General features: G+C 48.8%; 3 protein-coding genes across 4 annotated transcripts; 2 read left to right on the top strand and 1 right to left on the bottom strand.

Annotated features, from left to right (window-relative positions):
• The first annotated feature begins 50,826 nt into the window (after positions 1-50,826).
• Positions 50,827-55,304, top strand: LOC120658286 (putative E3 ubiquitin-protein ligase RF298). Of its 2 annotated transcripts, none has more exons than XM_039936530.1 (3): positions 50,827-51,070; positions 51,145-53,310; positions 54,562-55,304. In XM_039936530.1, exons 2-3 carry the CDS (start codon positions 51,283-51,285, stop codon positions 55,084-55,086), a joined length of 2,553 nt encoding a protein of 850 aa, XP_039792464.1. In that variant the 5' UTR covers positions 50,827-51,070; positions 51,145-51,282; the 3' UTR covers positions 55,087-55,304. The 2 variants fall into 2 exon arrangements, with proteins under 2 accessions (XP_039792464.1, XP_039792465.1); XM_039936531.1 differs by having other exon boundaries at positions 50,838-50,979; positions 54,562-55,286.
• A 2,358-nt stretch (positions 55,305-57,662) lies between these two features.
• Positions 57,663-58,541, top strand: LOC120658433 (protein COFACTOR ASSEMBLY OF COMPLEX C SUBUNIT B CCB3, chloroplastic-like). Its single transcript, XM_039936712.1, has 2 exons — positions 57,663-57,851; positions 57,983-58,541. Exons 1-2 carry the CDS (start codon positions 57,741-57,743, stop codon positions 58,418-58,420), a joined length of 549 nt encoding a protein of 182 aa, XP_039792646.1. The 5' UTR covers positions 57,663-57,740; the 3' UTR covers positions 58,421-58,541.
• Positions 58,446-70,789, bottom strand: LOC120658266 (ABC transporter D family member 1-like). Its single transcript, XM_039936501.1, has 26 exons — positions 70,640-70,789; positions 69,570-69,732; positions 69,183-69,459; positions 68,528-68,752; positions 67,800-67,997; positions 67,165-67,619; positions 65,474-65,612; positions 65,327-65,405; positions 63,988-64,226; positions 63,547-63,851; positions 63,347-63,458; positions 63,100-63,264; positions 62,784-62,883; positions 62,588-62,696; positions 62,320-62,410; positions 61,673-61,797; positions 61,443-61,592; positions 61,278-61,350; positions 60,606-60,786; positions 60,330-60,488; positions 60,014-60,160; positions 59,727-59,930; positions 59,488-59,642; positions 59,350-59,402; positions 59,190-59,268; positions 58,446-59,070 (listed from the first exon to the last, which is right to left on the bottom strand). Exons 2-26 carry the CDS (start codon positions 69,629-69,631, stop codon positions 58,984-58,986), a joined length of 3,969 nt encoding a protein of 1,322 aa, XP_039792435.1. The 5' UTR covers positions 69,632-69,732; positions 70,640-70,789; the 3' UTR covers positions 58,446-58,983.
• Positions 70,790-71,102: the final 313 nt, after the last annotated feature.

Here is a 71,102-nt window from a genome sequence, read left to right as displayed (position 1 = left end):
AACGATATATTTCTATAAATAAGGTTCATTTCTCTCTAAAGTCATGTAAAAACACCACACCTGTGCCTGTAAGTTTAGTACAAAAGAATTATAATTATGTGTCTAAACAAACTATTTGCATCTATTACTTTGAATGAAAAATCATAAATATTGAAAACAAGAATTAGGTACCCGCGCTATTTGCGCGGGGCACTTGCTAGTTGTGTAAACAATGGAAGGAATAGTATGCAGAAAATGCATACGTATGCATGGTCTGGAAGGTATATAGCTTTGTTTAGTGATAATCTCTTTTCTCTTTGATTTGTTTACCTTTTTCGCTCCTGATGATTAGGATTTCTACTGTTCCATAGAAACGAAACTCACTCCATTCGGAATATTGGACATACTGACGTACTACGCATGAAAGCTAGACTTTTGATAATAATCTATTTCTTATAAATTATTCTCTCCATCAGAAAGGAATGCAATTCTAGTTTTGTCCTAAGGTAAAGTTGTATAAATTTGATCAAATATGTAGAGAAGAGTGTCAACATATATGGCACCAAATAAGTACCATTGGATTCACCATGAACTATATTTTAGTGTATATGACTTCTATTTTTGTCGGTACCCTGTAGCAGGGATACCCACTCTTACTGCAGCAAGGCAGGACCCGCGTAGTTGTCCATAGCTGCGCGGGAAAGGCGGAGTAGCCAGGCCCCACAGGTCAGGCTCTTCCCTCACTAGGCCAACGGCCCCGGACCCGCTCCCCGCCTGGGGAAGGGTCCGAAGACGCCACGTATCCCTAAAGAAGGGAAGCTCCGTGCTGACCGCCGAGGCCCGGACCCCCATAGGGGTCCGGGACCTCCTGCGCCCGTCCGGACTACCCTCACCATGTAGGGGTCCGGAACCGCCACGTGTCCCGAGGACGCGGGATCGTGCGCGAGTCTTCCGCAGGGGGACTCGCCCACCCACCGCATTTAATGTGGTGGACAAGGCGTGCTCTGTCGCCGCGGTACGTGAGACAGCCTTTGTCAGGCCTCGCTGAGCACCGCGTATTACCAAGAAGCACAGTGCAGCCGCCTGTGCCGCACCCGCGCAGAGCCCGCCTGCAGCATTAAATGGATACGACAGCACGGCACTTTTCCATCATGCCGCCTACGCCGCAAGCTACACCACCCGCTTAAGCAATGTGACGGGCGGTGCCACTAGCTACGACAGGCCCGACCTGACAAGACGACGCTAGGACATGATGGACGAAGGGCTCCGGGAGCAGGCAAGGGAATCCAAGAGAGAGATCTCCTTTGCCTGCGACGCCATAATGTATGAACAGTACGTTAGTTTATACTGCATCGTTGGACCCACCTGTCGGGGATCCAACGGCTGTGTACGCGCCCCCTTGAGATATAAAAGGGAGGCGCTCGTCAGACAGATCCAGACGGACTCAAGCTCTCGCACCTTCTCACTCTCGTGGGAAGGCAATACAACACACAGTGGACGTAGGGTATTACGCTCCGGCGGCCCGAACCACTCTAAATCCTGCTGTGTTCCTCGTGTTCTTGAGTGAGATCGATCTAAGACTAGCTACCCCCTGAGTACACACCCTCTGGGCTAGGGCGGGTGCCTTCCGCCACCCGGCCGTGGTTTGCAGCACCACGACATTTGGCGCGCCAGGTAGGGGAACTAGCTGGTCGCATTTCATCATCTTCTTCGTCCCCATGGTTCGCGTGGACGACGTGGAGATGACGGAGGGGGTGGCGTCCTCCACGCCACATGCCTCTTGCGTTCCTGCCCCAGGGGCAACTGTGCCTGTGGAGCAGCCACCGTTGGCGGCGGCGCGCGCCGCCCGCCGGCAAGAGTCAGGGCGCCCATCAAGGGCCCCCTCACAGGCTGCGAGTGGCGGAGCGCTGGCAGTGGCTAGGGAGTTGCTTCGCAACCCCCCGACTGAGGCAGCCTCGCCAGATGCCCTGAGGCAGTGGCGGGACGACGTCGATCGTCTCCTCCATCTGGCTCAGGCCTCCCCCAGTTCTGCAAAGACTGGGCAACGACCTCCGCCTGGCAACGCGGTGGTACCTTACCACCAGCGTCAGGGCGGTGCGTCGGCATCTGTGTGCTCCCCTACCGTGAGGGGTGCACGAACAGAAGACTTGCGGGCGGAGCTCAACCGCCGGCGCGCGGGGGAGGATGCCCGCATCGCTGTCGAGAGGGCGCGAGAGCGCCGTCTCAACATTGAGGGACGCAACCTCAATGTCGATCTGGACGCGGCGGCACCCAGGCCTCCGGTGAACGCCCGGATTCAGTCAGGTGCACCGGTGGCCGGGGTGGGCTGTGCTGCGCTTGCGGAGCACCTCCGCGCCGTGGCGTGGCCACCCAAGTTCCGCCCCCACCTGCCGGAAAAGTACGACAGTACTACTAACCCGTCGGAATTCCTGCAGGTGTACGTTACCGCCATCACAGCGGCTGGTGGCAACGGCGCCGTCATGGCAAGCTACTTTCATGTAGCCTTGTCTGGGCCAGCCCGGACCTGGCTCATGAACCTCACACCTGGGACAATCCAGTCCTGGGAAGAGCTCTGTGCGAGGTTCACAGCGAACTTCGCCAGCGCCTACCAGCAGCATGGTGTGGAGGCACACCTTCACGCCGTGAGGCAAAAACCCGGGGAAACGCTTCGGGCCTTCATCTCGCGCTTCACCAAGGTACGGGGTACCATTCCTCGTATCTCAGATGCATCTATTATTACTGCTTTCCGCCAGGGGGTGCGCGATGAGAAGATGCTCGAGAAGTTGGCGACGCACGAGGTGGAAAGCGTCACTACGCTTTTCTCCCTGGCAGACAAGTGTGCCAGGGCCGCTGAGGGCCGTGCATGGCACTCAGCCCCCCAAGACGGAGACACCAAGGCTGGTGGCTCCAGTGCTACCGCTCTGGGCGGTGGCAAGAAGAAGAAGAAGAACCGGGGTCGCGGGGAGCCGCATTCTGGCGGACCAGTCGTTGCAGCAGCAGCGCCAGCAGCGGCGCCGGCTGCGGCTGCAGCGGCGCCGGCTGCGGCTGCAGCGGCTGGGGGCCAGAATACACACGGCAAACGCCCTCGCCCGCAAAGTGGAAACGGAGGTTCATGCCCAGTGCATCCCACCGCTCGCCACAGCGCCGCCGACTGCCGCGAGATCCAAAAGCTCGCGAAACGGGTCAGTGGGCGGCGTGAGCAGTCCTCTAAGGATGGCTCACCCCCTCCTCGCCAGCGGGCCGGCAAGGAGAAGGCCTCTGACAGTGGGGCCGCGGCCGGGGAGAAGGAGCTGGGGTACCAATCCCCCGCTCGAGAGCTGAAGGGCGTCTATCACGGCGACGACTCCGATTCCGACAACGGCGACCGCCGCAAGAAGCTGTACGTAATGTATGGCGGGAGCTGGGAGCTTGTCTCCCGGCGGGACGTGAAGACCCTTCGCCGGGAGGTCCTTTCGGTGAAGCCGGGGGTCCCGAGGGCGGCGCCGCACCAGAGGTGGATGAACACCACCATCTCTTTCGGGCCATCCGACTGCCCGGAGAATATGGCCGGAGCTTGTGTGCTACCTTTAGTCACCGCCCCTGTCATATCCAACGTGAGGCTCTACCATGTGCTGCTTGACGGTGGGGCTGGCCTCAACGTCATCAGTTATGCAGCATTTAAGCAGCTGCAGATCCCAGAGTCCAAGCTGACTCCCTCTCGCCCATTCTCCGGAGTGGGCCCACACCCGGTGTTCCCCCTGGGGAGCATCACATTGCCGGTCACGTTCGGGTCCGAGGAGAACTTCCGCACAGAGAGCGTCATGTTCGATGTTGCGGAGGTGAACCTCCCGTTCAACGCCATCATTGGCCGACCGGCTCTCTACCGCTTCATGGCCATTGCCCACTATGGGTATTTGGTCTTGAAGATGCCTTCCCCTGCCGGAGTCCTCACCGTGCAGGGCGACCGCACCGCTGCCGTCGCTGCAGTTGAGAGACTGCATACTCTTGCGGCAGAGGCTGCATGCTCCGAGGAGGATCCGTCCACCTCGCAACCCAGGGCGCCTGCAAAGGCTCCCAAGGTCCAACCATCTGACCCGGACCAAGTTCCCGTGAAGTCGGTACAGATTGGAACAGACTCCACCAGAACCACCCGCATCGCGGGGAACCTGGAGGAGAAATAGGAAGACGCGCTCATCGCTTTCCTCCGAGCAAATGTCGACGTGTTCGCCTGGGAACCGTCACAGATGCCCGGGATCCCCAGGGAAGTGATCGAGCACAATCTGAGGATCTACCCCGACGCCACGCCGGTGCGCCAGAAGCCTCGGAAGCAGTCCGTGGAGCGGCAGAACTTCATCCGCGAAGAAGTCCACAAGCTCCTACACACCGGCTTCATCGAGGAGGTCCACCATCCCGAGTGGTTGGCCAATCCGGTCGTCGTCCCAAAGGCCAACGGGAAGCTCCGGATGTGCATCGACTACACCAGCCTCAACAAGGCATGTCCAAGAGACCCCTATCCTCTTCCGCGTATCGATCAGATCGTGGACTCCACCTCCGGGTGTGATCTTTTGTCTTTCCTAGATGCATACTCTGGTTTCCACCAGATTCAGATGTCTAGAGAGGATAGGAAGCATACTGCCTTTGTAACAGTAGATGGGCTTTATTGCTACATTGTCATGCCGTATGGTCTAAGGAATGCCTTACCCACGTTTGTACGAGCTATGAACAAAACCTTCTGTAATCTAATTAGAGATATTGTTGAGGTTTATGTCGACGACATTGTGGTCAAGACTAAGGTAGGGTCAACACTAGTGGAGGACCTGTCCCTCGTCTTCGACCGTCTTCGCGCCACGCGCACGAAGCTGAACCCAGAGAAGTGCATCTTCGGCGTCTCAGCAGGGAAGCTGCTGGGTTTCCTGGTCTCGCATCGAGGCATCGAGGCAAACCCAGCCAAGATCAAGGCGATCGAAGCAATGAGGCCTCCTGGCCGCATCAAGGACGTCCAGAAGCTTACTGGATCTCTCGCTGCTCTTAGCTGCTTCATATCGAGGCTGGCTGAGAGGGCCCTTCCCTTCTTCAAGCTGTTGAGGAGGTCCGGTCCATTTTCATGGACCGAAGAGGCTGAACAAGCCTTCCAGGAGCTGAAGCAGCACCTCACCTCGCTGCCAGTATTGGTGGCTCCAGAACCCGGTGAGCCGTTGTTTCTGTATCTTGCTGCATCTGCGGAGGCGGTCAGCATGGTGCTGGTCGCCGAAAGGATGGAGCAAACTTGCCAGGGGAGCACCAAGGTCCTCTTGGCCAAGGATGGTGAGCCGGACCCCGGACACGGGGGCCCGTCAGCCTCACCCCAGCTTGAAGGTCCGGATCCTGCACAGGCAGGCCCGGAGGAGCCTCATCCCAGTGGGAACCCAGAACCACTGGGGGCCCCAGGGACAGATGTGGTGGACAAGGGCGAGCCGGACCCAGGAACTAGGGTCCGGACCGTCCAAAAGCCAGTCTACTACGTCAGTGAAGTCCTCCACGAGGCAAAGGCCAGGTATCTTGAGACGCATAAGCTTATCTATGCAATACTTATTGCGTCCAGGAAACTGCGCCACTACTTTCAAGCACACCGAGTTGTTGTAGTGACCTCTTACCCATTAAGAGCGATCCTACACAACTCCAACGCCACAGGCAATATCGCCAAGTGGGCAGCAGAGCTGGCAGAGTTCCAACTAGATTTCCAGCCACGCCATGCGGTCAAGAGCCAGATCTTGGCTGATTTCATAGCGGAGTGGACTCCTTCCCCAAGCAACCCTGGGGGTCCGGTCATAAATGTTGCACCCCCGGAGCCGGAAATCAGGACACCAGTCTTCACCGAGCCTCACTGGACACTCTTCTTTGATGGGTCCGCCCGCGAGAAGTGGGCCGGGGCTGGTGTGGTCCTCATCGACCCAAACGGAGATCAGCTGAAGTACATGGTGCACCTTGAGTTCAAGGCCACCAACAACATGGCGGAATACGAGGCTCTGATCTTCGGCCTGACGCAAGCCCTCTCATTGGGGGTCCGGCAGCTTCTGGTGAAGGGGGACTCCCAGCTAATCATCAAGCAAGTCCGAGGGGATTGCAACTGCAACAATCCCCAGCTCGCGGCATACCTCATACACGTGAGGAAGCTCGAGAAGGACTTCGACGCCTTGGAACTGCAACACGTTCCCCGCGAGCACAACTCAGCAGCAGATGATCTCTCTGCGAGAGCATCTACCTGGGCATCTGTGCCTGAGGGTGTCTTTGAAAGACGGCTGCTGAAACCTACCGCCCAGCCTCCCAAGCCGGGTGAGGGGGATCAAGCTGGCACCTCGAAGCTAGCGGTCCCGGCAGCATTCCACCTATGGTGCCTAACCGGGGCTGTGTGTTCTGTTGAGGAACCTGGTGTCCTCACAGAGCCACCCCCACCTGCTTTGGGAGCTCCCGATGCATGGATCTCCGAGATCCGGGACTACCTGAAGGATAACATCCTCCCTGATGACGATGTGTCCGCTGAGCGCATAGTCCGATTGGCTAAACGCTACGCGGTGGTAGAAGGGGATCTCTACCGCCGTGGTGCCAACGGAATCCTCATGCGATGCATTTCCCAGGGAGAGGGCCGCAAACTGCTCGCGGAGATCCATGGAGGCGAGTGCGGAAGTCATTCCTCCTCTCGCACGCTTGTTGGCAAGGCCTTTCGGCATGGCTTCTACTGGCCAACAGCACTCCAGGATGCGGCTGAGCTGGTAAGGTCCTGCAAAGCATGCCAGTTCCATGCAAAACAAATACACACCCCAGCTCAAGCTCTGCAGATGATTCCACCCTCATGGCCATTCGCTGTGTGGGGTGTGGATATCCTGGGGCCTTTCCCCCGGGCTGTCGGCGGATACCGGTTCCTCTATGTCGCCATCGACAAGTTCACCAAGTGGCCGGAAGTTACTCCTGTGGTGAATATTACTAAGAAATCAGCAGTCGCATTCCTCAGGTCCATTGTGTGCAGATTTGGCGTCCCAAACCGCATCATCGCGGACAACGGGACCCAATTCAAAAGCAGACTCTTCCAAGAGTACTGTGAGGACATCGGCATCCAGCTATGCTTTGCGTCCGTGGCACATCCCCGCAGCAAAGGACAGGTTGAGAGAGCGAATGCAGAGATCCTCAGGGGACTCAAGACCCGCACCTACAACTGCTTGAAAAAGCATGGTGCCAAATGGGTTGACGAGCTTCCGTGTGTACTATGGGGCAACCGGACCACACCCAGCCGAGCTACCGGGGAGACTCCGTTCTTCCTGGTCTACGGGGCTGAAGCATGCCTTCCCCCAGAAATTCACCAGGGCTCACCACGGGTCCGGGCCTTTGACGAATCCATGCAGGAGCAGCTGCGGTGCGACGACGTGGACTTCGTTGACGAGCGAAGGTGGCGAGCAGCAATCCGAAATGCATGCTACAACCAGGCGCTCCGGCGCTATCATCAACAGTTCGTGCACAGTAGCGAGCTCCGGGCTGGCGACCTCGTCCTTAGACGGATCCTGAACCGAGCGGGGCTCCACAAACTCTCCCCCAGCTGGGAGGGGCCTTTCAAGGTTACAGAGGTATGCCGGCCCGGATGCGTTCGCCTCGCCACAGAAGACGGAGTGCCGCTGCCCAACCCGTGGAACATAGAGCATCTGCGTAAGTTTTACACCTAGGCAGAGCAGGGAAATAACTTTTCCTTTGTAATAAGATAGAGTTAGCGTGCGGCCGGAGCGGTTGAGGGCCACCCTCGTAAACCCGACCTCTGGCATCCATCGCACTAGCGGCTAACGTGCGGCTCAGAGCGGTAGAGGTCCGACCTCATAAACCCGGCCTCTGGCATCCATCGCGCAAGCCATGTACATCGAGATTGCAAAGGAAAGATTTTCTCCTAGTTCTGTCTTTGTGTCAAAGTTAAATTACGCATTTCGATTCTCGGGATTTTCGCTTTTTTCTAACCCCCGCGGGACCTCTGCCCTTGTTGCTGCAACTAAGATCTGCATTGAGCTGCTGGACTACCGTACAGGTCCGGACCCTCTTGCTGCTGGAGAGGGGTCCGGACCCCTAGGAACCTACTCTGGGGAGCGGGTACTTGTTTCCTGGGGTGGTTCGGAGCCCAGTGTAGCCGCTTAGCTGGTTCCGCACCCAAAAGCCTGCACTCTCCACCACCCTGTAACGAGTGCTCTAGTACCTAGAGCCGGGTAATTGGGGGCCCGGACCTCGTCCCAGCTCAAGAGCTGGCTTCCTAAGTCCAACACGGCGTGTCCAGCACTATATCTCAAAGGATCGAGCACAGCAAAGTGACCTCACCCACTGCTGCGAAGGGTCTGGGACGATGAAGCCAGGTCCGGAAAGGTCGTGCTGTTTCCTGGAGTGGTCCGGAGCCCTGCGTAGCGCCTTAGCCTGGTTCCGACCCTAAGCCTACGCACTCCCCCACTCTGTAACAAGCACAGAGCTACCTGGGCCTGCGCATCTAGAGTCCTGGACTTGGTACCATCCTGGGATTGGTCAGGAATGAGCCCCGCGGGTCTGCTACTAAGCTATAACTTTGAAGTGGTACACAGGTTAAAACCTGGCCAGTGGTAGACAGACTCAAACCATTGAGCCTACCTACCAGGGGGTCCGAGTATCTGCTTCAAAGCTTTCATGCAGGATAAGAGCCAATCTCGATGGTAGACAGACTCATAGCAACTGAGTCTCTCTCCCAGGGGGCCCGGGGCATCCGCTTTGTCCCAGACATCATGGATGAATTCTGCATGCGTCAAATAGCTAAGATGCAGTATCGTTGCTACTATATAAGCGAACTTGATTTTTCTATCTATACTCCTGTATCCTACGCAGGGAACAAGGCGCTTGCTCGTCTAGCAGGCTATGCAGCCCTATGCCAAGAAGGTCCGCAGTATCTTCTACGGCTCAGATGGCAGACAGGTCCAAGCAACTGAACCTGTCTGCCAGAGGGCCAGGGCGCCGGGGTGCTGCATATTGCAAATCAACAACTGACAAACAGCTAAGTTGAAGTTTTTCTGCTTCAAAAATTTCAGCTAGTACAAGTTTGTTACATAATGCAAAAGGAAAAAGATACGATGCCTAGCTCAAGAGTCTGCAGGTTCTCACTTGAAGTAGGCGGCGACGAAGTCAACGACCTCCTGCACGCTGTCCCGAGCGGCGGCCTCCGTCTCCGCTACAGGGCCATCGATCACGGGCGCCAGCGAGATGATCGGGTCGTAGCTCCGGAGGCAGGTCAGGATGTGCTCCGCCACCAGCCGGATCAGCTCGCGGCCCTCGGACTCAAGCTGTCTAGCAAGGACTGGCCCCAGGCGCTGGAGCCTATCCGAAGCAGAACTCAGCACCGGGAGGGCGTCAGCTACCGAAGGTGGCGGCACCGCCACCTGGATCGGGCTCAGACCAAGTGGCACCAGCGCCAGGCTTGCTTCGCTTGCCCAGTCAGCGATCCACTGGGCCTCGACGCGCTGGTCTTCCTGATGCTTCCGGACCGCCTCCCGGACAGCCTCCTGCACCCGGGTGTCCAAGGCCGCCTTGGCCACCTCCACCTCGCGGGACCTCTCCTCGAGCTCGCGGGATCTCTCCTCGAGTTCGTGGGACCGCTCCTCCAGCTTGGCCTCCTTCTGCTCCGCATATACCTTCCGCTTCTTGAGCGACTCTCGCTGGCGCCCAAGCTCTTTCTCTATGCCGGTGGCGTGAGCCTCCCGCTTGGCGAGAGATTTCCGGTCCTCCTCCAAATCCGCCTCGTCGGCAGTCAGCTGGCAGGCTCTTTCCTGCAGTTGTTCACGCCATCCCTGCAGAGTCGTAGAGAAGACATCGAGCTCCTGCCTCCGGACCTCGAGGTCCTCGCTGCGAGTCTCCAGCTCTGACTGCTGGGCTGCGAGGTGGGCCTCGAGGTCGGACCGTTGAGCAGCGAAGCCAACAACCTCCAGGGTGAAGTCCTGCTCCCGCTGCGCCAAGGATTTCTCTCGGTTTGACACTGCGAGGTCTCGGTCAAACACCTTCTTAAGGTTGACTCGGTAGGCCTCTTGGTCCGCCTTGAGCTTTGACCGAGTTTCCGCGGCGTGGGAGGCTTCAGCCTTCGTGTGCGCCTCCAGGCAGGTGTGCCAGTTGGAGAGGCGCTGACGCTCGCTCTCCCGCGCAGACCACTCCCGCCGGAAGGCCACCTCGGCGGAGGAGGTTGCCTCCTCGATCGAACGCCGAACTCGCAACAGCACTTGAGGAAGCGGAGTCGCATCCTCCTCCGGGGATTGGAGCTGCAGGAGCCGCCTGCCAAAGACCACCTCCAACTCTTCCTCCGCAACAGGACCGGAGCTGGAGGTAGGGGCTTCCGCTGCGGCACTTGTCCCCGGCGCCTCCGCTGCCGCCGAGTCGGGCGTGGCCGGGCCCAGCTCCGGCGCCCCCGCTGCTGCCGAGTCGGGCGCGGCCGGGCCCAGCTCCGGCGCCCCCGCTGCTGCCGAGTCGGGCGCGGCCGGGCTCAGCTCTGGCGCCCCCGCTGCCGCCGAGTCGAGCGCGGCCGAGCCCAACTCCGGCGCCCCCGCTGCTGCCAAGTCGGGCGCGGCCGGGCCCAGCTCCGACGCCCCCGCTGCTGCCGAGTCGGGCGCGGCCGGGCCCAGCTCCGGCGCCCCGCTGCCGCCGAGTCGGGAGCGGCCGGGCCCAGCTCCGGCGCCCCGCTGCCGCCGAGTCGGGAGCGGCCGGGCCCAGCTCCGGCGCCCCCGCTGCCGCCGAGTCGGGAGCGACCGGGCCCAGCTCCGACGCCCCCGCTGCCGCCGAGTCGGGAGCGGCCGAGCCTAACTCCGGCGCTCCCGCTGCCGCCGTGGCGGACGCGGCCGCATCGGGTGCCCCCGCCACCGATACGTCAGGAGCGGCTGCGCCCTGCACTGGCACCTCCACCACCGTGTCGGGTGCGGCTGCACCCAGCACCGGCGCCACCGCCGCCGCCGCTGCTGCACTGAGCACTGCGGAGTCTGGAAATGGCATGACAGTCAGCATCGCGTCATGTGCCATGGAGTAAGCAGCAGGACGCCGTACCTGAGGGTCCCGCACCTGCTGCCACCGTCGCTGTCGATGCCGAGGTCGCCGCCGCCCGGGCACCTGCTGATGTGCCAACGGTGGTAAAAGAACCGCTGGGGTGGGAAGCCCTGATAGCAAAGCAGAAAAGCCATCAACAACAAAAAAAACGAACAAACAGAACACCGGCGCAAGGGAGGAGAGCAGGATGACACTAACCCAGCAGTACCGGGTACCCAGCGTCCCCGGAGCCCGGGCCTCTTCTCTTGCGGCTGCTGCTGTTGCTGTTGCTGTTGTTGCCCCTGCAGCTGCGATGTAGGCGCAACCCGGGCCTGCACCCGTTGCTGCTGTTCCTGCGGCTGTGGCATGGGCGCAACCCGGGGTCGCACCTGTTGCTGCTGTTCCTGCGGCTGCGGCATGGGCGCAACCCGGGGTCGCACCTGTTGCTGCTGCTGCCGTCCGCGTGCCTCCTGCCGCTGCTCTTGCGGCTGCTCCTGCTGCTGCTGCTCTTGCTGCCGGCGGGGTGAATTCCTCGGCGGCGATGGTGGTGGTCCAGTTGCGTCAGAGGACCCGTGGGGGCCGGCAGCCCGGGAGCTACCCTGGCCTGCGCCCTCAGAAGACCTCTGGCGCTTCGCGGCGGGCTCCGAGACCAGGGTCCCGTCGCCCCGGAGTAGCCTTCGCCGGCCTACGTCCCCCGACGACGCACCGGAGCTGCTCTGAGCCCGGCTGGAGCCGGCCGCGGCCGCGCTGCTAGCCGCGGCCTGTTTCCCCTTCGTAGTGGCGCCGGACCCCGCAGCGCTCAGCGTAGCCTGATCCCCGGACGTGCCAGGGATCCGGAGCCCACGGTTCGGGTCACCCCCGGTCTGCCGTGGGGCCAGTCCCCCGTCGTCCAGGGTTGGCAGGGTGGCCAGCACCGCCACCCTCGCCGGGTCCTCACAGAGGGGGACTATGCTCTGCGGGAGGATCAGGTTCTCTGGGATGAAGGTGTCTCCCGTCACGTTCCGCACCAGGACCTCCAAGGCCTCCTGGGTCAGATCGCTTCCCTCCCCGCGGTGGGTCCTGCTGCAATCGTTGAGGCCGGTGAAGCTCCACGCCGGTCGCGGCCGCTGCTTTAGGGGGGCGATCCGGCGCTTCACGAAGTCGCCGAGCACGTGCCATGAGGTGAGGCCGCTCCCTGCCAGCGACCTGATCTTATCCAGCACGGAGTCGAACTCCGGCTGCAGCGATGGCTTGGCCCTCCAGGATGCTTTATCGGAGGCGGGCCCCGCGGTCGGCAGGACAATACGCTCGTTGGCTTCGGTGGTGGCGATCACCCAATCCCTGCGCCACTCCTCCCACCTTCCGCCAGCAAGGCCCGGAATGTAAGGAGTCGGCAGGTCACTCCTTATCTGGAAGTAGTACCCTCCCACTTCGTCCCTGCTCCTTCCGGATCTCACCAGGATGAAGAAGTAGTGGAAGAGGATGACGCAGGGACGCACTCCCACGAACATCTCGCATAGATGCACAAAGATGGACGCCAGGAGGAGGGAGTGGGGCGTCAGATGCTGAAGCTGGAGGCCGAAGTCTTCCAGCAGCAGCAGCAAGAATGAAGAAATCGGCAGTCCCACACCGGCGGAGACGTGCGAGGTGAATAGCACGAACTCCCCGGTGCGGAGGTTGCCAAGGGGAACCGAGCCTGCTCGCACCCCCCAGCCGGTCTCCTGAGCGCTCCACCCAAGCAGGCGGCGCACTGTGTTCAGCTCTCCCTCGGTCTGAAAGCGACGGGGATGAACAAGGGATGCCATCTCTTGGTGGGTGAGGAAGGAGCCTGTGTAGGGGGGAGAGAAGGGCGAGGGAAGCTCGGAGGCAAAGGGGCGCAAAGGCTGGAGGAAGAAGACGAATGCGGGAAAGCAACCGTGGAATGCGGTATGCCCCGTTATAAAGCCTGACTCAACCGGCGCGCCCCGGAACCGTCGCCGGAACTCAAGCGACGCCCGCACCCGGAGTTAGCCGCCCAGTCCATGACGTGGGGGCCCAGGCCCACCTGTCAGGGAGGGTGGGTAATCAACGAGGGTGCGAAAAGGCGGGATCCGAACCGTCGCCCGCACGCGTGAAGCAAGGCGGAAGCTGAGCTGACGTGCACGCATTAATCGCAGGCGTGGCCGAGCTTTTCGGGAGCTGCGCCGGTGGTAAATGATCCGTTTACTCCGGCCGCAACAATGCCGAACGTCGCGCGTGTGACTAGGTGAACCACTGATCATGGGGCCCATAGTCAGTAATCCGTTGCGACGTGATGAGGCAGCAACCAACCCGACGGGTGGTCAAAGCCGGTCGAGACCTCTGCAGAAAGGAACTTCAAGCCATACAGAGCCAAATCGCAGAAGTGGCCCCACCTGTGGGTTCGTACCTTCCCCAAGGTGGGCCCGGGGGCCACTGTCGGTACCCTGTAGCAGGGATACCCACTCTTACTGCAGCAAGGCAGGACCCGCGTAGTTGTCCATAGCTGCGCGGGAAAGGCGGAGTAGCCAGGCCCCACAGATCAGGCTCTTCCCTCACTAGGCCAACGGCCCCGGACCCGCTCCCCGCCTGGGGAAGGGTCCGAAGACGCCACGTATCCCTAAAGAAGGGAAGCTCCGTGCTGACCGCCGAGGCCCGGACCCCCATAGGGGTCCGGGACCTCCTGCGCCCGTCCGGACTACCCTCACCATGTAGGGGTCCGGAACCGCCACGTGTCCCGAGGACGCGGGATCGTGCGCGAGTCTTCCGCAGGGGGACTCGCCCACCCACCGCATTTAATGTGGTGGACAAGGCGTGCTCTGTCGCCGCGGTACGTGAGACAGCCTTTGTCAGGCCTCGCTGAGCACCGCGTATTACCAAGAAGCACAGTGCAGCCGCCTGTGCCGCACCCGCGTAGAGCCCGCCTGCAGCATTAAATGGATACGACAGCACGGCACTTTTCCATCATGCCGCCTACGCCGCAAGCTACACCACCCGCTTAAGCAATGTGACGGGCGGTTGCCACTAGCTACGACAGGCCCGACCTGACAAGACGACGCTAGGACATGATGGACGAAGGGCTCCGGGAGCAGGCAAGGGAATCCAAGAGAGAGATCTCCTTTGCCTGCGACGCCATAATGTATGAACAGTACGTTAGTTTATACTGCATCGTTGGACCCACCTGTCGGGGATCCAACGGCTGTGTACGCGCCCCCTTGAGATATAAAAGGGAGGCGCTCGTCAGACAGATCCAGACGGACTCAAGCTCTCGCACCTTCTCACTCTCGTGGGAAGGCAATACAACACACAGTGGACGTAGGGTATTACGCTCCGGCGGCCCGAACCACTCTAAATCCTGCTGTGTTCCTCGTGTTCTTGAGTGAGATCGATCTAAGACTAGCTACCCCCTGAGTACACACCCTCTGGGCTAGGGCGGGTGCCTTCCGCCACCCGGCCGTGGTTTGCAGCACCACGACAATTTTGAACAAATAAAACGATTATTGTTGGATACATAACAACTTTACAATATCCCCTATCTATACTCTATACCATCTCATATTGATTATTACTTGTTAATGGTTGATTGAGCTCAATCAATTTGAATATTTCAGGCATCGTCATGCATGTTCCCTAAATTCCCATTCATTCCCTTTCAACTTTTCTCAAAGGCTTCTAACTTTGTAAAAAAAAATCAGCATGAGTAGTTGACAAGCAATGTACCCAATGCAAGTAAGCCTAGGAAGGGCCATGAGAAAGGTGGGTATGATGAACTACCGTTTTCGTGGTGGCTTGCGTCATAGAACAGAGGGTTTGGTTAACTTTAACCTTTTCTGACCAGAACGCTCTGTTGGAGAAAGGGTTATTAGTGCAGGTCCCTGTGACCGGCACTAAATGGCCGGCACTAACCTGACAACACGTTAGTGCCGGCTACTCTGACCGGCACCAATGTGCGCGGCCACGCGGGATCCCAGGCATCCTCTTTAGTGCCGCTTGGTATCACTGGCCGGCACTAAATGTTTTTCTTTTTTTTTCTTTTTGATTTTATACATATTGCTATGCGTATTTGTGTCGTATTAGAACCATATTGCAAACTAATATTAGGACCGTATTAGTACCGTATTGCACACTAATATTAGAACCGTATTAGTAACGTATTGCACACTAATATTAGGATCGCATCACACTAATATAATATTTCATATATATATATATAATATGTACATACATATAGAGTTCATATACGGAACTCTTAGGAGTTCAAAAGTACTTGAGATATTACAAATTATTAAGCATCAACTATAGTAAAGTATCGGCTTCCTCGTCGTCGGATCTTCTTTGGCGACGCTTGTACGCAGATCGCCATGAAATTTGCCCTTAGGATTTATGACTTCATCAAGCAGGAAGCCGCACATAGCTTCTTGAATCGCCCTGACCCGAGCCATTTGAATGAGTTCTTCTTTTATCCTCCAACGTTGTCACATTTTCAGATAAAAATTTGAGAATAAAAAATAATAAATTAAAATAATGAGCAGATATGATTGTGGTCACGTACATTGAATGCCTCCTGTGTCATTTGCCTTTTTCAATTGCATAATTATTGATCCACTCGCATACGTAGTATCCACATAAGTTGTTTTCTTCCTCCTGTCTCCAACACTATGGGCAAATATGGGTTACGATATAGAATTTTTCTGATGTTTATTACGAATGACACTATGAGAATATATTCATACCGGAAATTCAGTCAGCCAACGAAGAGGCTCGATTTCACCTTTCAAGCCTATGTGTTTGCGGAGGTAGCGACTCCATACAATATTTATCAGGTCAATGAGGTCTTGGTACTTTGATTTATCTTGCCTTAACAAGTCGTACACCCAGACCTTGTGCTCCTCAATCCGAATACAAAGCAATATCCAATAGAAGTTGTGCATATACATATTGATTATAATAGTTATTAATTAGTATTATTAATATGAAGGGATTGAAAAAGAGGCTAACGAAGGACGACTTACTGATGATTGTATGGCAAGAGAATGAAGGAACACATGCTATTCTTACGCAATCCCCTGTACATAACATCGACTACATCTTCAGGCTGGCACGCTACTGATTCCTCGTGTATAACATCGGGGTCCAAGAAGCCGACGTTATGGAAGTTCTTCTTTCGGCAAATTTGAATTTTTGACCTACGGTACACAACAAAAGCGGGGATCAGTCAACACACAAGGCTAAAATAATGAAACGAGAGAAAATACTTACATGCACCATACACTCATGAGGCACTTATGAAGGGCATCTTGATGGTATAAATCGTAAAGTGCCGCAAACTCAACATATACATCATCTACCCTCCGCCAGAAATGCTCATCTTTAATCCGAGCTAGGAACATCTCTAATCCCTTAGCTTTAGATTGCACGACATACCATTTGTGAAACTCGGCCATTCTCGTTGGTAGGAAACTTAGCAACTTTGGCCATATCAAAGGTTCACCAAGTACAAACTTTTTCCTGCCGCAGGCATTCTGTAGGGCCTGCCCAAACAATTGAGCTCTTGATAGATCAGTTTGCAATATCATCCCAGCCATGGTCTCCGGATCTCTTGATTCATCGAGACATTCTTCACGCGGCACTATCAAGGGAGGGATCGATTGTTTGGACTGCTCTCCGAGCTGGGGGAATGGTCTTTGCATTAATCAGCCGATTCTTGGGGTTGTTGTAGCACTTTCTAATTTGCCGATCATAATTCGATTCCTTTTCTTTCTCCTACGGTTTGGTGGTATCTTTAATGAAGTGTGCCATAAAGTGTGCCTTCCCAACCGGATCTATTTCTGGCTTCTTCTTCGCAGCCTCCCTCTTTAGCTTTTGTTTCAGCAAGAAGGTGTTAAACGATTCTTCTGGCGCTACCTCTTCTGGAGCCTTCGCTTTCTTCTTTCTCTGCTGCTTATGAGATGGCTGGACTGAAAGTACCGTGTATGCCCTCTGTCGCTTACTCTGAGTCTGTTGTGCGGCTGGTGATGCCGGATTGGGCTCGCTTTGTGCGGCTGGTGATGGCGGATCCATGCTGGGGTCCCGTGTAGGCGGTGGAGAAGGTGGACCAACACTAGGATTCCTGTCTACTGGCGTTGGTGATCTTTGCCTTGAGCACCGAGCGGAATCTGTGGCTGCTTGCACCAATCTTATGTCTCGCTTTGGCCAAGCGATCCATGTGTGTACGGCATGTTGTAGTTCTGTGTCTTCAGGACCTATAGGGATCGGGAGGCCCAGGTCTTCCCAGCGTTCTCCAGTAAATTGGTCAACAAAGACTCTAGCATATCCTTCAGGAATCGGCTGGCAATGTATTGTCCCGCCTTCTTCTTGGACTTCCGCATAACCCTCAGCACAAACTTTGAGCTTTTTCCCATAAAGAACCAGAAGCTCACATTGGGTCCTAACGGTGATGTCGTCAATGGGGTCCCTCGGGTTGTCGGCACCCAAACTAGGGTGCTCCGTGGAAGCAACACTGCTACGACGCTGAGAGGGGGGGTTGATCTCCACATTGGCAGCTGGTTGTTCCGAGCGTTGCCTAATTGTTGCCTCAAGTGACATTTTCCGGTCTTCTAGGGTACGGATCTTCTCTGCCACTACTGCCTTGCTTCTGCATCGGCTTCGGTAGGTTTCGAGATCTCCGGCAAAGCCATGTTTCCATGGAACTACGCCCACGCCTCGGGTCCGTCTAGAGTGTTCCGCATTCCCAAGAGCGTAAGTCAGCTCGTCATTCTCTCTGTTGTGCTCGAAGGTTCCTTCTTCCGTATGCCTCATTACATCGTCGAGTCTTTGGGTAGCCTCACTTAGTACGTCGCTAGTCACAAACATTCCAGTGTCAGGGTCTAGTGTGCCTCCATGAGCATAGAAGTAATACCTTGCTCGTTTAGGCCAACTCAAGGTCTGTGGTACGATTCCTTTTGCAATTAAATCATTTTCCATCTTTTCCCATTTCGGAACAGCAACCTTATAACCTTCAGGCCCAATGTAACACCCGGTTTACAAAAGAACATAAACCGAGCAATCATATACGTGCCAGGATCAAGTCTCACGTATATACAACAGAATGAACAGTATATCATAGCACATATCACGTAAAAAGATATAATAAAGCGAATACGAATGTTATTTATTACAATAAGGACAAAATGTCTGATACAGCGGAAGCGAAGTACAAAATACGAATAAAGCTCTCCGAAGCTGAAGTAGGGCGCCACAGGGACGTCGACTGGGAGACGAACACCTAGAAGTCCTCGTAGTCCTGGTAGCGCTGAGCGAACTCCCTCGCGTCGGCAGGAACTGAGCAGCAGTAGCGTAGCCAAGAGGAAAAAGTAGAGAAGAGGCAAGAGTGAGTACACAACTTGTACTCAACAAGTATAACACAAACTATGAGGCTCTAGGCTGGCTGACTCAACTGCATTAGCTTTTAAGTGTTGGCAAGATTTTATTAAAACTATTTACTACGAGTTGATGAATTACCATTAACCCAGTTACATAGTAATTAATCAAGTTTAAATTATACTACTACTGAGAACCAAACCACGACCAAGCCACCAAGGTAACCCCGAGAAGCACCTCCCTCGTCGGAAGGAGATAACTCCACTAATCAAAAGGAGGATCTGGGCCGCTCATAACCGTGAGCACGGCTAGTATACCAGTTTTACACTCTGCAGAGGTTGCACATCTTTACCCACAAGTCGTGAGCTACGCCAGATGTTCATCACACTTCCTTAGGTGAGATGACTAGCGGCTCACTACGAGGCCGTTACAAAGGACACATTGGCAAGGTGTAACCGCTAAGGAATCAGGCTCCGCAACGATGGTAACCACCTCGAGGGGGTACAAGACACACAGACCAGCCTCGTAGCCTGGCCACCATTGAAGCTCACCACCCCCCATGCCCCGTCGGTAAGTTACTCCCGAACCAAAATGGCCTAATTAGTAAGCCAAGACCGTCCCATTCCAGTCTTGTGGTAGCGCTGTTGTCCCAGGTTGTCGCTCTATGAACCGGTCCTTATGGAGAGTGGCCAACCAAGCACTAAGCACCGTGCTGGCCCCCTAAACCATGTTTCTAACAAAAGCCAATTTTAACGAGACGTGAGCCACTTAAGCCACACAGAGTGCCACTCTCAGAATTAAGTTCAAGTAAACCATTAGTCAAATTAATTAAAAAGGACCAGAGTGTGTTATAGCGCAGCAACCTAGCACAATTAACCAAAATGCAACCCAAGGGTATATTTAAAGGATATAAACTGGCTAGGAAATCCTTAACGGCATACAGTATTAAAATGCAGTATGAAATTGTAATTAAAAGTGATAGGTTGTTCATGTTATACTTGCCTTCCTCGTACTGCTCCTGCTGCTGCTCAAACTGATCCGAAGACGGCTGCTCCGGGTACTGGTACTGAGGCTCCTCAGACGGATCAACGTCTACTCACGAACACATGGCCAAAACAATGCACAACAATAAGCATACAAGCAAACTCTAACAAAAAGCTAAAGAACAGTACATCAATACATAACAACAGCAAGAAAAACTAAGCTAAAACTATTCTACTCGTTACAACGATCGCGTGGACATAAAGAACGCTAAAAACGGAGCTAAAACGCATTTTCTGGGCTAAAAACAAGGTTCAGGGGCTTATTTGTAAGAAAACTGAAGTTCCAGGGGCTTTTCTACAAAAACCAGGGACTGAAACGTAAATAAACATTAAATCTAAGGGCTGACGTGCAAAAACACAAGGCCTGGACTGCGGGTGCTAATTCTAGGAAGATCAGGGGTGTTCTTGCAAAGTTTTGGGCCGATCCGTAATTACTTTTCAAAAGGAAAGGACCGCGGGTTGATATCTAAGAAAGGGAGGGGCTCTTTAACAAAAACACTGACCGAACCGGTACGCACGCACCACGGCCGTCAGATCTGGATCTAAGGGCTCAGGGTGGCTCAGTCCTAGATCTAATCTAGGACGTCCATTCAAGATCGGGCGGCTGGAAGGGTTTGGGCGCGTGGGGGCGGCGGCGGGTCACCGCCGGCGACCCTGCTCGTGGCGGCGGGGCGCTAGGCTCGCCGGACTTGGCCAAACCTGGCCGTCCGGGGGTCAAATCGACCCGAGCTTGGGTCGGTTGGCATCCACGTGGCATGCGCAATCCACTGGAGGCGAAAGCATGGCTCGGCCGGGCTTGGGAGGGGCTCGCCACGGCGAGGGGCGGAAGGCGCGGCGGCTCGTCGCCGGAGTGCGGCGTATCCGCCACGGGAGTGGCCTATTTGCCCTACTAACTAACGCAGCGGGGATAGGAGATCATTGCGGTGCTCACCAAGGCTCAAGAACGAGCAAAGACGATGTGTAGGGCGGTCGGCGACGAGGACCCGCGGCGGAGGTGGGGCGGAGCTCGAGGCGCGGGTGATGGAGAACGTCTCCAGCTCCTGGATTCCGAGGATCGACGCGGAGCGAACCTGTGGGAGTGCTGCGGGGGTCAGGAAGGGCTGGAAAAGCACCGGTGGCGAGGAATTGAGATGGCGGCACTTCTCACCCGAGTTGAGGTCCGGCGTGATTCCGGCACTGCAGGGATCAAGGCCGAGCGTGGAGGCTCTGGGGAGCTTCACGGCGTCGAGGCAAAGGCTCTGTGCGGCCCCGGTGGGGTTGGGGTGCAGCGGAGTGGTGTGGCGTCGGCGACGCAGACCTCTGCTCCGGCGTCGAGGTTGCGGGGTGGCTGCAGCTCGGCTTGGGGCTGCGAGGGGTGGCGTGTGCGGCGCAAGAGGAAGGCCGGGGCGTTTAAAGGAGAGGTTCCGCGGATCTCGGAGAGGGTTATGGCAGGGAGTCGCCAGAGATCACGGCTATGATCTCGGCGCGGTCGTTGCAGGCGTGCTGAAGGAGGAAGGAAGCCCTGACGTGTGGGGTCGGCTGCGCAGCGACAGTAAGGCGCCCACAGGTGAGTGCGCGGCGTTTAAGCGGGGGAGGAACGGGCTGACGCACGGGCCCGGGTGAGTGCGGGGTGAGGTGGACTCCGGCGCGCGCGTTTGGGCCGGAGCGAGCGCGGGGCAGGCCGGGGAAGCGGGCTGGGCAGGTGGCGCGCGAGCGCGGGTTGAGGAAAGAAGGGAGCTGGGCCTCGCGGGAAAGAGCTGGGCCGCAGAGGGGAGGGGGTGAAGTGGGCCGGGCGCAAGTGAAGGAGGGGAGTGGGCCGCGGAAAGAGAATGGTCGGGCTGGGTTTGGGCTGGGTTAAGGGTTTGGGTTTTCCTTTGGGTTTTTCCTTTTCTATTTCTATTTACTCTCTCATTTCAAATCTAAGTCAAACAAAGTTTGAATTCAAGTAATAATTTGAATTCAAACCACACTCAATCAATTAAAAGCTATGCACCAGCATGAATGCAACACAAAATTTAAACCTATGGTAAAATTTTAATACTTATAGAACTAAATTTAGATTAAATGCAAGTCTAACACAATAAACCTTAGAAAATTAAATAAAGCCAATTAAATTATTAGTAAATTCTGAAATTTAAAAATTAGGGTGTTACATACCCTACCCCCTTAAAGAAATCTCGTCCCGAGATTTAGCTGGGCTGGCTAGCAAAGAGATCTGGATATGTCTTCTTCAACTCATCTTCTCGCTCCCATGTAGCCTCAGCTTCACTGTGGTGACTCCACTGAACTCTGCACATCTTGATGCGCTTGTTCCGAGTAACCCTCTCTGATGTCTCCAGAATCTTCACCGGATGCTCAGTATAAGTCAGATCCTCCTGGACATCGACTCCATCCAGGGGTGCCTGCTCCTCGGGTACTCGCAAACACCTCTTCAGCTGAGATATATGGAAGACATCATGAACCCCTGAGAGGCTGAGAGGTAATTCCAGGCGATAAGCAACTTCGCCTTTCCGTTCTAGCACCTTGAATGGCCCCACATAACGAGGTGCTAACTTCCCTTTGACATTAAATCTGCGGATTCCTCTCATCGGAGACACCTTCAGGTACACATAATCACCGACACTGAAAGTCAGGTCTCTCCGTTTGCCATCAGCATAGCTCTTCTGTCTGCTCTGTGCAATCCTCAGATTTTCTCGCACAGCCTGAACCATCTGCTCTGCATCATCTATGATCTCAGGGCCAAAGAGCTGCTTTTCACCAATCTGATCCCAATAGAGAGGAATCCTGCATTTTCTGCCATACAATGCCTCGAAGGGAGACTTCTTCAGACTGGCCTGATAGCTGTTGTTATATGAGAACTCAGCAAATGACAGGCACTTATCCCAACTAGTACCATACTGAATAGCACAAGCTCTCAGCATATCCTCCAACACTTGGTTGGTTCTCTCTGTCTGCCCATCTGTCTGAGGGTGATAAGCCGTACTGAAACGCAGCTTCGTATCCAACGAATCATGGAGCTGCTCCCAGAAACGAGAAGTGAACTGAGACCCTCTGTCAGATATAATCTTCTTCGGCACACCATGCAAGCAGACAATCCGAGAGATGTACAACTCTGCAAGTCTAGCACCGGAGTAAGTAGTGTTCACTGGAATGAAGTGAGCAACCTTCGTCAATCGATCCACTACTACCCAAATGGAGTTGTACCCTTTCTGAGTACGAGGCAATCCAACAATGAAGTCCATAGTGATTTCCTCCCATTTCCACTCTGGAATCTTCAAAGGCTGCAATAGACCTGCTGGCCTCTGATGCTCAGCCTTGACACGCTGACAGGTGTCACAAATAGCCACGTACTCTGCCACTGAACGCTTCATCCCATACCACCAGAAACGTTCCTTCAGATCATAATACATCTTCGTGCTGCCCGGATGAATAGAGTATGCTGTATCATGGGCCTCACTCAGAATCAACTTCCGGAGATCATGCACATCTGGCACACAGATCCGGTTCTTGTACCACAGGGTACCCTGATCATCCTCTCTGAAATGAGGAGCCTTGCCCTTCTTGAGCAACTCACGAATCTCCTGCAGCTTCTCATCATCTTTCTGATGCTGCCTGATCTCTGACTCTAGAGTCGGTACTGCCTCAAATGCTGCACTGGAAGTATGATGCAAGAAGCCCAGACTCAGCTGCTCGAACTCCTCGCATAACTCTGGAGGCATCTGGAAAGCAACGGCCATGTTGACATAACTCCTTCTGCTCAAAGCATCTGCTACAACATTGGCCTTGCCCGGATGATAGTGAATCTCCAGATCATAGTCCTTGACCAACTCTAGCCATCTTCTCTGCCGCATGTTCAGCTCATTCTGCGTGAAAATATACTTGAGGCTCTTGTGATCAGTGTAGATATCACACCGCTGCCCATACAAGTAATGCCTCCAAATCTTCAGAGCATGCACAACTGCGGCTAACTCAAGATCATGAGTGGGATAATTCAGCTCATGCCGGCGTAGCTGCCGTGAAGCATAAGCTATCACTCTGCCCTCCTGCATCAGAACACACCCAAGACCATCCTTCGAAGCATCACAATATACCGTGAACCTCTTCGTCTGGTCTGGCAGAGTCAGGACTGGCGCCGTAGTCAACCTTTTCTTCAGCTCATCAAAGGCCATCTGACGCTCATCAGTCCATATGAATGCCACATTCTTCTCTAGCAAAGAAGTCAAAGGCTTCGCGATCTTGGAGAAATTCTCAATGAACCTCCGGTAATATCCTGCTAAGCCCAAGAAAGATCTGACTTCCTTTACTGTCTGCGGTGTCTCCCACTCGAGCACATCCTTCACCTTGCTCGGATCAACAGCAATGCCTCCCTGAGAGATAACATGACCGAGGAATGGCACCTCGTCAATCCAGAACTCGCACTTGCTGAACTTGGCATACAACTGATGCTCTCTCAATCTCTGCAACACGAGCCTCAAATGCTCCTCATGCTCTTCTTCTGTCTTGGAGAAGATCAGAATATCATCAATGAAAATCACCACGAAGACATCCAGATAATCCATGAAGACCATGTTCATCAGATGCATGAAGAAAGCCGGGGCATTAGTCAAGCCGAAGGACATGACTGTATACTCATATAGCCCGTACTTGCAGGTGAATGCCGTCTTCGGAATATCCCCAGGACGGATCCTCAGCTGAAAATATCCCGAACGAAGATCAATCTTCGAGAATATACGAGCACCTCGAAGCAGATCGAAGAGATCCTCAATACGGGGCAGTGGATGCTTGTTCTTGATAGTGACTGCATTCAGCTCACGATAATCCACACACATCCTCTTCGAGCCATCCTTCTTATCTACTAGCAGCAATGGAAAAGCCCAAGGAGAGAAGCTGCGACGGATATAGCCCTTGGCTAGCAACTCATCAATAGTCTTCTTAACTTCTTCATGCTCTATAGGTGCCATACGGTAGGGCCGCTTTGCAATAGGAGCTGTGCCAGGCAAGAGATCAATACAAAACTCAATGGCGCGTTCAGGCGGCATACCTGGCAGATCATCCGGAAAGACATCCGGGAATTCAGACACCACGCGAATACCGTCTGTGGGTCTAGCCTCCATATGGTGAAGAAATCCAGAAGGCTCTGAAGCACTAACTGTCACCTCTTGGCCATCAGATGCTGTCAGGTGAACTGCTCGATGAGCACAATCAATTCTGACTCCCCACTTGGCAAGAGTACCCATTCCCAAAATCACATCGATACCCTTGGTGTCTAGCACCCTCAGATCAGCACTGAACGTTGCCCCCCTTATGGCTACACTGACTCGGGGGCAAACAATATGGGATCTCAATTCCCCTCCCGGTGAAGAAACTAGCAGACAGTTCTTTAATGCAGTGGTAAAGAAACTATGCTCCTCAACAAATGACTTGGTGATGAAAGAATGAGTAGCACCAGTATCGAAAAGCACTGAAGCTGGATGGGAGTTGACCATGAACGTACCAATAACCACTGTTGGGAGCCTCGGCCGCTGACTCGGCCGTCACGTGGTTCACCCTGCCCTGTGCTGGCGCCCTGGGCTGAGCTGGGCGCCCCTGCTGTCCCGCCTGCGCCTTCCGGGGGCAAGCGTTGGCGTAGTGCCCCGGCTGGCCGCAGTGAAAGCAGGTGCGAGGAGGTCCCTGAGCCTGCTGTCCGGTAGGAGCTGCCGGACGTGGAGCCTGCGGTGCCGGTGGAGCCGGTGGAGCACGAGCCGGAGGTGCTGGTAACCTCTGGCCCTGACCTGCCTGCTGTCGAGGCGGGTACTGCTGCGGTGGCCTCTGCTGGTACTGCTGAGGAGGCCGGTACTGAGGCTGGTACTGCTGGGGCTGCTGGAGTCGAGGACGAGTGTTGCTGCCGGAAGCAACGGGGACAACCTTCCTCTTCTTGTCCTCCATCTCCAAGTGCTTACGCTCAGTGTTGAGCGCACTGTCAACCAGATGGTTGAAGTCGTCGAAGCGGAGGTTGAGCAGCGCGTACTGGAGGTAGTCCTCAAGACCCTCCATGAAGTGCTCCTGCTTCTTGCGGTCATCCGCAACCTCGGCAGGGGCGTAGCGTGCCAGCTGAAGAAAGCGATCACGATACTCCGTGACCGACATAGTCCCCTGAATTCACAAAGACAGATAGATATCGGAAGATTAACTCAAGATTCATAAGGATAGAACAAGGAGCATAAGCTCAAAAGAAACCGCTGAATGATTATACTTAAGATTACCTGCTTCAGTGCAAGGAACTCCTTCTGCTTCATCTTCATAACGCCCGCGGGGACGTTGTGGCTACGGAAACGCTCCCTGAACTGGAGCCAGGTGAGAGACTCGCGGTCATGGACCGGGTGGGACTCCCACCAGTCCAAAGCTGCCCCTCGCAGCTGTCCTGCTGCGTACAAGACGCGCTCACGATCATTGCACTGGGCGATGTCCAGCTGACGCTCCACTGCACGGAGCCAGTCGTCAGCCTGAAGAGGGTCGGACGTGTGAGAGAACGTCGGCGGGTGACCCCTCAGGAACTCAGCACGCCTGTCGCGAGGCTGCGGCGGTGGAGGAGGCGGAGGCTGAGTGTGAGCGTGCTGAAGAGCCTGAACGGTGTTGTTCAGGGTGGCCATCATCTGCATCTGGAGCTGGAAGTACTGCTCCGGAGTCAAGGGCGGCGGCATCGGGATCCCAGTACCCTGGTTGTTCTGACCCTGCTGCTGGCCAGAACCTGAACCGGTGCTCCTGGTGTTCACCATCTGATTTGAACAAAAGATTTCACGAGTAAGGATATTGCAGGAATAAACTCAGATGGATATGATAACTCTTTGCGGAAAAAGATTCAGCCATGATAAAGTAGACAGGATAGAGTTGACTGTTTTACCCCCAACGATCTAAGTCATTTTATTAATTAGTTAACTTTAACTTCTGAGCGATTTTCTTTAAACAAATTTAAACTACTAAGCTATGCAATCAGTCAAAAATCCAAATCAAGCATGTAGCATAATAACAAGCAGACAATTTTCACGACTTAGCCGAGTTTAGCAAAAGACTCGACTAACACAACGCGTCGCAGAACGTGCTATCGTGTTATTATAAAAAGGTCACCTAGCTATGCTCATGGTGGTCAGATGACTGATTTAGGCCAAAATCTACGAAACTATTCTTCAGAGAGAGAAATCAAGGCAAGAAAGGTAAAAAGTCAAAGAAGTCAAGGGGTATAATAGTAAAATAGTTTCAGCAGTCAAGGATTGGAGAGAAGAAGTCCTAAAACTCGACCAGTTCTATCTAGGCTTCGTCCTACAGTCGATACGGCTCTGATACCACTCTGTAACACCCGGTTTACAAAAGAACATAAACCGAGCAATCATATACGTGCCAGGATCAAGTCTCACGTATATACAACAGAATGAACAGTATATCATAGCACATATCACGTAAAAAGATATAATAAAGCGAATACGAATGTTATTTATTACAATAAGGACAAAATGTCTGATACAGCGGAAGCGAAGTACAAAATACGAATAAAGCTCTCCGAAGCTGAAGTAGGGCGCCACAGGGACGTCGACTGGGAGACGAACACCTAGAAGTCCTCGTAGTCCTGGTAGCGCTGAGCGAACTCCCTCGCGTCGGCAGGAACTGAGCAGCAGTAGCGTAGCCAAGAGGAAAAAGTAGAGAAGAGGCAAGAGTGAGTACACAACTTGTACTCAACAAGTATAACACAAACTATGAGGCTCTAGGCTGGCTGACTCAACTGCATTAGCTTTTAAGTGTTGGCAAGATTTTATTAAAACTATTTACTACGAGTTGATGAATTACCATTAACCCAGTTACATAGTAATTAATCAAGTTTAAATTATACTACTACTGAGAACCAAACCACGACCAAGCCACCAAGGTAACCCCGAGAAGCACCTCCCTCGTCGGAAGGAGATAACTCCACTAATCAAAAGGAGGATCTGGGCCGCTCATAACCGTGAGCACGGCTAGTATACCAGTTTTACACTCTGCAGAGGTTGCACATCTTTACCCACAAGTCGTGAGCTACGCCAGATGTTCATCACACTTCCTTAGGTGAGATGACTAGCGGCTCACTACGAGGCCGTTACAAAGGACACATTGGCAAGGTGTAACCGCTAAGGAATCAGGCTCCGCAACGATGGTAACCACCTCGAGGGGGTACAAGACACACAGACCAGCCTCGTAGCCTGGCCACCATTGAAGCTCACCACCCCCCATGCCCCGTCGGTAAGTTACTCCCGAACCAAAATGGCCTAATTAGTAAGCCAAGACCGTCCCATTCCAGTCTTGTGGTAGCGCTGTTGTCCCAGGTTGTCGCTCTATGAACCGGTCCTTATGGAGAGTGGCCAACCAAGCACTAAGCACCGTGCTGGCCCCCTAAACCATGTTTCTAACAAAAGCCAATTTTAACGAGACGTGAGCCACTCAAGCCACACAGAGTGCCACTCTCAGAATTAAGTTCAAGTAAACCATTAGTCAAATTAATTAAAAAGGACCAGAGTGTGTTATAGCGCAGCAACCTAGCACAATTAACCAAAATGCAACCCAAGGGTATATTTAAAGGATATAAACTGGCTAGGAAATCCTTAACGGCATACAGTATTAAAATGCAGTATGAAATTGTAATTAAAAGTGATAGGTTGTTCATGTTATACTTGCCTTCCTCGTACTGCTCCTGCTGCTTCTCAAACTGATCCGAAGACGGCTGCTCCGGGTACTGGTACTGAGGCTCCTCAGACGGATCAACGTCTACTCACGAACACATGGCCAAAACAATGCACAACAATAAGCATACAAGCAAACTCTAACAAAAAGCTAAAGAATAGTACATCAATACATAACAACAGCAAGAAAAACTAAGCTAAAACTATTCTACTCGTTACAACGATCGCGTGGACATAAAGAACGCTAAAAACGGAGCTAAAACGCATTTTCTGGGCTAAAAACAAGGTTCAGGGGCTTATTTGTAAGAAAACTGAAGTTCCAGGGGCTTTTCTACAAAAACCAGGGACTGAAACGTAAATAAACATTAAATCTAAGGGCTGACGTGCAAAAACACAAGGCCTGGACTGCGGGTGCTAATTCTAGGAAGATCAGGGGTGTTCTTGCAAAGTTTTGGGCCGATCCGTAATTACTTTTCAAAAGGAAAGGACCGCGGGTTGATATCTAAGAAAGGGAGGGGCTCTTTAACAAAAACACTGACCGAACCGGTACGCACACACCACGGCCGTCAGATCTGGATCTAAGGGCTCAGGGTGGCTCAGTCCTAGATCTAATCTAGGACGTCCATTCAAGATCGGGCGGCTGGAAGGGTTTGGGCGCGTGGGGGCGGCGGCGGGTCACCGCCGGCGACCCTGCTCGTGGCGGCGGGGCGCTAGGCTCGCCGGACTTGGCCAAACCTGGCCGTCCGGGGGTCAAATCGACCCGAGCTTGGGTCGGTTGGCATCCACGTGGCATGCGCAATCCACTGGAGGCGAAAGCATGGCTCGGCCGGGCTTGGGAGGGGCTCGCCACGGCGAGGGGCGGAAGGCGCGGCGGCTCGTCGCCGGAGTGCGGCGTATCCGCCACGGGAGTGGCCTATTTGCCCTACTAACTAACGCAGCGGGGATAGGAGATCATTGCGGTGCTCACCAAGGCTCAAGAACGAGCAAAGACGATGTGTAGGGCGGTCGGCGACGAGGACCCGCGGCGGAGGTGGGGCGGAGCTCGAGGCGCGGGTGATGGAGAACGTCTCCAGCTCCTGGATTCCGAGGATCGACGCGGAGCGAACCTGTGGGAGTGCTGCGGGGGTCAGGAAGGGCTGGAAAAGCACCGGTGGCGAGGAATTGAGATGGCGGCACTTCTCACCCGAGTTGAGGTCCGGCGTGATTCCGGCACTGCAGGGATCAAGGCCGAGCGTGGAGGCTCTGGGGAGCTTCACGGCGTCGAGGCAAAGGCTCTGTGCGGCCCCGGTGGGGTTGGGGTGCAGCGGAGTGGTGTGGCGTCGGCGACGCAGACCTCTGCTCCGGCGTCGAGGTTGCGGGGTGGCTGCAGCTCGGCTTGGGGCTGCGAGGGGTGGCGTGTGCGGCGCAAGAGGAAGGCCGGGGCGTTTAAAGGAGAGGTTCCGCGGATCTCGGAGAGGGTTATGGCAGGGAGTCGCCAGAGATCACGGCTGTGATCTCGGCGCGGTCGTTGCAGGCGTGCTGAAGGAGGAAGGAAGCCCTGACGTGTGGGGTCGGCTGCGCAGCGACAGTAAGGCGCCCACAGGTGAGTGCGCGGCGTTTAAGCGGGGGAGGAACGGGCTGACGCACGGGCCCGGGTGAGTGCGGGGTGAGGTGGACTCCGGCGCGCGCGTTTGGGCCGGAGCGAGCGCGGGGCAGGCCGGGGAAGCGGGCTGGGCAGGTGGCGCGCGAGCGCGGGTTGAGGAAAGAAGGGAGCTGGGCCTCGCGGGAAAGAGCTGGGCCGCAGAGGGGAGGGGGTGAAGTGGGCCGGGCGCAAGTGAAGGAGGGGAGTGGGCCGCGGAAAGAGAATGGTCGGGCTGGGTTTGGGCTGGGTTAAGGGTTTGGGTTTTCCTTTGGGTTTTTCCTTTTCTATTTCTATTTACTCTCTCATTTCAAATCTAAGTCAAACAAAGTTTGAATTCAAGTAATAATTTGAATTCAAACCACACTCAATCAATTAAAAGCTATGCACCAGCATGAATGCAACACAAAATTTAAACCTATGGTAAAATTTTAATACTTATAGAACTAAATTTAGATTAAATGCAAGTCTAACACAATAAACCTTAGAAAATTAAATAAAGCCAATTAAATTATTAGTAAATTCTGAAATTTAAAAATTAGGGTGTTACACCCAAGTCTATGAAAGCTTTTCTTTTTTCCTAGCATTCGTTTTGCCTTGAGTCGAGGTTGCCACGCTGTCAACACTGTGCTTGTAGTTCACAAATTCATTCCACCACCCTCGTTGCTTCTTCCAGACTTTATCAAAATTTGGTGTGAGGCCCTTGTTGACAAAGTTTGCCACCAATTTTTTCTTGAACGAGCCGAACTGAATTGCCATCTTCTTAAATGCCCATCCCTTTACTTTGTCAGCTTTGCCTGGGGAAATGTTGAAGTGCAACGACACCTCTTTCCATAACAAATCTTTCTCTGAATCTGGCACGATATCTTCAGGTCGATCAGAGACTTTATTTCTCTTCCAAAGCTTGTACTTTATGGGGACGCTTTCCCTAACAAGATATCCTAATTGATTTATAAATGTCGTCTTAATTTTGCCAGGGGCTAGTGGCTCGCCGGTTGCTTCGTCAATCTCCGTGATGGTCGTACATCCTACCATCTTCCTCTTGGAGCCATGTTTCCGTTTAGGCTTCGTCGATCCTGATGCCTGAAATAATATCTAAAAATTAATACAAGTTGTCGAACGGTTAAAAATAAATACAAGTTGTCGACGCGTATATATATAAATTCAAATGACATATATATTGACAAAACTTTTATACCTCGGCGGTCTCAAGATTTTGTTCTTCCTCCCCATCAGTACCTTGCTCCTCATCACCATGATAATGCAAGTTTAAAAATTGGGTGCCATCATTCTCGGCCTCATCAAACTCTGGAGCAATGTACTCGGTACTTTCACGAATGAACTCGTGCATTAACTAGTCTTGGTTGTCCGTAGGATTCATTTCCACTACCTAAAACAATAAAAAAACATTAAGTATTTTATAGTACTAGTAAAATGTGCGTGCGGCACGCATATATTTAAAAAAATATTATACACTTGTTTTATTCAATCTGCAGAGAACTACTGAGTAATTGTCCAGTATAATATGATCCCACAACGAAATCTGCCAAACAGAATAATTTGCACATAAGCATGGAACCAACAGCTCCTGAACACGAATCAGCGGGCTTCATCATATAATCAATCAAATATCTTCAGAATGCCCTAAAAAAACTAAATAGCTTCCATGACAATTCAGGAATCACTTGTTCAATTCAATAGAGAAATTAATGTTCAGCAAAGGGAATGGCAACAAAATTATAAATACATGTGCCAGAAGCCAGATTATCACTAAAGGGTAGCCATATGCTATTTGTAATGTGCCTGCTGTCAACGCATTACAAAAAGTATGATAATTTTCCACAGTAAACATTAGTAATTGAAATGAACCAATTCTCCTAATTGAAATGAATCTGTAATAGAACTGCATGAAAAGATTTAATGAAATGTTCAAACTGCATATAACTGAAAAGGATTAATCAGTACCTAAAAAAAAGCTGCAGGGCGCGGCCAGGACGTCGACGGGGACGAGGAGGGGCGGCAGCGCGGACCGGGCGAGAACGACGAGGCACGGCGGCGCGGACTGGACTAGGTCGATGACGAGGCGCGCGGCAGGGCCTGGACGACGACGAGGTGCACGGCGGCGCGGGCAAGGACGGCGAGGTCGAGGCGGTGCGGGGACAGCGGGCCGGGGACGGCGGGGGACCACCTCGAGGGGACGGCGGGGGAGGACATCAAGAGCCGGGGACGGCCGATGGCGATGAGGTCGGGGCGGCGGCAGGGGTAGGGCGTCGTGGCGGCCGCCGAGGACGAGGCGCCGGCGCGGCGGGGGAAGCGGGGACGACCTCAAGAGGGGATGGCGGGGGACGACGTCAAGGGCCGGGGACGGCCGAGGACGACGAGTCGGGGCAGCGGAGGAAGGCGTCGCGTCGGGGCGGAGGCCGCCGGGGACGAGGCGCCGGCGCGGCGCGGGGGGCGCGAGGATGACGAGGCGTGCGGCAGCGCGGGCCAGGATGACGACGCAACGCACGGCGGAGCTCGCGGGGCGATGGCCGGCCGGGGACCCTCGCACAGCCGGGGATGGCGGCGGCGGCGGGGCACGCGGGCGAGCGCGGGAGCAGGGGCGCGGCCGGGACGTCGATCTGAAATTGGTGAGCAGTGGGAGAGAAGGAAGGGAATTTGTTGGGGCGGTGGTAAGGTTAGTGCCGGCTGGTAAACGTAGCCGGCACTAACATGCCCTCCGTGACGTCAGCAGTACACGTTAGTGCCGGCTGGTAAACCTAGCCGGCACTAAAATGTTTCACCCGGCGGGAAACAAAAATTTGCCCTATCAATTATTATCAATTATGTGTAGCTTATAGGGTTTATATGTGTATATGTTTCTGTTATTCATAATAAATCGAAAACATTTCATTTTGATCCATGCAAAAATATTCAAAAAAACTTTTCAATACTAGCCTATACAATGATGTAATCAATTCGCATATTACTTGATTATTTGTTTGAAATTTAATGTTTCAATGCTTCTAGTAATGCAAAATTAGTGAACATAAATAATATTTATTCCATGCAAAAATATAATATTATCTGAAGATGATATTGTGTCCTAATTACACGAATAGTATCGAGAATTGAGATAAATACAACGCGGTGCATTACATTACATCACTGAATGAGAAAATACAATATATAATTTATATAAAACTACTACTCATTATCATTATCTACTGGAACATTGATAATCTTTCTTTTGACGAAAGTCCCTTGGGCATGATCACGGCGTAAGTAAGGCGTGTCCTCTTTGGATAAGAGGATGCTGGGGTCAACGTCAACTGAGAATGGAGGAAAGTCATCAATCTGATCATAATCTTCCGAATTATCCGAAATATCCTTAACTCCAATAATTTTTCTTTTTCCTGAAAGAACTATGTGCCATTTCGGCTCATTTCCAGCCCTGTCTGCTTGAGACATCTTATCCGACTTCTTCATCAATTTGTTCGACATGTCCTTCACATAGAACACTTATGTCACATCCTTGGCTAGAACGAATGGTTCATCTTTATATCCAATCATTTTAAAATCGACTATGGTCATCCCATATCGGTCCTTTGTTACGCCTCCTCCAGCCACCCATTCACAACGAAACAGAGGGACAACTATGGGTCCATACTCAAGTTCTCATATCTCCTCTATGACGCCATAGTAGTTGTTCTTTTCTCCATCACTATTTACTATACACATACGGATACCACTGTTTTGGTTGGTGCTTTTTTTGTCTTGAGCTCTCGTGTAAAATATATACCCATTAATTTTGTACCCTTTGGTATTGCTGGACAGTGATTGATGGTCCACTGGCCAGCCATTGAAGTTCTTGATCAACTGTGTTGTTATCCAATAATTTTCATCTGAACCAGCCATCAAAAGTTTTTATATATTGGCGTGTAATCCAAGCAAGATTCTTCTGAGGATTTTTAGACCGTATAATATTCATGTGCTCGTCAATATATGGAGCCACCTTGAATGAATTCTGAAGAACCATTAAGTTTGCTTGGCTGAATTCACTACAAGGGATGTTCACATTACATTTCTTTCCTAGTGTGCCTTTTCCCTCTAGTCGCCCCTCATGGTGTGACACGGGGAGCCCAATCGGATTGAAATCAGGAAGATAGTCAACGCAAAACTCAATGACCTCCTCTATTTCATAGCCCTTAGCAATGCATCCTTCTGGGCGAGAACGTTTGTGCACGTACTTCTTCAATACTGCCATGAACCTCTCGAAAGGGAACATATTGTGTAGAAAAATAGGACTCAAAATAGTTATTTCTGTCACAATATGAACTAGAAGGTGTGTCATAATGTTGAAGAAGCAAGGTGGGAAGACCATCTCGAAGCTGACAAGACATTCGACAATGTCTTTTTGCAGCTTTATTAGATTATTTGGATTAATTGCTTTCTGCAAAATTTCATTCATGAACGCACAAAGCTTTACAACTGCCAATCTCACATTTTCTGGTAGAACACCCCTCAGTATAACCGGAAGTAATTGTGTCATCAGGACATGGCAGTCATGGGAATTCAAGTTTTGAATTTTCTTCTCTTTCATGTTTATTATGCCCTGTATATTTGAGGAGTACCCAAACGGGACCTTGATACTGTTCAAGCAATCGAACATACTTTTCTTCTCCTCTTTACTCAGATTATAGCTAGCAGGTTTTAAATAGTGGCGTCCTTTGTCTCTCTTCTCGGGTTGCAAGCCTTGTCGTCCTGCTAGCATCTGCATGTCGCGCCTTGCTTCCAATGTGTCTTTTGACTTACCATACACTCCCAGGAAGCCTAGTACGTTCACGCAAAGATTCTTCGACAGATGCATCACATCAATTGCGTTGCGAACCTGTAAGACTTGCCAATAAGGTAGGTTCCACAATATAGACTTCTTCCACTTTGGAACATGTCCCTGGTCATTCTTGGAAATAGGTTGGCTACAGGGATCCTTTCCAAATACTATCTTCACATTCTTGATCATCGAGAACACACGCTTTCCATTACGGAATAGAGGCTTAGGACGAGTTTTGGGCTATCCTTTGAAATGCTTCCCTTCGGTTTTTAGGGGGTGATCGGCAGGAAGGAATCAGCGATGGCTCATGTATACGCACTTCTTACAGTGTTTCAAATAAATGCTATCGGTTTCATCATAATAGTGGGTGTAGGCCATGTATCCCATGTTCGACTGTCCCGAAAGTTTTGCAAGTGCATGCCAATCATTGATGCATACAGAAAGCAAAGCTCGAAGGTTGAAGGACTCCTGTTTATACTCATCCCACACATATACACCTTCTTCTTTCCAGAGCAGTAAGAGATCATCCATCAGGGGTTGTAGGAACACATCAATATCGTTGCTAGGTTCTTTTGGCCCTTCTATAAGCACCGGCATCATGATGAACTTACGCTTCAGGCACAACCAAGGAGGAAGGTTGAACATATATAGGGTCACATGCCATGTACTATGAGAGCTGCCAAACTCACCGTACGGATTCATTTCATCCGCACTTAGACCAAATCTTATATTCCTTGGGTCGTTGTCAAATTGAGAATACTCTCGGTTAAGGTTTCTCCACTGGGACCCATCTACTGGGTGTCTGATCATGTGATCCTCCTTACGGTCTTCTTTGTGCCACCGCATCAACTTAGCGTTATCCTTGTTTTTGAAAAAGCGCTTCAGACATGGTATTATAGGGAAGTACCACACCAACTTTGCGGGAACTCTCTTCTTTACCAGATGCCCATCAACATCACCTGGATCATCTCGTCTGATCTTATACCGCAATGCGCTGCAAACAGGACAAACTTCCAAGTTCTCGTATTCGCTGCGATACAGGATGCAGTCATTAGGACAAGCGTGAATCTTCTGCACGTCCAATCCAAGAGGGCAAACCATCTTTTTAGCTTCGTATGTTGTTGATGGCAGTTCATTACCCTCAGGAAGCATGTTCTTTACAATCTTTAATAGCTCACCAAATCCCTTATCGGTGACACCATTAGTTGCCTTCCATTTCAGCATCTCCAGTGTGGTACCCAACTTCTTCTGCTCCGGTTTGTAACTAGGGAACAACAGCCTTTTGTGATCCTCCAACATCTTCTCGAACTTTAATTCCTCCTTCAGTCTCACTGTCTTTCTGTGCATCAAGCAACGCCTGACCTAGCTCGTCAGGTGGCTGCTCTTGTGCAACATTTGCTTCACTCTCATCCATTGGTTCATCTTGAAAGCCACCTGCTTCATGAACCCATGCCTAATCTGGAAGGTTGTTATCATCATCGGCATCTTCTTATTTATCTTCCATCATAACTCCAACTTCGCCGTGTTTGGTCCAAAGGGTATAGTTACTCATGAAACCATTCAAGGCCAGGTGATTCCATAGAGTATCTCCCTTGTCCGGAATTCCTTTTTATTTTCGCAAACACTGCATAGACAACACATTAAACCCTTTGGTGACTTATTTGCCATTGCCGCCTTGAGAAAAGAATCTAAACCCTGAATCCACGCCGAGGTGCTCCGGCTTCCGTGCATCCATTGCCGGTCCATCTGTAATTAATTACCGTATAAAAACAAAAATCAATTGTACATATATCAAATTGGCATAATTGTCGCTAAAAGAATGAACACAAATAAATGTCTCAACATCCAACACAAATTATCCAAAGAAACTAGAATATGCAAACTATTGGCAAAACTTATTTATTGTGAAACTTATGTACAAATTAAAAAATCATGCTCATTATCCCTAAAAACAAGTTACTATGAAGTAATTCGAAAAAAAATTGTAAATGTGTCATAGGCCACCTATCTAGTAAACGTAAACTAAATAGCAAAATAAATTGGCACAATAACATATACACATGTCACCATGAAATAATTCAAAAAATCATTCTAAATGTGTGATAGTCAAACTATATAGTAAACCTTCTCTGAAAAGCAACAAATCAATTCTACCTTGCTCAAATTAAAGAACAAATTGATAAATCATGCTCATTTTTCCTCATCCTTAAAATCCTTAAAATTTTGCATAATAACATATACACATGTCCCCGTGAAATAATTCAAAAAAATTACTCTAAATGTGTCATAGTCAAACTATCTAAGTAAACCTTCTCTACAAAGTAACAAATCAATTCTACTTTGCTCAAATTAATGAACAAATCGAAAAATTATGCTCATTTTTTCTCAACATTAAAATCATTATTTTCTTTATCTAGAAAGCATGAAACGAAAAAATAAACACCGTGAAGGAAGAGTGGAAGAAGCTACTAACCTTTGGTGTACTTGGATGGGTGAAATCCTCACAAATTTTGGAGAAAATGGGCAGCACCTCCCCTCTAAAACGTCATGGGAGAGAGGAGGAGATCGGCCAAAATGGTTGGATTGGGCTGGGGGAGAAGGGGAGCAGAGTATATACAGGGCAACTTAGTGCCGGCCAATGGGTCTAGCCGGCACAAAGTGGAGCCGTTTAGTGCCGGCTGGAACCCTCAACCGGCACTAAGTTGCCCCGTGCCAAGTTAGTGGCGGCTAGAATCCTCGGCCGGCACTAACTTGGCTTCTGACCGTTGCGTGTGGGCTTTTGACCGTTGGGGGGTGACACTTTAGTGCCGATCGAAGAGGCTCGCTGGCACAAACGTGCCCGTCGTGTACTGTACAAGCACGTTAGTGCCAGCTCTTGTGTGACCAGCACTAAAGTACTGGTACCGATAAGCATTTCTCCAGTAGTGCTAGGGGCGCTTTTAGATTATATTAGCCAACAAAAACATCAACTAAAAGGTTTCGAAAAGTACCCTTCCATAACCAAACAGATAGCCTTTTTCTTAGAAAAAACACTGATGATATGGATCGAGTAAGAGATGATCGAGGCACAACTTCAATAAAAGCACACATACATAGACCGATCTTATATTTTTCTCTCCAAAAAAATGATGTCTTGTGTACCAAAGCTTTAACCAAGAGATGGTGCCCAAGGCATCCTAAGAGCCCAAAATTTTGCTTAGAAATTTTTAAGAAACGGGTTTAAAAAGGACTGGGAGAGTTTATAATCTTATGAGATAAAAACAATCAAAGAACAGAGTGTAGCTCAGTTGGTATTTAGTAAAGATTACTAATGGTGGAACCTGCCCACCTAGATTTGAATTCTCGACTCAACGCGAATGCTCTTATTTTCTTAAATTTATTTTAGATTTTAACCGATGTTATTGTTTTCAAGCGACATACCTATCGACAACAAGATGCATATGGTAACTTACCGACTCAGTCTCTCAAAAATAGAGTTGTGTACGTGTATCCACAAAGATGAGCGTGTATGCTATGAGCGTATACGTCTCAAAAAAGACCATAATCCATCAACTGGTGAAGAAAACTCCTTTCCAAAAAGAAAACCCGGCGTGTCGTGTCTGCTAACACGCGGATGCAACACCGTCGACGACAAGTTGCCGAATCACGCTGGTGTCGCGCGCAGCAGCAGCACTCCCGTGCGATACCACAGACGACCTACCGCTTCGTCCTCTTGCCGAAGTTGCCGGCCGTCCTTTCCCTGTGGGCTCCCTGACCCTGAGCGATCGATGAGCGCAAACCGTCGTGTCCGGCCCGATCGAGCCGCCCGTGGCCTCGTGGAAAGACGAGCCCCAGCAAGGCGCCCCTGCCGATCGAGAGGCTGCAGGCGGCTGCTGCTGGCCGCCTGTTGCGCGCCATGTCGGGCCGGACCGGTCGCCCGCAGGCCGCCGCCGCTGCTATCGTTGAGCGATTCACACCGCGGCAGAAGAGGCGGCGGAAGCCGACGCGCCTCCGCCTTGCTTGTTCGGTAAAGGAAAAAAAAGAGAGAAAGTGGCCGACGATTCAGCGGCCGCGCAGAGCTTTGTTTCCCCGTGGAGTTTTCGAGCACTTTTCCTTGATTCTCACACAGTTACACGACACGCGCTGACCCAACACTGCATTGCTCTGCTCTGTGTGCATGTGTGCCCATGGTCCACGGATGGAAAACTAGATAGGGTTCCGGGCTTCCGGCCGTAGGAATACGAGCTGCGTGTGTAGCGATGATCTGCCGCCGTTGTATTCACACAATCATACATGGGCTCCACGACCCTCCACTGTACTGCCGCTGCATGACACGAAGTTACCGACCTTCCTATCTGTGTGCACGTCACGCTGTCACGAATCACAATTGACAAGTTTCACGTCCGGCTGGCTACTCGCAGTGACGTTTTTACCGCGACCACCGAACCGGCGGCGGCGGCGGCGGCGGCAGGGATAGATAGGTCCGTCCGTGGGCGCCCGAAGCGTCCGTGTCTTTTCTGCCGCCAGCTTTCGCCGCGGCTGCCGATCTGCAGCCTTTTCGTGCGTAAGCACTCGGGAAAGAGATCCGCGCTAGCTGCTGCTGCGCGTACACGTCCTTTGCCGCTGCGGCCGATGCTTTGTTCAAAGCCCTGCGACAAAACCAAGGCCGTGTTTGGTTATTTCCGCGCACGTTTTTCGAGAAGAAAATCTCGTATGCATAGAGTACTAAATAAAGTCTATTTGCAAAATCTTTTCAGGGATGGGCGTAACTTTTCGAGGCGAATCTAATGACGGTAATTAATTGATGATTGCTACAGTGATGCTACAGTAAACATCCTCTAATCACGCGGTCAAAAACCTCATTAGATTCGTCTCGCGATTCACACAGAATTGTGGAGGTGGTTTTGTAATTAGACTTCATTTAATACTCTAAATTAGTGGTCAAAGATGAAAAAAAAATCTATGCAATCCTAACCAAACACGGCCCAAGTACTGGACTGGGCGCCGCACGCTAGCTAGCTACTCTACTTAATTTCTCTCCGAATTATTTTGTCGGCGGCGACCACGGCCGCCTTGGCCGCTTGCCGTCCCACCGGAATCTCCGGCCGGCATCCCGCCGTCTGCTGCCCGCCCCACATCCATCCTTCCTTCCATTGATCGGAAAAATGAAATGACACATGCGCCTGAGGCCTGACGGACGCGCATGCTCCTGGAAAAGGGGATTTCCGGCTAGACCCCGGCCGGCCGGCCGGCCGGCCATCACCGTCGGTCCGTGCTCGTGCCCGCGGCGGGAGGTGCCGCCCCGCGCGCGGCCGGAGGCGCCTGTTGTTTCGCCGAGCGAGTGCTGGGGCAGGCTCGGGTCCGTGCGCAGCGGCGCATCCATCACATTCACATGCGTGGGAGGGCCCGGCCGATGGGGCTTAGCTTGTCCTTGTCTCTGGCGTTGGTCGGGCGCCGTTGGCGCCTTGCACGGGGAGGCATTAGCCGGGCACGCTCTGGCCATGCGCTTGCGCAGGTCGTGGTCCGCTGCCGTCGTCTGCCTCGGCGCGGGGACTCAGGCCGTCCCTGCAGGCTGCTGGCTGCTCTCGCTATCGCTGCCGGGGCGATGGAGCTGTTGGCTTGCTCGCAGGACGGAATCCCAATCAATCTGCGTCGTACCGCGGGGTTCGATATTCCCATCCCATCGAGCGATTGATAGATTGGTCGGGAAAAGGCTACTATCCCTTGTATGCATGTAGTATTAAATTTAGGTGAAATAAAAAATAAATTGTATAGTTTGCTTGTAAATTGCGAGACGAATCTAATGAGCATAATTAGACTATGATTAGACACTAAATTGCTACATTCGTCTCTTAATTTACAGAATAATTCTATGATTAGTTTTGTGATTAGTCTATATCTAATACTTCAAATGTGTAAAGATTCCATTTTTACAACTTTACAACGGCAACTAAATAAGGCCTATATGATGCAGAAGTTCGAAAAGGCAGCCCAAGTTTGTAAAAGTTTCTGAACTTGTGTTTCATGAACAAACCCTGCCCTGTACTCTTACGCGGCCCAGACAAGGCAGTGCATCTTGATGTCTCATAACTTTCGATCTTCACCGGGACACTGGACACAGGAACGCGAGTCTAAGCTGTAGCTTTTTCATTCCGCCTCAGTAAGTTGCGCTTGTAGATCATCTGTTAAAAACAGTTGCTCCACAAGAAAATAGTAAGAGGTTTCGCAAAAATAAATAAAAGGGACAAAAATTTAACAGTTTCGGTTGGGAAGGAACTTGGAAGCGAGTACGACTAGATGGGCCTAATTTCGAGTGTAGTTTCTGGGCCAAGCTGTTTCATTTCCAAATGGCAAAAGTCTATTTTACCTCCTCCAACTATCACCAAAGTTTGGTTTTCCTCCTACAACTATAAAACCGGGTATTTCACCTCCCTCAACTTTTCAAACCGTCCATTTTACCTCCCTCGAGCGGTTTTGAAGACTGTTTGCTACAGTAACCGTAGTTTTGTCTTTTTTTTAAAAAAAATTCAGTTGAATCTTTAAAAAATCATAGTAAATCACAAAAAAATCATAAAATAGAAAATCCAATTTTGTTGGACTCCACATGAGTAGATATACGCAGTGAATATATTATATGGTATACTTTAGTACAATTTTTTTATTGTAACTTTAGATATATATTTTTCTGTAATTAATTTATAGCTACAGTTTTCGTCGTCCCATTATGGTGAAATTTTTATGGTGAGCTAATCATTACATGATTGATCTGTAGTAAAAATTTTATGATTATTAGATCATGTTTGACTGATCTATAGATTTATCTATATAAACTAGATAAATCTATAGAAAAATATAGACGAATCTATAGATAAATCTATAACTCAGTCATACATGATCTAATAATCATAAATTTTTTACTATAGCTCAATCATATAATGATTAGCCCACCATAAAAATTTCACCATAATGGGACGACGAAAACTGTAGCTATAAATTAATTACAGAAAAGTATATATGTAAAGTTACAGTAAAAAAATTGTACTAAAGTATACCATATAATATATTCACTGCGTATATCTACTCATGTGGAGTCCAACAAAATTGGATTTTCTATTTTATGATTTTTTGTGATTTACTATAATTTTTCAAAGATTCAACTGAATTTTTTTAAAAAAAGAAAAAGACAAAACTACGGTTACTGTAGCAAACAGTCTTCAAAACCGCTCGAGGGAGGTAAAATGGACGGTTTGAAAAGTTGAGGGAGGTGAAATACCCGGTTTTATAGTTGTAGGAGGAAAACCAAACTTTGGTGATAGTTGGAGGAGGTAAAATAGACTTTTGCCTTTCCAAATATGTTGTTCGGGTTCTGTCAATCTTGGACTCATTTGATGGCCCAGAAACTAAATGGGCTCGATCGGATTCTCAGGCCAACCCAATACTACCATACGATCAAGGAGTACACAGGCGCCAATTCCATAGGAAAACCTTTTTTTTTTTGCCTCCCTCAATTTTGGGTCGAATCTGTTTTTTCTCTCTATATAACAAAATCGTCCGTTCAGCCTCCTCAGACTCACAAAACCGTTCACATAACCTCCCTGAGTGGTTTGATGGTGAGGTGGCAGCGGTTTTTCTTTTTTTCTTTTATTTTTTATTTTGACTAAATCTTTGAATAATCACAGTAAATCACAAAAAATCATAAAAGAGAAAATCTAATTTTGTTGAACTCCACATAAGCAGATCTACACATTGAACATATTATATGGTATAATTTAGTACAAATATTTTGCTGTAGATTTAGATATATATTTTTCTATAATTAATTTATAGTTATAGTCTCCGTCGTCCAATTACAATGAAATTTTTATGGTGGTATAATCATTATATGATTGAGATGTAGTAAAAATTTTATGATTATCGGATCATGTATGACTGAGTTATTGATTTTTTCTAGATTTATCTATAGATTGGTCTAGATTTATCTAGGTTTATATAGATAAATCTATAACTCAGTCAAAGATGATCCATTAATTATAAAATTTGGACTATAGCTCAATCATAGAATTATTAGCCCACCATAAAAATTTCACCATAATTAGACAATAGAAGTTGTAGATATAAATTAATTACAAAAAAAGCATATATTTAAAACTACAGAAAAAAATTGTACTAAATTATATCATATAATATGTTCAATGCATATATCTACTTACTTGGAGTTCAACAAAATTGGATTTTTCCTTTTATGATTTTTTTGTGATTTACTGTGATTTTTTAAAGATTTTGTCAAAATAAAAATAAAAGAAAAAGAGAAAAACCGCTGCCAACTCACCCTTAAACCGCTCAAGGAGGTTTTGTGAACAGTTTTGTGAGTCTCTGAGGAGGCTGAATGGACGGTTTTGTTGTCTAGGGAGGAAAAGCAGATTCGGCACAGAGTTGAGGGGGGCAAAAAAGACTTTTTCCAATCCTATATGGGCGTCTTTGGATGGCTGGTTTAAGGCCCAGCCAGGCTTGCACAATGCAGCCCACTACTGTTTGGATCCTTGCATAGGCCTGTTAGCCTGGCTTGGGTAGTGCAAAGTGGTCTCCAAAGCTGCATTGTTGGGAACGGCGGAATCGGCCGTAGCCAGCTAATGCAGCATGGCTTGCATTTGGGCTGCCCATCGAGTGGGCCCCGCATCACCATCCGCTCGCGACTTGTGCAGAGAACAAAACCAGAGCACCCATTAGGGTTACCGCTTGCCTTCACTCCTTCCCTCGCTCGCGCCGCCATCCAGGCTCGTCCGCTCTCCTCACTCTCTCGCCGCTCCGCCGCCGTTTTCGATGAGCTGTGTTCGGGCGCTCCACCCCCCGGTGAAGCAGGTTGCCGGTCTCCATCCGCAGCACCGCTCCCCTTCCTTCCTCTCTTCTTTGCATGTGTTCCTGTCTTGTTCATCCCTGCTATCAATTCTTTCTTACCTTGTTTGTGCTATATTTTAGGAACGATTTTGGATCTGGTTGTTTTGATTGTTCTCTCCTCAGATCTACTTGTTGTTCAATTTATGTGCATGCCTTTGATTCGTAAATTTTGTTTATCTTCTGAATCTGTTGAATACCTATTTTGCAAATGGTCTATGATGTGGATGCAAGATGTTTCACTAGGTGGCGCTTCTTCGGATGTCGTAGCCGTGCTATTATTATAGAATCATTTAACTGTGCTGCACAATGTCACCACTGCAAGTTCTAATTGTTGCACATTTGTTGTCATGTTAGCCATGGAAGAGGATGTTGGTTCTAGGCATCGTCAGTTGATTGTTAGGGAGGGCAGCACTGGTTTGTGTGATCTGTGCTTGGATGATGGTCAGGTTTAGGCGTCTGGCAAATTCCAGACCTGCTATAACCTATGGCCCTTTGAGTTCTAGGGAAGAGGAGTGCCAGAGCAACCTTAGATTCATCTACCATTCAAATGATACCCAATGTGTTGAGCTCCTTAGGATGAGAAGGTTGCGTTTCTTCTAGTTGTGTGACCTGTTCCGCAATAGGGGCCTCCTGAGAGACACCATCCACTGTGATATTGAGGAACATGTGGCAATGTTCCTACATGTGGTCGGCCACAACCAGAGGTTTAGGTGAATCAAGTCGAACAAGGCATGCTACAGCTAACATTACACAACCTGATTCAGTTCACAATCAAACAAGGTGCCATCAACACTACCAGGTTCAGTTCACAACCCAACATTACACCATCCAGACACAAAAGGTACAGACAAAAGAAGTCAAACTCCATCTACTCCCCTAGCATAAACAGGTTTTATAAACCACTTCTAGAGAACATCAACTCTACTAACCAAGTCGAACAAGGCACGCTACATCTAACACAAAAGCTAACACCACGGCGCCAACTACATGTCACTTCTGCTTGAACATGACCCCAAACATCAGAGAAACCATCAGGCCAATCATGCACAGAATGACACCAAACAACATCTTCTTATTTTGAACCTCACCAGCAATCCTCTGCTGCAGAGTTGTGCATGAAGCTCTAGCAAACCTAGCCCTCTGGATGGACTCCCTTTGATATTCCTCCTTGTCCCTGATGAGCACAGCTTGCTCTTTGATCCAGTCCTCCTTCTCACTCAGCAAAGCCTCCTTCTCCTCAAACATCTCATTCCTGAGGGCAATTGCGCCAAGGAAGTCGGCTTCGGCTTCATCTGCTTTCTTCTTGTACATAGCTACGACATCCCAGAGTGTGCATGCAACTTCTTGGAACTTTGGTGGCCATTCATCATCAATCCACTTAACAAATCGACACATGGATGACCTCCCCTGTTGGACAAGTAACATACAATTTAGTTGTATCAAATATGCAAGGTTTCAACTACAATTGATTGGCCATTAACTTGTGACAAGTACACACGATTCACAGAATTGGGTTACAAAATTCATACCTCCATAGGACACCCAAGGTAGCGACGGCCAGTGTTGGCCACATCCCAGCATAGCATTCGCCTAGGGTGCTTCCCATGGCGGCACCGATACTGGGTAACACGGTCAATTCCACCCCATTCATCCACTCCATGCCTTCTGGGATCTTCTCAACCGATACCGGCTACAAAGAACCCCAAATGTACCAAAGTTGAAGCAATTCTAAGATGGCACACATGTACAGAACCAATCAACCAATTTCAAACACAATTTATGCACAGTTAACCCTAGCACAAACCCTAGCAGCCGATTAAATCTAAGATTAATCTACAAAGGAGTTAAAGGGATGATTCAAACCGGGGTTAACGACGACGAATCAGTGCTGTTGTCATCCGATTCGTTGTCCTCCTCTTGGGCATCCTCCTCCTCTCCGGCGTCGTCATCCTCTACGGACTCCGAAAAGGGGTCCTCCGAGCTGGTTGACCCAGTTCCGCTGCGGCTCTTCTTCGTGGGTGCCGCAACCTCAGCAGCCTCCTCCGCCTTGCGCTTGCGCTCGTGGTAGTCAAGGCACCCGGTGCACGACTTCCCAAACTGGCAGATGAAGGGGGAGAAGTCGATGACAATAGGCGTCGGGGAAGAGATATCCATCAATTTCGCGCGGGTAGAGGCCGGAGCCGCATCTCACTTGGTGGCACCCCTACCGGATCCCGACCCCGCTCCACTCGTGGTGCACCGGCAGGCTTCACGACGGCGAACGAAGGAGAACTCGAGGAGACGGCAGCGGAGGAAGAGACGGCGGGTAAGCAGTAAGACTGAGGAGGTAGGGTTTGGGCGAATGAGCGACGGCCTTTAATATGGGCCCAAACGGTAACGACACCGGAACTCAGATCGGTGCTAACATCCGGCCCAAATCTACCAACCAATCAAACCCATCTTCGCATAACACAATGTAGCCCAGGTGAGAGGATCTGAAGATGCCTAGAGGGGGGTGAATAGGCTAAATCTGAAATTAAAACACTTAAAATCTGATCAGTAACAGATGACCCGGACTGTCCGGGGTTGGGGTCTGGATACTCCGGATTGTCCGGACTATCTGGGTGTAAAACCCGGACTATCCGGGTCACAGTGCAATGTGCACAAAAATAGAGAAATGAAGTGTGTAACTTAAATCGAGTGAAATAGAGGTTACCAGTAGGTGCTTCTAAGATAGTTCTACTAGGCAAGCTAGACAAGAACCTTGTAATCAAGTAGATCGACCTCAAACCCTAACAAAGTTTACTTGCAAGAAAATATCAAATTGAAACAAATAAAGTAATGACAAGTGACGCAGGATTTGTTTTCCGAAGTTCACACCCGAATGTGTTACGTCTCCGTTGAGGAAGAGTTCAAGAGATGGTGCTCAAGAACCCCTATGCTCCTCACCAAAGGGCGAGACCAACGCTCAAGCCTGAGGTCACTTACTATGGGTTCCTCAGAGAGGAATGAAGCTTACAAACTTCCCGTGGAGCTCACAATGCAGCTTGAGCACTCACGAGCACGCCTAGCCGTCTAGGAGCTCAAAGCTCCAAGAGTAATAGACTTGAATCCGCGGACTCGATGAAGAACTAGTGCTCGAGGATTGGAATGGATGCTCACTAGCTCGAATCTCTTCTCTTGCAAGTCTCTCACTTGAATCCCTCAAGAAATCTCTCAAGAATCAAAGGGAAGGGAGTGAGAGAGCTTGTTCTAGGGTTAGGTCTTGTTCTGGTTTGAAATGAGCAAGAGAGAGAGTGAGTGAGGGGGTAAGAGGGGTATTTATACCCCACACTCTGGAAAATAGCCGTTGGCTAAAAGGTGCCTGGATACTCCGGGAGAACTGTCCGGATACTCCGGACATCCGGACTATCCGGGCTGAAGTCCGGACTATCCGGGCTGAAGTCCGGACTATCCGGGCTTAGCTCACAATCTCACTAACAGTTGCTTCTTTTTGTATTTTGTGTGACAAAGTTCTCTCATAGGTTTTGTTTAGGTTCCTTGAGCACTAGAACTTGGTCACAATCTTTGAATCGACGTCCCCCTTGATAGTACGGTGTTCCTAAACTCAATTCATAAATTGAAAATCTAATTCTAGAGTTCATATCCAACACCGCTTTTTTATTTCCTTTTTGAGGGGCGTACTTCATCATTCTCAAGCATTTATCCAACTGTAGCTCCTACACACATGCTCAATCAACACATTAAGCGTACACGGTTTTGTCGTCAAACACCAAAACCCACTTAGAGACCTAGATTCCTTTCACCAGGTCCGAGTGCAGCCATCCAAACACAATCTAACATGGGCCAAATCTCCCAATGCAGCCAACCAAACATACCTACAAAGCCACCCATAAGCCTAGCTGGGCCTGGCCATGCATAGATCTAGGTCTGGTTTGGACTGGCCCAACAAACCAATCACCCCCTATACTTTTGGGAAAAAAATTCTTCTTCATTTTCCAGTGTTTGTTTGAGATTCATACAAATAATTGCATCCGTTAGATCTCGCTTAAACCCTATTCCTATTCACCTGGGCCCACCAGTCTCCGCCACCCAACCTCACATGCGCCCTCCCCCCCTCCACCCCACTGCCCTGCGCTACACGCACCGGCCAGCTCCTGTGCCGCGCCCCTACGACCCTGATCTGCACTGGAGCGCCACCGCCACCTGGGCCTCTGGAGCGTCACGCCCACTGCGCCGCCGCTAGAGAAGAAGGTGCCCATGTCCCGGAGAAGAAACGCCCATTCAATATTTCCATTTTAGTATTTTTCAATACCTTATACTTCCATTTTCAACATTCTATCTTTACAGTTGCAATATTTTAAAAGTCAAATGTTGAATCTATTTAAAAAAATATTTTAACATTTCATATTTGCAGCAGATAATTAGATCAAAGTGAATCTTAATAAGGGATGGCTTATCTATCTTCCACATGATAGATAGGAGCCTCGATACCAAGGGCTCAAAAGGACATAAGCAAGTGAGATCTGAAGGAGGTGGTGGCATGGATTTTTGCCGAGGGAGCAAACCAAGAGCTTCAAGCGGTAGTGGAGAGAAGATACCTTGAGCTTGAGGAGGCGGTGGCATGGGATCTCGCCAAGGGAGCAAGCCGAGCCCCAAGGGCGTAGCCAGAATTTGAATTAAGAAGGGGCTAAATAGTTATTGACTGGCTTTGAAGGAGGCCAATATAGACTAATCTTGATAATTAGTATCATTTCATTAGAGAGTATTAGGAGGTATTAGTGGTGCTAACAGAGAATTGGGCGCGGGGGGAGGCCCTGCTGAGCCCATAGCTCCAACGGTGAGCTGGGATCTCAGCAGTGAGAGCAAGGCGAGAGCCTGATGGGACAATGGTAGTTGGGATCCGGATGAGGTGATGAAATGGTATCGCAACGAGAAAATAGCAAGCTCGGATCTTGGCGAGGTGGTAAGATTGGACCTTGATAAGGCAACAAGGCGAGAGCCCGATATTGTGGAGGGCCGACAAGAACTGATGTGGTTTTCTATGAGCTTTTCCTCTCTTTCTTGAATTTTTTCCCTAAGAGCACCTCGAAATGTTGGAAAGTTCGTATGCCTTCTTTTTCAAAAAGAAGCATTTGAGAGAGAATTTTGTACTACCTTTGGAAGACTGTTTCCATATATTCTTTTTTTGCAAAAAAATATTTTGAGAAGTTTTGCAAAATGTTTTTCTTGAGATGCTTTCTGAACAAAGTTGGTAAAAATCCCATAAAATATATTTGTGAACGTTTCCTGAAAATATTTTAGTAAGTTTTCTAGATGGTAAAGACTTTCTTCTTTTCCAAAACGCCGATGCTCCATACATGAATGGTTCTCAAATTAATATTGATTGCGTAGCATATATAATTTTACTGACTTAACAGTCGGTATTGAGATGGCTATGTACATAATAATGAATGCAACGTTTCTATAATTGAGAAGTTTAAGATTCCTATGACTTTGGTTCTAGTTAAAGACATCCAACCCCATTTTAGAATTTTTGGTATTTGTTCTTGCATACGCACCCACTCGCCCAATGAACAAAAGTAGCTCTCAATTGTGCTGCCTCTTGCATTGACTCACACTCGCCAAACGTAGATATATGAGCCGACATGGCTACAATGGGTTGAGAGGGTTCTGTACTTCTGTTGGTTTTTGAGGTTGTTCCATGCTGATGAGGGCTAAAATTTTGGGCAACATATCCTATGCAAACCAGGCATCTTGTGGAAACTATGGAAACTACAATCAAAGCCACAGGATCCTCATCCAAAGGCTAGGAGAAGAGGTGGGTTGTTTTAGCACTTAACCCCTCCCACTCATCCCTCCTAATCCCAAAATTATGCAAATCCCCCCGCTGCCGAGACGGATCAGATGCTGCCCTCCTCCCGAAAGGCCGCCACCCTCGTCTGGGGATTTGCAGCGCCATTGGCTGCTGCTGGCCGCTGCCAAGGGACTTCACCGTCCAGTCATCTGGCCGGAGGAGCTTCTGGCCGGAGGAGCTTCAAAACGAGTTTGTCTGTGTCTTGTGACGCCTATGTCTCGTTGCCGCCCTAGTCATCTGGCCAGAGGAGCTTTTGGCTGCCGCCCTAGTCTCGCAATGCCCGAGACTGCTCTGGGTCCAGAGCTCCTGTCCAATTCAGCGTTCCTGCCCTGCAGTCGGTTCGCGCCGCGCAGCGCCCGCGCCTCGGTGGCGCGGCCGAGGAACTAGAGGTGGGTGCACCCGGCCGCCTGCTCCGTGCAATAGAACTCCCACTTCTTCATGTAGCGCGCCTCCAGCGTCAGGGGCGTGTCCGTCAGCAACTCGTTTAGGTAGTTGATGCCGTGCACGTCGCGCCACGACACCTCGAACACCAGGAACCCGTGCAGCGCCCGGCTCAGGTCCGCCACCGCCGCATCGCATCGCTCTCCCCGACGGCGTCGGCGACCGAGGCGGCGACCGCCGCCGTGGCCAAGGTCGGGACCTGCTTTGCGCGCGAGTTCGCGAACGGAGACATCCTGTACGGCAAAAAAAACTACTTGCACGGATCAGCCGAGGAGGCTTCGATTCGTCGGCGGCGGCGGCGTGACGCGACACGACGCGATTTACCTTGGTGACCATGAACTGCCACAACCTCGCCGACCATGACTGCTTGGCCGACAGCCAGGGCTGGTTGTCCACGAGGATGAACACCTTCTTACTGAGCGGGGCGAAGTAGAGGAACGCCCGCGAGATGTAGGATTGGATGTCCCTGCCTGCACGACATGGGAATCAATCATACGCCTTCATCCTTGTACGGATCATCTTCATCCCAGAAACCAAATTGATGAACAAGAAATTACCCAATCTGCAGGCCTGTCAAGGGGTAGATATCTGGCAAAGGTTGTGTTGGGCGAGGGCCCTACACCTCCAGGGGCGGGATCTCGCGAGGGACCCTGGACTTCCAGGGGTTGCGCCCCCCCCCCCCTTGATGGCGGAGGGGCCGTAGACCTCCATGGGTGGCGCCCCATTCTAGTCCACGGCCGATGGAGCTCGCTGGCCGGGCAAGAGGCGGCGGAGCGCTGGAGGCGGATGTGGTGCGGCGCATGTTGGGGGAGAAACAAGGGAGGGGGCCTGGGCAACGGAGGAGATGAGGTGGAGGGGGTTATCCACAAAAGTGTGATTATTTGGCCTAATGGTGGGAGGGGTTAAGTGCTAAAACAACTCACCTTTTTTTCTAGCCTTTGGATGAGGATCATGTGGCTTTGATTGTAGTTTCTATAGTTTCCACAAGATGTCTGATTTGCATAGGATACGTTGCCAAAATTTTGTGGGTTAAAAAGTTTCTTTTGGAAATATGACACGACATGTAGAGATAATTCAGTCGTACTGTTGTGGAAATGCTGGGCCCGCTATCTTTACGGGCTGAGCTTGAGCAGGCAACTTGGGCCCCAAATGGACACGGATTTTGCCGATCCCAGCCCAGTTTCTTCCAGGTGCGACTCCGGGCGTTGTGTACTCGGCGATGTCTACGGAGCGACGAGGCAGACGCCTTCTCCCCCCTCTCATCAGTCATCTCCTCCCTCCCCCGCCTCCCCCATCTCGCCATACACTTCTCCACTCCTCCGATCACCAGCCGCCTCCGCCTCCGCTTCGATCCCCTCCGATCCAATCCGGTGCGTGCCTCGATCCGTCGCCCGATTCTCCCCTCTGGCGATACCAGATCGGATCAAGGCTTCGCGACCATCTGATCCTACGACTCGGCGCGTATGAGTTTTTCCTTGGTTCTTGATTCGTCCAAACTTCACGATTCTCACAGTATATTTTTCTGAATTTTCCAGGTTTTTTCCTTGATTCGGTGCGCAGGAGCTTGGTCAGTCCAATCCGTCTGCGGAGAAATTTTCTTTATTTTCGCTTGCATCCTGTCGGTTTTCCGAAGGATTTCCTGTTGGTTTGGTGAAATAAGAGCAGCTTGCTTGATGTCTACTACCGCGACCCCGCCGCCCCCCTCGGCGGCGCAGGAGAAAGCCGCCAGTCGGAATAAGCGCAAGTACCGTGCCGAGCCGCCATCTTCCGAGTTGGGCCCATTCGGGCTGGAATACCCACTGACGGCGGACTGCGTAGGGTTCGAGTTTATGTCGCCCGAGAAGGCTGCCATGGCAGCGGTGGCGGACCTCGACCTCATCCCAAGCACCTGCGAAACCTGCAAGGATATCCACCCTACTGCAGAGGAAATATTAGAGTGCCAGCGATATGTGAATTGGAGTGACCCAAATGAGACGCAGCTGGAGGAGATCCTTCTCAAGAGCCTGGACACCACCTTCGACAATGCTGTCAGTCTGATCACCACAATGGGCTACTCTGAGGCGGCTGCACGTGCTGCTGTTGTGCGGGCAGCTGCCCAGTACAACTGGAGGGAGAGCCTTGCTGGGTTTGGAGAGTCGGCAGTTGAGGTTCTCAAGACTGAAGGAGACATGTTGCCAAGGGAGGGTGCCTCGGTTGAAGACAGGAGGAAGATTGAGCAGGCTGTGCTTGGTAGCATGGTTGCTGTGGTAAATGAGGCTCAGCCATTCTACACCACGGGCGATGTAATGTTTTGCTTGCTTATGTCAGACATGAATGTTTCAAATGCCTGTGCCATGGACTACAGTCCTGCTTCCCTACCAGCAGTGGGTTCTAAAGTTATTGCCCAACCAGTTATGGGAAACTATGAACCTGGCTCAGGTTCCGATCTATCAGTTTCTATTACCAACCCGCAGACTGGTGTTACTTTCCGCGGAAAGCTTACCCCGGTACCACCCATTTCTTATGGTGCAGTAAAAGCTGATTCATCAACGACACAAACAAGTCTGAATTTATCGAGTAGCAAACCCTCTGTACCAGGCAGGATGCCGTATGCGATCCCAAATGTTGAGCCAAAAGAATACCCTATTCCTACTCGTGATCATTCAGAGGACCAACCATTTGTTGCTGCTGCGACACAATCTGTGAAAAATGACAAGCCATCTCCTAGCAAGAGGGGGAGCTCTAAGAGGGACTCCTTGCATCGCCAGAAATTGACAAGCTTTGATAAGAGCTCCCGAGCATTGGGTTCTAAAGGACCTCTTAGGTCTGTCAAGTATAGCTCTTCGGGCAGCGTGGTATTGGACAGGAAATGCAGGTCATTTTCAGACTCTACTAGTAGCAACTTGAAGGGCTCATCAAAAGTTGCCAAAGGGTTTGCTGCAAGCATAACGACGCCTGAAGTATCAGTCGACCTTTCCTTTACTGGTACCATTTCCTCTACTCCATTCGATGCCAAGGTGGTTAGTAACTCAAACCCAGCACCTGCTGCTAGCACAGATCTTTCATTGTCATTGCCCTCCTCAAGTGATGGTTTTGCTCCATCTTTGAATCATGATTCCAATGCTGAGGGTATGGACTCTAGTAGCAAAATTAATTTTTCTTATGATGAGGAACAAAAGGTCTGGATCCCACAAGATAAAAAGGATGAAATTGTTTTGATTCTTGTCCAGAGGCAGAAAGAATTGCAAGCACATATGCGGGACTGGACAGACTGGGCTCAGCAGAAAGTGATGCAAGTTGCTCACCGACTTGCAAAGGAGAAGGAGGAACTTCAGTCGCTTAGGAAAGAGAAGGAAGAGGCGGACCGCCTACAAGAAGAAAGGCACCATTCGGAAGAGAGTACTCGGAAGAAGCTTTTAGAGATGGAGTCTGCAATTTCTAGGGCAAATGCTCAGCTGGAGAAGGCAGATGCTTCTGCTCGTAGACGTGAGGCTGAAAATGCACAACTCATGTTACAGATGGAAGCTGCAAAGCGGCATGCAGCAGAGTCTGCAACAAATATTTTGGAGCTTTTAAAGAAGGATGAGAATAGTCGCAAAAGGTCTCAGCGTTGGGAATCTGAGAGAGCCCTGTTGCAAGAGGATCTTGCAGCACAAAAGAGCAGGCTATCTCGGGTTCAAGAACAACTTCAGCATGCTAAAGAGCAAAAGGATCAAGTGCAGGTACTAACTTCTTTATTTTTACCTCTCTGTAACATTATTTTAAACTGAAGCTAAATATATATTATACGATCATGCAACTTACATTCATTTTTCAATTCATGTCACTCCTGGAAATTTCTTCATTGCTACCATAGTTGACTATTAGGGTGCAAATGAATATTGTTGGGCCAGTTCTTTTTCTTAGACAGAAATGGTATAATTTATAAATGTGGCAAGGTATCACTGACAAACTTGTAAAACATATGGAAAACAGCGCACTATCTGTTGTGTGATGTTATTTTATTTTGTACTTAACGCTCCAGTATATTCTGTAATAGATATTGATGTTTTGGTGGCTTGTTTTGCATGTAAATGTTGTGATTGTGTTGGTAAGGTTTTGTTCCACACCTTTTTTTTGTGTGTGTTCTCACATTGAAGTGATTGTGGATGTTGAGAAGTTTACAGAATAAATCGTAATTGAACTGGCCTCCTAGCTAAGACTGCTCTAAGCACACTTTGTTTTTCATGAGTAGGCTGCAAGCTTTTGCATGCAGACTTTTCTGGAAGAAGTTTGGAGCTTTATATGTCATTACATTATTCTCGCCCTTAAATTCTGGCTGTTTTCAAATGTTTACAGCATTAGATGAAGATGAGATGTGATTGCATTTTTATAAATGGTATACGATAAGTTCCATAGTTTAAATCGGCACAACAATGCCATTGGTTCAATAGCACCTCTGAGGCTTCTCCAACCATTTGTTGAGTATGCTGTAAAGAAAACCTTCCTTCTTATACCCTATATCTTTCAGACGTTGGAATACAAATCAGAAAGACATGACTTACAACTTGTACTTTGTTAGATAAGCAAGTCAAGGCAGTGATTAGTAGTGGAGAAGGTGGCTTAGCATAGACTGCTAGTGAATCTGGATTGAGGTGTTCTATCCCATCCCTAAACAGGCTTTAAGAAAAAGGGATGTGTGTGATTGTAGTATACTTTTCATTAGCTTCCTGGTTTTTTAAAGCCATTTTGAATTGATTGTGCTTGTCATATTTTCCAAAAAATCAGAATTGAAGGATGATTAATACTATGGATACTGGTTGTATGAAATCTTGTTAATATTATAAGCTTGCTACTTGCTACATCTGCATAGTTCAGTTCAGTTTGATTCCCTCTACCTCACTTGCTTTTACTTTATGGCTTTCACTCTTCACTGAGCTTGTATTTATAATAATCACATCATTGATCTTCTGTCTGATTTTCAACACTTGTAGACAAGGTGGAAACAAGAAGAGGCTGCAAAGGTTGAGGCAATTGCCCTTGTTACCTCAGAGAGGAAAGAGAGGGATCAAATCGAGACATCAGTGAGGTCAGAAGAGAATTCGCTGCATCTTAAATCAGCGAACGATACACAAAGATACAAGAGTGAGATTCGTGCTCTTGAGCAGCAGATCATGCAGCTGAAGGTGTCTATGGACTCTTCAAAGGTTGCTGCCCCCAAGTGGGGAGCCGACAATAAAACCTACGCGTTGCATCTTTCTGAAGGGAGAAAGAACGGCAATGCCCAAATTTTGTCCAATATAGCAGTACCCCAAGATCTCGATTTTGATGATATACAGCGTGACCGGGAGTGCGTCATGTGCTTGAGTGAGGAGATGTCCGTGGTGTTCCTCCCTTGTGCCCACCAGGTGGTCTGTGCCAAATGCAGCGACCTCCATGAGAAGCAAGGGATGAAGGAGTGCCCTTCTTGCCGGACCCCCATCCAGCGCAGGGTGTGCGCCCGCCCCGCCGGTTGTTAGATTTCACATATACAATTTTGAGTTTACTTTTTTTTTCACCTTGATTGCTCAACTTGAGTTGATGGAAGATTGGAGAGAATAATGAGGGGGTGAGAGTGATGAAACAGCGACAATAATACATCGTCAAAATCAATCAAGCCCCCGCAGACAATGGGTAATGGTTGGGTTTGTTATATAGATATATACCGGCATCTTCTGAATGTTTTGGTTTTCCTGCATACCAACTGCTGTTTGCTTTTCATTTGCTGGCAAAACACACACTACAATTTCAGTCAAGTGAATTTCGTTCACCTCCTGAAGAGCTCCGGTCTCTGTAAAGTCACAGGCGCCAACCTGCAAGCCGCAGAAGTAGATGTTGGTGTTCATGTAGCGAGGGGAAAGCGAAGGGATCGTAACGAGTTCTTTGCTAGTAGATTTGATCCATGCCCGACGTTCTTCTGCTTCCCTCCATCGCTTCCGGAAGGTGCATAAGACAATAAGGGATGCATCTATCAAGCCCACCAAAATCCAATCTATCGTTTTCTTCCCCCGGTTCGCCCATCCTCCACCCCGTCCTGGTCGGCGGCTTTTAACTCAACATTTTTCATAAACAAGTTCAACATTTGATTTCAAATTGTTGAAACTGTAAAGATGAAAATGTTGTTCATTGAAAGCACGGAATGTTGAAAATATTAAATCAAAATGTTAAAGACCCTTCTTCTCCGGCGAGCTTGGCGGTGCAAGGCGGCGCACGCGCCGGGTGGAGCAGCGGCGGGGCAGAGGAGGGCCGGTGGCGATGCGCGCGCGGCGGTGCGGTCCAGCATGGGGTGGTGCCGTGGTGGTGAGGGCACGGGAGGGAGGCGCGAGTGGATGAGGGTGAGGGTGAGGGTTCGGATTTGTAAATTGTTGCACGAATCTTAAACACTCGAAGGTGGGGGAAAAAATATAGGATCGGTGGTCGCACTCGGACAGAAAGATTAGTGTAGTTATTTTTTTTAGAATTACACAGTACAACGTAAACGCCCACACACACGCACACAAACCCTACCACTGGCTCCTAGGAAAATCCTAGAAAAAGGTGCAAGCACCAGGATTTGAATCCTAGTGGGTAGCGTCCCACTGGACCGTCCTACCATTCGCAGGAAGATTAGGCGTTTTTTATTTTTATATTTTTTATTTCCATTTTTTACAAAAATATATTTTCAATTTGGAAATTTACAGAAATATACCCCGGCCGCCCCGCTGCCGGGTGGCCGGGACCTGGCTGCCGGCGGCAGGGGCTTACCTGCAAAAAAAAAGACGAAAACAAATTGCAGACAGGTCCCTGGGAACCGGCCGCCCGGCAGCTGGGCGGCCGGCCTCCCAGGCCGCCCGGCTGGGGGGCGGCCGGATTTTTTTTTTTGCAATTTAGCCCTTTTCGCGAAATAATTTCACATATGTGCCCTTTTTGTAACTTTTTGCAGAAATAGACCCTGGGGGTGGGCGCTGTAATATGTGGCGCCGAGATAACACGTCTTGGCGCCACAGATCACGACGCCGAGGTGCCACGCACACACAAGCAATCTAGTGAATCTTCGAACTTGCCTTTAATATTTTCGGACATTTTCAGGAGGCTAGAATACTGTGAACCACACATCAAATATAACGGTACGAATTAAGAACTAAAAACTGCATTACACAATATAAACCATAGGAATTACATCATAATACAACGTTAATGAAACACACATCAGACATGCAGTGGCATGGCAGAACCCGTTGCAACCTTCCCTACTACACGCCACAGACCTTCGCTGTAGAACGCTAATCACTACAATTAACTACACCTAAATGTACCACTAATCAGTCCTAATAATAATTAAAATGATTGCTAATCTAATGTTTAAACAAAATAGTTTCTATAATTTTTTATAATTTTCTAACAATCTCTACAATTTTCTAACATTCTCTACAATTTTCTAACATTCTCTACAATTTTCTACAATTTTCTAACATTTTCTACAATTTTCTAATATTATCTTGCATTTCTATAATACTTTTTCTATAAAATGTGGAAAATTTTAGTTACCTAAAGTCGCCGGCTTGAAAATCCGACAGGGCTTCGCCGCTTTGCCTCTCCCTCACCCCTCCTCTCCCTCCCTCCCTCTCTTTTCTTTTTTCTGGATTTTTAGCAAGTCAAATGAGGGGGGAGGGGCAGCCAATACCCTTATATAGAGGTGGGGGCCGGCCGTCCCCCAGCCGGGCGCCCTGGGAGGCCGGCCGCCCGGCTGCCGGGCGGCCGGTTCCCGGAGACCTGTCCGTAATTTTTTTCCTCTTTTTTTTGCAGATAAGCCCCTGCCGCCCGACAGCCGGGCGGCCAGGTCCCGGCCGCCCGGCAGCGGAGCGGCCGGGGTATATTTCTGTAAATTTCCAAATCGAAAATATATTTTTGTAAAAAACGGAAATAAAAAATAAAAAAATAAAAAAACACGGAAGATTAGTGTAGTGTGACCTGGAGTTTATCTATTGGGCCGTATGTGGGCCATTGCCTGCCTTCTTGTATTGGGCTTTTCCACTGGGCCTTTGCCTGCCTTCTTCCTTTCCTCTCCTCGCCCCTCCCCCTTATCCAAACAAACACAAGGCAGGCTGCTGCTGCTGCTTCTTCCTCTGACTCTTGCTTGCTTGCCTCTCAACTAATGGAGGCTTCCTTGCTTGTGGCTCCCAAACCTTCCATGGCCTCGATCGTCTCTGCAAGTGCAAGGGGTCCCGCCAGGAGGTGCCTCGTCGTCGCTGCCGCCACCACCAAGGTCAGTACCCAACCAACTACTAGCACTAGGAGGAGATCGAGCTCCCTCGCCTCGATGAATGCTGCCTGAACCTCCTGTTCTTTCTTGGAGCTCGATCGATCAATTCAATGGTAACTTGGCTTCAATTCCAGGAACCCGGCACCCGCTCATCAGAAACTGTAATGATGCGAGCACGCGGCGGCCTGTTGGCCACCGCCGTCGCCGTCGCCGCAGCGAGCAGCACGCCAGTGCTCCCGTGCCATGCTTGGGTGCTGGCAGGCGACCTGGACCCGGCGACGGCCAAGACGGTGGCCGGCGTGGCGGGGCCGGCGCTGTCGGCGCTGGGCTTCCTCTTCATCCTGCGGATCGTCATGTCCTGGTACCCGAGGCTCCCCGTGACGGAGTTCCCCTACGTGCTGGCGTACGCGCCCACGGAGCCCTTCCTCGCCGTCACCCGAAAGCTCATCCCGCCGCTCGGCGGCGTCGACGTCACACCCGTCGTCTGGTTCGGCCTCGTCAGCTTCCTCAACGAGATCCTCGTCGGCCCGCAGGGCCTGCTCGTCCTGCTCTCGCAGCAACAGCAGCTTTGATCCACATTTTTGTATATCTAATAAATAACCAACGAAAAAGAGAAGATTTTTCTATAGATCATCAGTTGCCATTTACAAGGCACACTTCGTGCCCCTATCAGTTATGTTTTGATACAAATAATAATAATGATTTCTACACGGCACCAATCCATCCATTCTGTTGGCCACCGCCACCACCACCACCAACTTATTCTCGTATAAAAATCGACAATCAGGCCGCCGATCGACATATTTATCAGGACTAACTATATGTACCAGTACTATGCTATCTCATTGGACTTGGAGCCTGCACCTCCAAAACCCCAACATCCTAATTCCTAAACCTTTCCCTCCTAACACTGACGTATGTATATTTCTTCCGCTCCGTATTTCAAAATTTCAGAAAGAGAACCAAAAAAGAAATCTTCAACCAAGGGAAGGCTCCGTCACACACTCTGCGTGCATCCTTGCAACTGCCTTCCTAGCTTCTAAAGACTGCCACCAATGAAGCAGCGAGTGATGACAACAGCTTTGTACAATTCACAGGTAACTAACTATAGATGAAAGTCAGTTGACGGAAGCGGTTATTGGTGGATGGCACATAGCTCCCACTTCCCTTCTCCATCGATGAGTTTCAGTTCCAACGAATGGAAGGGAATCAGAGCAGGCCTCTGCAAATTAAGAATCAAGAAAAGGTTTCAGCAACATGCACTTCACATGTGAGAAACAAAGATAAAAACTGCGTCGGCAACTGCCAACAAGAAAGAGTATGATGAATGCCAGCGCTTACTTGCGAGGACGTGATGACTGTTATGCCAATGTTGGTTGCTATCCTGTACAAATGCTCCTCGACATCCACACTTGTGGCACTGCAAAGAGTATTATTTCTAAGTACTGCACTGTTTGTTCACCACAAATGAAATGAAAATAAGAAAAATATTGAGACCTACTTGGTGCACTCGTCAAGGATGCCATATTTAGGACAGTGAAAGAATAAACGAGCCTGAAAAGAAAGCAGCTATTTTAAAAGATGGAAATTTGTTAAGACAAATAATACTGGTTCAAATATATAGATCTTAATCACTGACCATCCCCAGCCTCTGTTGTTCTCCCAAGGACAGGATATCTTCCCAGTTAGGTGTAGCATCCCAACCTTCCCTTTCTAGAAGATACACCAAACGAACATTCTCTAGAATCATCTTCAAGTGATCATCCAACATCTTGGAAGCTGTAGACTTGTTACCTACAGACCAATATAAATATATAGGACTAAATATGAGGCATTTCATAGAAACAGCAACAAGTTGGCAGAGATGGTGGCACGAACTTCTTTCGTGTGAAATCATCTTCAACTCCGCATCCTCGCGCGAGAGGGGGTATATGATCTGATCCCTCAAGGTTCCAAGATAAGTATATGGACGCTGAGGTACATTGAAAATTCCTTCAGATGGCTTGGTAAGTCTACCAGAAGCAATGGGCCACAAACCTCGGAGCACCCTAAAAATAGAACTCTTTCCACTACCATTTGGACCTTAAAAAACACAACAGGTATTAGAGTAACAATATTGTCACATTGCTAATTTTAAGCTAAACAGAAGCTGCAGGATCATATACCAGTCACAAGAAGGCTTTTCCCTTGAGATACATCACAAGATAATTGGCTAGCCAATAGCTTCTGTGACGGCGTGACAATATCCACGTTATGGAAGGAGATGATTTCTTCGGAGGCGACATTTATAGCATTAGAAGGCACAGCAGGATCTACATGAGCAGTAATACTACGTTCAGGTCCAGGCAAGTGACCAATCAAGCACACAAAAGACAGATAAGTCTAAATTTATCATTTTCTGAACAGCAAATATTCAGTGGACTATCAGTCTGCCACACCACTACCTACTGGCACCAAGTTTCAGTATGAATTGCCACTTACTGCTTTGTGCTGCCTGAAGAAGCTCCTCAAGCTCAAATATTCTATTAATACCACCAGAAAGTTCAAGGAACTTCTTGTGTAATTCAAGGATATCACCAAATGCTATGAAGCTTTGTGACACCACAGATGCCAAGAACCGCAGGGCATGTGCCAGCTCTCCTGTAATTTAGAAAAAAGAGTGCATACTTTAAAACTCTACAGCAAGAGGAACACCATATAGAAAATGGAAGGACTTGATATGTTTTCAATAATAGAACTTTTAGGATTAAAATTAACCTTGTGTTGAAGTCAAAGCTCGGTCTCCCTTGTGCTCCAAAGCATATAACAAACTCAGTCCCCACGTCACATTATGAGGTAATTGTTTCGTCACAAAATCATCAAAAATACCATAAAGCCACTTTTTCCTCAATAGAACCTTCGAGTGGTTGAGCCATGTTGAGAATTTAGCTTCAATCATCTGTTTTTTAAAGGGAAAAAAGCATAAGTGAGGGCACACATTTTTACCAAGAAAAGATCATGTATAAGATGACAAAAGAATCTACAAAACTCTAACTTTTAAGCATTTTAATTTAATCTAAAGACAGATTTATGATTGAAGTACATGTACAATACTTGGTAATTGCGATTTTTATTCAACCTCAAGATTGATTGAAAGAAAGCACCAGACAACACACTATTCAGAAGCATCATGGTGAAGGAAGGTATGGCTGGAAAAATAGTAGATTGATTATGGAGGTAGGCAAGGGTCTCCTAGGGTTAGGTTTATAAAAACACCAATCAGGGAGAGCCTTGCCTAATCTACCATGGCCAGGGAGGCTGCATGCACAGCAACAGGCCTGTGCGGCATGCCCATGGGCCAGCCGGGCACATGACCCACTTACAATAGTCTAACACATGGTATAGACAAGATAGTTTTGAGTTGCATTCATTTAGTATGAACAAACTTACAGCTTTTTCCCTTGATCCACCACCAAAGAAAGCTATTGACTCAGCATGTGTCCGCAATCTTGAGTGCATGAATCTTGAAAAAGGTTACAATGTCAACACTTTAAAGCTTTTCACATGATAAGAAAGTGAACTTTGCAAGTGCTCAATGAAGTATGTATTACTAACCTGAATGTTCCTTCAAGTTCTTGTTCTTGGTTTGCAAGCTCACCGAAGTCAGGGGACACAGCTCTTAGAAAACCAAGACCTAGGAACATGTAAGCATACAGTATAGCAACTCCTCTTCGCCCAGACAAAATCTTCATTCTCCATGTAAACCTGGTGAATTCCAATAGGGTTACAAACAAAACATCGGTATTAAGGAACACATAGCCCAAACTCGGAGATCATGAACTCACCAAAGAATGTCGACTAGTGGCTTCACCATTCCAGTAACCAAGCCAGCAAGATCATTGGTCAACTTCTCTACATCATGTGTTAATCTTTGGTCTGCATCCACATTCATGCCCGAAATGTTGAATATCTGCAAAATAAAGTTAAATTGTCATGTTTTGTGCAATCATAGATATTAGAATCAGCACAATACACAAGCCCACTCTGAAACCCAAGGTCTACCAAATTTTCAGAATGAGGACCAATATTAACTTTAGCTATCCAATCTCCAGTCAATTTAGTTACAAAACGATCCAGTTGATGTACAAAATTACTGTGCCTTTAAATCAGCCCACTACATATTTTCAGTATCAACTACCAGGAAACTTCAAATGTTCTGGTAGTGAGCAGCTCAGGATATGTTTACAAACAGATTAATCAGGTATTAATGCCGAGTGCAGAGTAAACACACAACAGATAAAATTGTCACGTTCTCGAACTTTTATCTATCCAATTACTCCAGAAATAAAAATGGGAAAAGAACACGATAGTATTAAATGCTTGCTCATCCAAATGATGATATGCATGCCGCACAAAAGAATAACAATAGGTAAAGGAAAGAAACCACAATGCAATAAAGGCCTGGTGAGTATTCCATTGGAGAATGGCGCACCTTGTAAAAAGCATTTCTTTTCAAATAATATTGAAGTAGATGGTTGGTCATGCGAATCCGCCATCCAAGGGCAATTCTTGAAGTAAGATTTCTGCAGAGAAAGCATTTAATCAAATCATGAAATCAATCACGTAAAACAGTTAAGGTGCACAAGAAGCTAATGTGTATGCCTGGGAAAATAATTATTGGATTCATGTAGTGAATATTCCATGAGGAACTAAATTCAGTATCTAGAAAATACTTCAAATCAGTGGAACCAACAAATTACCTTAGTGAGGGTGATACAATAGAATTTGCAGCACTTTGCAGCACACTGATTCCAGTCAAACGAATGAAGGCAGCTTTGTCCTGCTCCAAGACATACTTGACACTTGTTCCTGTCAAAATGAAATATATTAGTATGTAAGCACCCTATCAGTTCTAGTCCATATAGTTAGCGAAGAGAATAATATCAACCACCATACCATTCAGTGAAGCTATACGGTCTGAAATCCAAGTGCGGGAAAATACAAGTAGTGCCACTGCAAGAAGCTGCCCTCCTTGTTTATCAAACAGCTTTGGAACCTGGCAATCAAACAATAATTAGGCAACAATATAAGTACTGAAGAGCTTATAACTTTCTAGATTTTGTGTTATGTTTATAGCAATCCAATTCAAGATTTGAGCTTCTGGTACCTTCAAATCATCACATGTTAAATCAAGTTCAAGAGAAAATAAGCAGCTGAAAGTAAGGAGCACGACTTATCCTAACACTAAAATAGATTATGTACAAGTATGTACCAGTATTTGAGACATTGCAGAAACTCTGGCGGGCAAAGGTCTTGGAGAGCATTGCAATTGTGTGACGATAGGTGCTTGTACTGTATGTTCTATCTCCATACTAGGGGAAGATGCTATGACCTCTGTTGAATAGGACTGCTTCTTGAGCTTTGATGATGCATTGCCCTGGTATAAATAAAATTCAGTTACAGATTGAAGATGAGCCAAATAGTAACACATTGAAGTGATGTTATGAAAATATAAGTACCTTTGTGTTCGTGACAAAAGCCCTTTGAACGGTACGTGCATCAGATTTGCGATCAGTTTCTGATGACTTCAACACATCAAATTCTACTTCAGGAGAGAAGGAAGAACCATTTCTACAATAGTCAAATCAACTTCAGCCTTACTTTTTCAGCTCTCAAAAGTTAAAAAGAAAACAAAAAATGTATTTTTCATGACTGTAACCTGTTGTCTTGAACATTCCACCCTCCTTCACCATCTAAGGACAAAACGATTTCATGAAATGCAACTAATGCTGGACGGTGAGATATTGTTATGCATGATGTGCCCATAGCTCGAACCCGTTTGCAGAAGCGTTCTTCCATATCAATTGTCACAGCACTAGTGCATTCGTCCAGGATAGCAAACTTGGGCTTGTGATAGAACAGTCTAGCCATTCCTAATCTTTGCTGCTCTCCAAGAGACAATTCATCACCCCAGTTAACTTCCTTACCAAGGGGGTAGCGTTCTAGCAAGTACCCTAGATCAACCTGCAATCAAAAGGAAACATAAGGATTTCCAACATATTTACTAGTTGTTTCAGTTGTTTTCAAAAACAAAGTACACAAGGATGATGGTAATGTTTGATTGGTCAATTATAAACTACATAGACATGTTTGTTATTACATTCTTTAGAAGATCCACCATGCCACTATAGCTGAGTGGTTCAGTTTCCTGGTCTGCTGTGAGTGGATAGATTAACTGGTCCCGAAGTGTTCCGACAGCTGTATATGGTCTCTGGGGCACATAGAATATTTCCTTGTTGAGATTAGAACCAACACCAGGTTTGACTATATGACCAGAAACCAGCGGCCACAGACCACCAAGAACACGGAATAGAGAGCTTTTTCCACTACCATTGGGGCCTGAAATATGAAGTTCATGTGCATCACGGAATTAATGTCCCATGGCTGTAACTTACATAAAGTGAAATCTCAGAGATAAAAATAGCATTAGGCATCATAAGATGTTACGAATAAACAGGTACTTGACAAATCAACCTCTCCCTCATCCAAGGAGATGAACTTTCTTTTTTTGAGGACTAACCAGATGATTATTATCAGTCGAGAAGACACGTTAAGTGCATCTAAGCCAAACAAATAATTAATATATCTCATGTAACGTTGATTATCAGTAGAATCAAAGAACCACACAAACAAGTTTAATGCATTGGGAAAAGAGACTGTACTGGCTTGGTTTAAAAATCCTAATTGTCCTTTAAGCTGAATCTATCTAAGGGTGCTTAGACAGACAGAATAAGCACCAATAATATTAAGAAGAAATATAACCTTCCTGTGCTGCAAGTCCTTTTCTACAGGTCAGTTTAGCCTCTTCTGTTTAGTTATTTCTCTGGATGCTGCTCCCTATGGTATCGTGTTTTCATATTCTCTGATAAAAGTGTACCACCTATGGGGCAAGAATGGCAGAGCTCTTGCCCTGTTATCAGGGAAAAAATGAAATACCTAAAATTGAAATAGTAAGACAAAAACATATTCCAGGCAAGATTTTTTTTTGTAGCCAAGGATCAGCCAATTCCAGGCCAAAGATAATATTTGAAGACAAGTCCCAAAGTAATTCACTATACTCAACTGGCCTTTTTTTCCTTTTATTCTTGAATACGCAAGGTGAGCTGCACCCTTTTGTATTATAGAAGAAAGAAAACAACTGAATAGAATTGAATGTGAAAGAAAATCTATTTGACTAGGACAGCAAGTGGCCAATACATTCAATGTATCATATACTCAAAAACAGTACCCTCAGATAAGTAGAAAGCACGTCTACAGAATAGGAAATACCAAATTATAGCACGTCTACAGAATAGGAAATACCAAATTATTCTTGCATGAATTTTCTTGTTCTTGCAGTACATTTGAATACTCAACAATCAATTCAATTTCCTTCACAGCAAGCATTGAGATAAGCAACACAGATCCAGATAATGAGAGTAAACATTTAAGAGCATTACCAGTGATCAATAGATTAGAGCCTGACTCCAACCGGAGCGTCAAATCATCAACCAAGACGTTCCCAGAGGGTGTCACCACCTGTAACATTGTTTCTAAGAATATCCATACAGAGTAGATAAATTAAAATCAGTATGGTATATTATTACCTTAACACCTGAGAACTCTATATAATTTGCCTCGCTGATATAATTTCCAACAGATGAATTTTGACTCAACAATCTATCACGAAGACCAGATAGCTCACGTGAGACATCCAGTAATTCATGAATACGATTAGCATAGCCACTGCCAAAAGAAAAAAAAAAGACAAAGATAGTAAATCAACGTCAAATACTACTCGGAATTTCAAACTCATTGAGAATCTAAAACTGAATTTAAAGCTCGGTAGATTGGAGGTTGCATGTACACCCGCACCCTAGGTTTAAATCCTCTTTAACTCAAATTTGGGTGCCTACTTATTCTTATTTCAAAGGGTAAATTGCATAACTGCCCTCATTCTTTTTTTGAACTTTGCACGTTTGCCTCTTTTTTTTTTTTGACTCCGAGTAGTCCGTCTGCCCCTGATTCTTAACGTCGTGAGAAGAACTAGTTTTTACCCAGTATAAACTCGATAGCAAAAAAAATTTAAGAGATAAATGGTAGGAAATGATGTTTTTACCCTTACCTTATCCAAAGTACTCACATCCAGGCATCCCGTGACCCATCTCTACACCAAAGGAATCCACTCTCACTGGTAGCGGTCGGCGGCAACTGGCGGACGGTGGAGCAGTAGCCTGTGGGGACGGGCGACGCATGGCCGCGGCTCGGTCGTCGCTCGCCTTGCGAGCAGCGCTAGCTGCGGCTCGCGTCGCGGGCGGCGCCGGTCCACGGCTGCCGCTTGCCACGTGAGAAGTGTGTGGCCGCGACACGCCTCGCGGACAGCAGGCGTGCAGGGAACCGACCGCCTCTCGCCTTGCAGGCAGCGCGCAGCCGCGGCTTGCGTCACGGGCAGCGCAGGTCCGCGGCTGCCGCTTGCCACGCAAGCGGCGCATGGCCACGACAAGCCTCGCAGGGAGCGCGCGGCAATGAATCGTGTCGCAGGGCGGCGCAGGTCAGGGAAGCGCGTGGCCGCGACTCGCGTCGCCGGCGACGGGCGCGCAGGGAGTCGGCTGCCGCTCGCCTCGTGGGCAGCGCGCGGCGCGCCTACAGCTCACCTCACAAGCGGCGCACGGTACAGGGCCTCGGATCCGCGGCTCGCCTGGTGGGCTATTGTAGCACGAAGGAGAATCGAGGCAGCTTGCAACGTGTAGCCATGGAATCAATTGCTTAATGGTTCCGTACTGTGTAATACTTGCAAAATATTATACTCTTCCATTTACTTGAAATGTATGTTGCTATTTGCTTCTATATTCCTTAAATAAGCTTGGATGTGCTAATTCATGTTGAATATAGGGTCATCCATGCTAAGGGTATATATGTCTTTTCATCTTTCTGTTAACACTGTTAACTTTCCTTCACAGAATAGGGGTAGATTGGTGGCTCGGACTCAAAAAAATAGGGGCAAACATGCAAAGTCTGAAAAAGGAGGGCAAACATACAGTTAGAGGTGAAAACGAGGGCAGTTATGCGATTGACCCTACTTCAAATGCAACTAATTCCAATACAGTTCTCAGGAACTGGAACTGAATAGTTAGGGGCAAATTGCTCAGATTTGCAAGTGACATATTTCATTTAGATCTTAACATTTTGGATCACTTAAGGTTGTGATTCAACATTATAAAGGATAGATTAGGTTACTTTATTACGGTGTACTTAGCTTACAGGAGGTCATATTTGACATAGTGAACTCAGCAAATACCTGAGAATATTTAAGCGCCTTGAACTGATAGAAAGGGTCCCAAGAGACTGAAATAATGATATTATCACACTGGTGTGATATCGGAGATTGCTCAACATCTCTGCCCGTCCTAAGGTGGATGATTCGGGTCTAAGATTCCCCGCAAAGAAAGGTTCAATAATTAGGATAACTCCCACGGTGGCACCAAGATACTTCAGAAGAAAATCTTGAATCATGCCAAACCACCAGTTTTCATGGAGAACAACATTCAAGTGCTTAACAAGTGCCTCGAACCGCTGCATAATATGTGATGCTTCTCTGCTTTCACCACCATAAAATGCCACACTCTCAGCATGGGTTCTCAATCGTGAATGGACCTGGCGATATTCCCCCTCTAGCTGTTGTTCCGTAGACTTCAACTTACCAAAAGCAGGAGAAAATTTTCTAATTGTACCACCAGCACCTATAACATATGCCTGTGAAGTGCATACTTATTAATAATTTAACTCAATATAAAGAATAGAATCTTGTTAAATAGGAACAAACTTTCTCTAGAGAAAAGAAAAGGAAGAGAACTAGGAGCAATTTTATTTTAAGTAGGTATTAATATCATCTGCAGTTCATAAAGAGTAACAGTCGATCCATAGAAGAATTACCAGAATCCACAATACATATTTCGGACTTGCATAAGAGCAGAGACGCCAGATATATATTAACCCTTCTGCAATTGCAGACAGATCATCTTGTACAAGGTCACTTAGTTCTGAGCAGAACTTTGGTATATCACTTGCAATTCTTTGCTCTGGGTTTGAGATCCTATGATCAACATGTGAGATCTTGTAGTACACCATGTTCTGGATATAAGATGAAAAAAAGAATCAATCCAGCTGAACATAAAATATTCAATACAACCCCGAAAGGGAAGGGTAGATGGGGGTAGGATTTGATATTCAAATGCAAAGAATGAAAACTACACGAAGATAAAACAACCATTAATATGTCTTTGGTTTATGGAACTTGACGGTCTATTAAATAGTTCGCCCAATCGTAGATACAAATCTACCTCTCTTGTTTGCTGGGGGGACAAAATGGATTTGTCCATTATTTTAACCTCATAATCATAAGCCTAGTAGAAATATTAGGAATGGTGGGATCATGCAATCATCGATGGACCAATCAGTCCTATAATGAGGTGATCGCTCAAAGAGAACACCACATATTTTTTCCAGAGCATTGCATCTATATAATAATATAAGTAGCTGAACTCCAGGGAAAAAGTGAGTTAGTTCAATGTTCTGAGCAAAGACGACAGGGGGCAATTTGAAATCATGAGTAACAAAGAGTGCAGACGATGGGTGGATTCCAACTTTATAACCCAACATACCTCAAAATAATCAGCATGGACAAGATCTGTCAAAATTTTCTTGAAGCGCAAGCCTAAGGACCCTGTCAAGTACTTTGACGTCTGGTATATTGTGGATTGGAGAAAGCATAGAAGAAGGTTTTCAATAATCAGACGTGTAAAGGTTGGAACACGCCGAAGGAAAGCAGCTCTGAACAAATACCCTTGTACTTTTGCTAATCTGTGGCCTACAGCTGTACGCAAGACCTGCAAAAAGATTGGATGCATCATCCCAGTGCTTTAGAACAATAACTACGTGAGTATGCATAACAAAGTTCTGAGGTTTACATGTAGCTAGAGGAGCAAATATAAAGTCACAATGTTCACATAACCGATGGGGACATGTCTAGCGTAGTTGGCAATAAAACAGGAAATACATGTTCAGAAAGCCCATAATGATTTAGAGTTTAAGACTCAAGATACAGCTAACCATAGATAATCAGAATTGAAGAGTGCAACACAGTAACATACTACAATGGCAAACAGTAGAAAATTGCAAAGAATGATTAGAAAGATGCAAGGCAATGGAAATTTAGATAGCACATAGATTACGTGCATGTTTTGATATACATCAGAGCATGAATATCAATATGACAAATAACTGAAATGAGCAAATAGCAAAAGCTGCATAACTTACTGCTGTTATAATCAAGCCAAGAAGGTAATTTGATCCATTTGGGCCAATCTTCTTAAGTAAGATGGCAGCTAGAAAATGTAAGGACTTGAGTCCACTTTTCTTTTTCCTTGGTTTAACCAATTTACCATCAGTACCATCATGACCAATTCTGTGTTTGGTATGTGCATTTCCATTGGTGCAAGAATTTTCTTTCTGTTGCCTTTTCCATCGGCCTGATTGGGTATATGCTAAAGTTCCACCAGCAATTAGTGCTCCAGAAATAACTGCAAGTGTTCTCCTGTACAAATTTGAGGGAAAAGGAAGGAAGCACAAGTTAAGATTCATGGTGATAATCTACTCGCCAATTGAAAAGGAAAAAGGACAGACAGTATTGTTGGATCAGCATACCTTCTTGAAGACAAAAGGTTGCGCCCGCGTTCTGTCAGTTGCAACAATTGAAGCGACGCCATTGTTGCTACTCTTTGATCAGCTATATACAGGCTAAACTAGAACAGTTTAGTTGTAAAGGCACTTGAATGATCAAGGAAACATCGGTGGACAGAATCTGAACCTGTGAAAATGGAAAAGATGACTATTGCAGCACACTCCAATGTACTGTGTGAAGGCACTATTGAGGAAAGAACTCCCTAGTGTACCAAAAGCTAAAATATAAGCAGAAACGCATTAAGAATCAAGTGCAAGAGAAATTCATTCCTGCATCAAACATAGAAGGATATGAGATTCATCTGTTAAGCTTAAGCTATGGAGGATGAGCGAGCAATATCATGACCCAGGCGGGCAGGGCAGTACTTTAGGCTACCTTAATTGAGGAGCAGCTTTGAAGTGTCCTTGCTGCTCATAAATGGACACTAGGATGGTACAGTGAATAGCAGCTGCTGGCTAACTAACTAGACAATCAAGGTTGGTGGTAGAAGGTCGGTCGGGCAGGCAAGTGAAAGTGCATCAGGCACATTTGATACATTAGCAGAGAAGAAGCAGGAATCACATGGAGGAGAGGAGCATGCGGTCGGCGTAGCACCCACCTACCAACCGCATGAGCAGCATTGATCTAGTTCATCCATGACACGGAAGCATTGGAACATCCGACAGCGACAGCAGCAGCAGGCACAGGCACAGGCAAAGGCACAGCCGGCGGTAGTACAAAACTTGGGACCATACCATATTACCAGACCAGCAATGTTTGCAATTGAATGAAGCCATTGCGGTAATAAATTGGTGGCCCAATGCAAGTAGAAGCAGTCCTAGGTAGTGGGCATGGAAGCATGTTGAGCTGGAGCCAGGGGGGAACCCAGCATATGACATGGGTGTACACATGTACACCCGATAATTCTTGCAAACGAAATCGAAGTTAGTAGGTAATATATTGTAACTGGATTAAGATACGAATACAGATAGTTTTGTTAGGGTTTGGGTGCTCCGTCTCGCACATCAGAAGGAAAGAGAAGGGGCGGGCATACCTGAAGGATGCGCTCATCGCCGGCAAAGGGCTGGGCGAAGACAGAACAAATGGCGCCGCCGCTCGCCCAGTCGTCGCCGCCGGGGAAGGAAGAGCGAGGAGAGAGACCGAGAGAAGAAAGAGAGAGGCGATGAACCTGAGGCCCTGACCGGCTGAGCCCTGAGCGGGAGCCGGGAGGGGCTGTCAGCGAGCCGAGCTCGAGCGAGCCTGCCACCTAAAGCTGGAGGATCTCAAGCAAGTTGGAGTAATTTTTTTAGATGATGGGAAAATAAAATGTCACGGCCTTGACCTCCAAGAGGCTATAGTCCAGTCATTACATCAAACTGCAGCATCTTCGTCTGCAAACACACTCATAATATTTACAAAAGGAAATAGGAGACACCAACAAAGTTCACATGAGAATTTATTAAGCAGCAATTCTATTGCTAAAACTCCATCCATGGTTGGCGAAAATTCGCATAACC

The sequence above is a fragment of the Panicum virgatum genome, chromosome 2N (genome assembly GCF_016808335.1).
Source record: "Panicum virgatum strain AP13 chromosome 2N, P.virgatum_v5, whole genome shotgun sequence".
Lineage (NCBI taxonomy): Eukaryota > Viridiplantae > Streptophyta > Magnoliopsida > Poales > Poaceae > Panicum > Panicum virgatum.
The sequence above is the reverse complement of the archived record's forward strand: the minus strand, read 5'-3'. Positions and strand labels throughout refer to the sequence as shown.

Bases quoted from the DNA above. Each gene is read 5' to 3' on its own strand.
- LOC120658286 (XM_039936530.1), top strand. From the start codon at position 51,283: ATGTCTACTACCGCGACCCCGCCGCCCCCCTCGGCGGCGCAGGAGAAA. The intron at 53,311-54,561 runs GTACTAACTTCT...CAACACTTGTAG, and splicing joins AGCAAAAGGATCAAGTGCAG to ACAAGGTGGAAACAAGAAGA.
- LOC120658433 (XM_039936712.1), top strand. From the start codon at position 57,741: ATGGAGGCTTCCTTGCTTGTGGCTCCCAAACCTTCCATGGCCTCGATC. The intron at 57,852-57,982 runs GTCAGTACCCAA...CTTCAATTCCAG, and splicing joins TCGCTGCCGCCACCACCAAG to GAACCCGGCACCCGCTCATC.
- LOC120658266 (XM_039936501.1), bottom strand. From the start codon at position 69,631: ATGGCGTCGCTTCAATTGTTGCAACTGACAGAACGCGGGCGCAACCTT. The intron at 65,613-67,164 runs GTATTTGCTGAG...TTCTTTTGGCAG, and splicing joins AGGCGCTTAAATATTCTCAG to TGGCTATGCTAATCGTATTC. The intron at 59,071-59,189 runs GTAAGCGCTGGC...CTTAATTTGCAG, and splicing joins CAGTCATCACGTCCTCGCAA to AGGCCTGCTCTGATTCCCTT.